The 72,089-nt window shown below is 40.5% G+C and overlaps 1 protein-coding gene across 2 annotated transcripts; it reads left to right on the plus strand.

Annotated features, from left to right (window-relative positions):
- Positions 1-4,707: 4,707 nt before the first annotated feature.
- LOC114688257 (zinc finger protein 431-like) lies at positions 4,708-34,607 on the plus strand. Of its 2 annotated transcripts, XM_028862878.2 has the most exons (4): positions 4,708-4,831; positions 29,215-29,341; positions 29,549-29,609; positions 30,151-34,607. In XM_028862878.2, exons 1-4 carry the CDS (start codon positions 4,829-4,831, stop codon positions 32,624-32,626), a joined length of 2,667 nt encoding a protein of 888 aa, XP_028718711.1. In that variant the 5' UTR covers positions 4,708-4,828; the 3' UTR covers positions 32,627-34,607. The 2 variants fall into 2 exon arrangements, with proteins under 2 accessions (XP_028718711.1, XP_028718712.1); XM_028862879.2 differs by lacking the exon at positions 4,708-4,831 and having other exon boundaries at positions 29,304-29,341; positions 29,549-29,749.
- Positions 34,608-72,089: the final 37,482 nt, after the last annotated feature.

The following is a 72,089-nucleotide window of genomic DNA, read 5'->3' on the forward strand; positions in this document are numbered from 1 at the left end:
CAGGTTACGATGGATTAGATTTGATCAAGCAAAACCTCCTGAACCTTGACAGATGGTATCTATCACAAAGGTTATAGCCAGTCTTCCCGGGACTTGACCATAATCTTGAATTGTCTCAGGATCCCCATAAGATTAACAGTGCCCCCAATCAGCAGGAAGTAGCTTAGAGGACTCTACCCACATTCACAAAAGGAAATGGATTATGGATATTTGTCTTTGTTTAGGTGGCTGGTTAAAAATTGTTATTGGTCATAGTCAAGTCAATCTCTTTCTAAAAGAATAAAGGGGGACATGATATAGTCTTGAATATTATTAAGGAACACCCTTAATAATATTCTTTCCAGGGGCCCAGAAGAGAAGCTATGAATGGTAAGAATTATTTTTAGGAAAATAATCTAAGTACACCAAGCTCTTTCATCATCTACTTTATTCCTCTGGGATAAAACTCTGTTTACACAGCTTCAGTTCTGCTCTCACACCTAGCTCCTTTCTTGCCCAATTTCTCTCTACATTTATCTGCTGTCCCCTCTAAGTTCTACCTTAATTTTCTCATCTTAGTTCTACCCCATATAGGTCCTCATCCATCTAATTCTTTCCTATCTTAACTCCTCTCATCTCCTTCTTTCTCATCTTGTTCTTCCTCACCTTGCTCTTCCCCATCTGGTTCTTCCTCATCTTCCATCTCATTCCTCTAATACTCTCTTCTAGCCCTTCAATCTAGTTCTTCCCCATCTCAGTTCATTATTCTCCAGTTCTTACGTATCTAGTTTTTCTATTCTCTTTTCTCTTCTCCATCTTGTCCTTGCTCTGAAAATAAAACTGCACAACTTTCAGCTACGGATGCCCCTAAATGTCTCTGCTTTTACATTATGGTCATGTTCAGAATTGGACCTGTTAACAGAGCATCCTTAAGTGTAGGCAGACCTTTACATAAATGTGTCCAGACTCCCTCAGTAAAATCCCCATGCTTCCCTGGCTGAGGAAAAGCATAGCTTTGGAAATGAGTCCCATGCTGTCCCACCCTCATCAGAGAAGAAGTCTTTCTCAGCTCATGTGTCTTGGCTGTGTTTGATTTGTCTACACTCAGGAAGATGGGAACCAATGAAGTTGGCGAACAGTAGTGCTCACAAACAGCACCTCCATTTCTATTCATGTTCGACTGTCCTTTTCACTATTATTCACTTGTCAATGGATTGAGGGAAGGAGACATTTGTGAGTTTGAGGTCAAATGGAGCTACAGAGTGAGCTTCAGGCCAGCTGGGGCTCCAGAGTGAGAGCCTTCCACAAAACAAAACAAAAAACCAACCCCCCCAAAACAGGTAAACAAACAAAAACCCTTAAAGAAGCTGGGTGGTGGTGGCTCAAGCCTTCAATTCCAGCACTCAGTAGGCAGAGCAGGTTGATCTCTGTGAGGTCAAGATCAGCCGGTTCTATAGAGCAAGTTCAACATTGGCTACACAAAGAGATCCTGTATCAAAAAGAAAAAAACCTTAATTAAATAGATATGTGCTGTGGGATGGTTTGTATGTCAAATTGCTCTGATTGGTCAATAAATAAAACACTGATTGGCCAGTGGCCAGGCAGGAAGTAGGTGGGACAAGGAGAGAGGAGAATTCTGGGAAGTGGAAGGCTGAGGCAGAGAGACATTGCAGCCGCCGCCATGACCAGCAGCATATGAGGATGCCGGTAAGCCACCAGCCACGTGGCAAGGTATAGATTTATGGAAATGGATTAATTTAAGCTATAAGAACAGTTAGCAAGAAGCCTGCCACGGCCATACAGTTTGTATGCAATATAAGTCTCTGTGTTTACTTGGTTGGGTCTGAGCGGCTGTGGGACTGGCAGGTGACAAAGATTTGTCCTGACTGTGGGCAAGGCAGGAAAACTCTAGCTACAGATATGTTTACTTTTTTACAATTTTTTGATTCATGGTCTCTCTAAGTACCTGCCTGACAGAGGTGCTGGGTCGCCCTGAGTCCCCTGTGACAGCAGTGTTAGGAGCTGTGCCATCTCTTCCCCCAAATCCAAGTACTAAATCTCTGCGGTTTTAAATCGACAGGTTTACTTTTTCAAACATTTAAAAGTTGATACTTTATCACCACAAAGCATTCAAATAATTATAAGGATCATCTCTAGGAGAAAAATAAATTCACATGACGCACTAGTGATCTTCAAGAATTACATTCAAGAGACTAGTCTTCCTAGAACGAAGAGTTTCTACTTGTCACCTCAATTCCTTACATGTTTAATTTTATTTTTGAGCCCAGGTCTCGCTGAGTGGTCCTAGCTGGCCTAGAATTCACAGACCCATCTGCCTCTGCCCCACAAGGTTTAGGATTAAGGCACATGTCACCAAGCAAGGCCATATTTATGCTCTTTACATAACATCTACACAATATATCAAGCTGAGTGGTGAATAAGAAAAAAATTGCCTTCTAGATCTCAAATAAATATACCGTGTTCATAGTATGTTTCTTTTTAACATTGTTTGAACCTTCTCTCCTTGTTTCAATTTTTTTATTGAGGTTTGTTTATGTGTGTTTTGTGCATGCCTGAATGTATGTACCTGCATGACTAGTTCTCCCAGAGGACATAAGAGGAGTCAGATCCCTTTCAGTCACAGTTATAGGCATGTGAGACAACTATGCTGTGTTGGGAACCAGGCTCAGGTCCTCTGCAAGAGCAGCATAGTCTGGACAGCTGAGCCTTCTCTGCAGGCACTGCAGGTTTCTGAAGCTGACGAGCCAGTACCCTTGGAAGATGGTTTTATTTAATTTCCTTTTCTAGCAATAAAAAACATGGCAGCCAAAGAGCACTCACTCAATGAACCCTCAAAAAAGAGCAAAAGTCTATATAAAATTCTTAGTCATGGTCATCATGGCAGTCTTCATGTTCACAAGTAAGATGGTGTAAATAAACAATAAGCTTATGCTTTGAAATTGTCAGACGTTCAGGGTGCTGGATTGTGAAGATACTTGACCCCAGCAGGGTCATCTTGGAAGGGAAAGACATCTTCAGTCACCCATCACCTATGCTTTCAGTCTCTTCAGCAATTGTTTATAAGATGTGACAATATACCACATGCACCTCTAATCCATCCAGGGGCTGTCACTGACTGGCCAACCCCTTCTGTAATCAGCATTAGCAAGTGACTCCACCTGCTATTTTCCAAGTTCAGGTACAAATGAGTAGCCCTGGGAAAGGACATTACCTGAGCTAGAAATCATATAGTGAGCCAGAGTGAACATGCCAGTCAAATGTTCATGTGGCTTTAAAGAATCCTCAGTGGAAGGCCTGCAGGCAGAACACAGGATAAAATTCCTCCACAGAGCAGTGGAGGACAGCAGTAAAGCAGCTGGACAGGGATTCTTCAGGCCATTGCCACTGCTGCTGGCTGCTGCTTCAGCACCGTCACAGATGCCAGACAGGGTGTCAAAAAGTAGACAGTGGACGGGGGTGTGTGGTGTGTGTGTGTGTGTGTGTGTGTGTGTGTGTGTGTGTGTGTGTGTGTCTGCAAAGGCCAGGGTGCCATAGACCCACGTGTACTCCAGGACAAAGACTGACACTAATGGTCCAAAGCTGGAGTGGCAGAGCCTGCACATGCTTTGCCATTTGTTCTTTTGAGATAGGGTCTCTCTTTTAACCCAGGACTGCCTAAATCTCACAGTGATCCTCCTGTCACAGTGTGCTCAGTACAGAGGACAGTTGTGTGCCACACCTAGCTTCTGGTTATTTCATTAGTAAATGTGCAGAATTAATAGAAGTCAGGCATGGGGGTGCAGGCCTTTAATCTTAGCACTCTGCAGCAGAGGCAAACTGATCTTTATGATCTTGAGGCTAGCCAGGTCTGCATAGTGAGTTCAAGACCAGGAAGGGCTGCAGAGTGAGACCTTGAAGAAGAAAATGAAATAATAGGAGCAAGATAAAAAATAAGTATTTTTAATGTGGCTCACTTATTTTTCCTAATGATGCAGAAGTGAGAGGAAAAAAATGTCGACTCCTATGTCAAGTGTGTAGTAAAATATGTATATTTAGTCATCAGAATATTGAGACTGTCCAGTAAATATGGAGTGATTAAGTAAAAATATTTTGACTCCACAGGGTTTAGTTCACTAAATTCTGTATTTATTTACATTGATGGGCCTTTTCTTTTCTTTCTTTCTTTTTTTTTTTTTTTCGAGACAGGGTTTCTCTGTGTAGCTTTGCGCCTTTCCTGGAACTCACTTGGTAGCCCAGGCTGGCCTCGAACTCACAGAGATCCGCCTGCCTCTGCCTCCTGAGTGCTGGGATTAAAGGCGTGTGCCACCACCGCCCGGCTTTTTTTTTTTTTTTTTTTTTTGGTTGATGGGCCTTTTCTATAGAGTAATTGTTTAAGAGACCGTAGATCTGGTACAAATTTTTTAATCAAACTTTCTACAAAAATGAAAATCATATCATGTTTTCCACTGCTGGCCTGAGGTATTGCTTAGCCAAGAAAATGGCAGGTTCAGGGAAGTCTTTGCAGTCCAGCCCCAAGATCTGCTGCATGCCAGTCTCTGCAGCTTTCTGGGATATCTGTGCTTGGGGTGGAAGCCAGGGATGGGAAACAATGTGCTGTGTGTCTCTTCACAACACTCTGTCCCTAAGGGAGCTGTTCCTGTCATTCAGGCATCCCTAGCCAATCAGAGCCCACAGATGGACTACCAGTCAGAATAGGGTGGGCACTTCCGGTACGCCATGCTGCAGGCTCGGCGGCTCCGGGACTGAGGGCGACTCTCTTGTTCCGTGTGCTGCGCTGTGACCCGCTGACGGGAGCTGTGAGGAGAGCGGGGCGAGCTCGGAATCGGCCATGGTGAGCGAGGGGCCGCCGTCCCCACGGGGAGGAGCCGCGGGAGCCGGGGTGGGGTCTCGGGGCTGTGGGAACCAGCGGACGCGGCGGCCCGTGAGGCCCCTGAGGTCCCCGCTGTCCCCAGAACTCCGGTGTCCTGTGGCCTCTGAATGACTTACAGCTGGGCCGCGGCTGCGCAGAACATGGTGGGGTACAGTGTGAGGATTTGTCAATATTGCAGATGTCACCATGCAGTGCACGCGCATGAGCAGTTTTCATCGTCGTCTATGGAAGGCAGATTGGCTAACTCTCTAAGCATTAGTTTCTCTGGTGTCTTCCAGAAGTTCTGCGCTTGGCACTGAACATTCAGGTGTAGATAGATCCGTCTGCAGTTAATTCTGTGCATGGTGTAAAGTCTGTGTCATTAACACATTTGCATGTAGATGCCAGGGTGGTCCAATCACGGGTGTCAGCAAGGCCAGACTTACAGGGCTTCCTGGCCTCGTGTGTCACAATTGACTCTATATTAATTATGTCTGTATTTCTAAATTTCCTCTTATGTTCTCTTGATCTTTTTATTCTTTCCCAGACATTCCAGTCTTTATTGCAGTTGTATGAAAAGTTTTTAAGTCAGATGATGTCACTGTGTGTATGCTATTCACTCAATCTTGTGTTCATAATTTTTTAAATTGTTAGACATCTTATTGGACGTTTGTTGTATCTATAGCACAAATTCTGTATTGAAATAATGTTGAGGCTTCCTGTCCACAGTCGTGGAATTTCTTTCCTTTGTTCCAGTCCCTTGGTTCTTTCAACTGTGAAGTTAATAGCTTTAGTTACAGATATTTGTTACATTTCTTTTGTGTTTCTGGTTGTTTAATCCATGTTGACACATGAAAGATATGAGGGCATGTGTTTTTTATTTACCAAGTTTATTTATTTCATGTATATTAGTGTTTTCATAGAATGGATGGATGTTCATCACCTATGTGTTTGGTGCCCACAGAAGAAAGCAGGGGGCAACAGCATCTACTGATGATTGTGTGCCACCAGGTTAGTGCTGGGAACCAAACCCAGGACTTCCGCAAGAGCAACAAGTGTCTTAACTGCTGAGCCATCTCTCCAGTCCTAAACATGACAGATTTTCAAAACTTTAGTTATGTGTGTGTGCACATGTACACGCTGAAAAGCCAGTGTTAAGAGAGTTGAAGTTTGCTTAACAATCTGTCTTTGGGGGCTGAGAGATGACTCAGGAGGTATGCTGGTTAGGTTTGGTCAGCTTGACACAAGGTAGAGTCACACTGGTCTGTAGGCAAACTTATGGGGTATTTTCTTGATTAGTGGTTCATGTAATAGGGCCCATCCCACTGTGGTTGGTGCCACCCTGGGCAGGTGGACCTGAGTTCTATAAGGGTCAAACTGAGCAAGCCATGCTAGCAGGAGGGCAGTGAGCAGCATTGCTCCAGGTTGACATATGTGGAATGCATAAGCCTATGGTGTATCTGAGTTAGCAAATCTGTTCCTGGCCAGCTCCTCTTTGTGTGTTAGGGAGAGCTGGAGGCTTGTAATTACTGAAGAGAATGTTCTTTGTTAAGATCTAATAGTGTGCTCTAAGGTTGTCTGGATCCCAGTGTGTAGCCCCACAATCCATTGACGTTACTGTCCCCCTAAATCCACTCCTCAATTCTTGGATTAAAAGTTTTTGGCACCTCACAGTGCTAAATCTACCCATTTGAGTCACAGAGTGGGCTGTCCATTTCAGTAACAGGAAACTTGTTTGTATTTGGAACATGGTCTGGTCTCCACTGAGGCCTGAATAGAGGGAATAGTTTATTGTATACATCACAGAGGAAACAGACTAGGCAATGGCTTGGTTACAAATTGTTTAATATTAAGACAGTGAGCTGCAGGGGTTTCAGAAGAAGAATCTGATGGGACAGGGCGAGTGCCTTTCTGTGTATTTCCCAGTCTGTTAATTCATACCATGTGAATGAAGGAAAACCAAATTGGTGTGTGTACAGTTTGTGGGTGTTACTTTAAGCCACTGAAATTTCCGATTGGACAACTCTCTCGTGTTGGTAAGTGCAATCCTGGTTGTCTCGCTTCAGTCAGGTGAGAACTGAGACACAGGGCATCTGGCTGTGGCTTGTGTGTCAGCGTCCAGCAGTCAGCAGCCAACATTTTACACTGAGAAGATCATACAGTCAGTTATTTATGACATTCCCTCTACCAGGACAGGACCTACTCTTCTTTCACAGCCAGTATAGGTAGGTGTTTTTAAGGCTATTTTTACCTCTTTTAAACACTGGTTGTTGGTATCTGTGTTAGTGTCCATTGCTGTAAAGAGACACCATGACCATGGCAACTATTATAAAGGAAAGCATTTCATTGGGGCTGGCTTACATTTTCAGAGGTTTAATTCATTGTCATAATGGTGAGGGACATGGTGGCATGCAGGCAGACATGGTCCTGAAGAAGTGCTTGAGAGTTCTACATTTGGATCTGCAGGCAGCAAGAAGAGAGAAGGCCACTGGGCCAGGTTTGGGCCCTTGAAACCTCAGAGCGCCCCTGCAATGACACACTTCCTCCAACAAGACCACACCACCTAATCCTTCTCAAACAGTGCCACTCCCTGATGACTAAGTACTTAGGGCATATGGGGCCATTCTCATTCAAACACAACAGTGTCACTTCTGTTCTCCAGTGATTTCCAGTTACTAAGAACTTTATTCGTGATGGTGGTGGCACATGCCTTTAGTCCCAGCACTCCAGAGGCAGTGGCAGGTGGATCTCTGAGTTTGAGGCCATTCTGGTTTAAGAGTGAGTTCTAGAACAGCCAGGGATACACTGAGAAACCCTGTCTCAAACATCCCAGAAAAAGAACAGACTTGATTTGATGTTTCTCAAGTGGTTATTCATGTATTTATTTTGAGAGCAATGTGCCATGTAGCCCAGGCTTGCCTGATACTATGTCCTTGAGAATTGCCTTGGACATCTAAACCTGCCCCTGCCACCTAAGGCTCAGAATACAGATATGCAGGTCAGAAGGAAAAAGACAAGGGAATGAGTGTCCTCACGGAGCCCAGGCTTTTATTAGGGATTTCTGATGCAGAGGAAGCAGTGTAGGAATCTGCGTCCATTGCCTACCTGCAGGCTGGTGTAGCATGAATCTTAAAGAGTCTTATTAATAAGAACGAACCTGGGGCCAGTTATTGGGGTGAATGCTGGAAGGTCAGAGAGACAGAACAGGCCACAGCTACCTCACCTTGCCACTTCCTCAGCTGGTCCTGTTTCCTCAGACTGGAAGCTTCTGTGTCCTCATCCCAATGGCTGTCAGCTAAACTGCTGCTTGAAAGCCTGAAGCTTAACCAGCTAAAAGCTTAACCAGCCAAATGCTTCTAGTTTCTGGTCCTCACGCCTTATATACCTTTCTGCTTTCTACCACCACTCCCTGGGATTAAAGGCGTGAGTCACCATGCTTGGCTGTATCCTTGAACAGATGGATTTCTGCCTCTGGAATGCTAGGATTAAAGGCGTGTGCTACCACTGCCTATCCTAAGTATCTAGTGGCTTTTCTGTTCTCTGACCCCAGATAAGTTTATTAGGGTACACAATATTTTGGGGAACATAATACCACCACATTTCCCCTTTTTTTGGTCTAAAATTAAAAAAAGCTTATAACTAATACAAGAAAAACTATCTAATAAGTATATACAATATATGCATTCAAGAATTACATTAACTGTAGCTTGAGTTTTCCTGCCTTGCCCACAGTCAGGACAAATCTTTGTCACCCGCCAGTCCCACAGCCGCTAAGACCCAACCAAGTAAACACAGAGACTTATTTTGCTTACAAACTGTATGGCCGTGGCAGGCTTCTTGCTAACTGTTCTTATAGCTTAAATTAATCCATTTCCACAAATCTATACCCTGCCACGAGGCTCGTGGCTTACTGGCATTTTCACATGTTGCTTGTCCTGGCGGGCAGCTGGCAGTGACTCCTTCTGCCTTCCTGTTCTTTTATTTCTCCTCTCTGTTAGTCCCGCCTATACTTCCTGCCTAGCCACAGGCCAATCAGTGTTTTATTTATTGACCAATCAGAGCAACACATTTGCCATACAAACCATCCCCCAGCACAGCCAAGTGCAGACCATCTCAGACACCTGCACTCAGGCTCGTGGTCCTAATCATCCTCTATGCGGACCTGCTGGGTAAAGCCACGAGGAACCCGAGAACGGGCTCCCACAGGACATACAGAACATCCCACAGCAATTAACAATGTCTAGCCCATTAACATTTGACAGATTCAGACAAAAAACTCTATTATATATATTAACAATGTCTAGTCCAGTAACATTTGATAAACTCAGACAAAAATTTTATTACTTATCCTAATTAAAACAAGTAATTCCTTTTTAAAAGTATTTTTTCTTTTCATAATAGATTCAGTAATCACCTTTTGTCATTTTTATATCTTCCTCTTTTTCTTTTTAGTGTAGATTCAGTGATCTATCCATTTATCCTATTATTTCTTTATCTTTTTTCTCAGAGTAGATTCGATTTACTTCATACGTATACTTTCTTTCTTTCTTTCTTTCTTTCTTTCTTTCTTTCCTTTCTTTCCTTTCTTTCTTTCTTTCTTTCTTTCTTTCTTTCTTTCTTTTCTTTTCCTTTTCCTTTCTTTCTTTTCCTTTCTTCTTTCTTTCTTCTTCTTCTTCTTTTCTTCCTTTCTTTCTTTTCCTTTCTTTCTTTCTTAAACAAAACTTCTGAATCTAATCTCCTTGTTCAGCTTTTTTCCTGACCATTAACAGTTAATAACTTGTAGCCAACCATCATAAACAATGACAATATCCAAAACTCATTAAACGACCAAAAACCTCCCATCCTACCTCTTGGGAATTTGGGTGTCGTTTTCTTAAAATTACTTCCTCTTTCTAGGGGTGAAGACATCTTTAGAGGATCCTGAAAAGAAAATTTTTGGGTTAATTGTCAAGTCCTGTATCATTTGTCCAGTCTCTGCATAATAGGAAAGTTCAGGGCTTGTCACAAGTCCTTGTTCGAGTAGTCTGTCAGGCTGGATCATCTCAGCTAGTCATCTCAAAATTGTTCTGACCAGTTTGTAGTCCAAAGTCGATCTTTCCTTGGTGTTAATCAGCTTAATGGCTTTACCATAGTCCATGTGGAGTCATCTTTGTGGAGTCCTGTCTTCCTTTTGAAGATTTCAAAGTTGCTGTTAGGCGTGGTCATGGTTCCCTATAGATTTTTTTTTTTTTTTTTTTTTTTTTTTTTTTTTTTTTTTTTTTTTTTGCCTCCTCTGTGGTTTGGAGCAATCACAGTCTGATAAATGTCTGTCTCTCGGAACCACGAATGTTCTTCCCTAGAAGAGAATATCTTCACAGCAATTTCTCCCCACCATTTATCTTGCCAAACTTTTCCAAACTGACCTTTGTGGATGCTTTCTGGTAACACAATGGTCCTGACAATTCTTCTCTGAACAAGCAGTAGTAAACCCTTTGTCCCAGGTAGCAGCATCACTGCAGTCACCAACATGATGAGAAGGAGCCAGCAATAGTTCCACGACCACTGTTTGTGGCCAGGTCTCAGGGCCGAGACTTCTCCCTAGCAAGCCTCCTAGCTGGCCTCAAACTCAGGATCCTCCTGCCTCTGCCTCCTTCAGTAAATCCAACCAATGTGCTACCACAACTGGCAACATGTAGCTTGGCCACAGGCAAGTAGCTCTTTTGTGAATTCATAACACGAACATTGGGCGCTGATTCCTGCAAGGATTCCTGTTTTGTTGAAATTGCCAGTGAGCAGTTAGGAAATCAGTTTTAGGTAATTGATAAATGTCCTGATCAATGTTTATTTGGGTTCCACAGACCGGGGCAACCAAGATTTTGGATAAAGAAGTGAATTTCCTTCTAGAAACCAAATTGCCATAGTTCCAGTAGTTCAACCAGAACAGAGAGCTGGATTAATGGCTGTGGTCCTGCTTAACTGGCCTGTTATTTTGCTGGCTAAAAATGTACAGCCCAAGAGAAAGGGTTTGGGTGATCCTTGGTGTGCTCCAACATAAATTGTTAGTGCCCTAGCATGGGCCTGTAAAGCCTGTTTCAGTGTTTTCAGGTAATTTCTCGGGACTGTAATTCCATCATTTGGCCTTTCCCCGCTCCCAGCCCCCCATAAATCATTCCTTGCCTTCAAGTTCATGGCCTCCTTTTGCTTTGTTGTTCTTATTTAAATTTGACCTGTAGCTTTTTAAAAAACTTATTTAACTTTTTTTTAAAAAAACTTTTAAACTTTATTTATGTGCACTATCATCAAGGCCCCTGGAACTGGAGTTACAGACAGCTGTGAGCTGCCATGTGGGTGCTGGGAATTGAACCCAGGTCCACTGGAAGAGCAGCCAGTGCTCTCACCAGCTGAGCCTTCTCTCCAGCCCCCTGAGCTATAGTTTTCTAAAACACCCTTTTCTTCAAACTCGTTAAGATGCACTCTGTCCTATCTTTGAATGAGAAACTGCAATGGGAAGGAGTCTACCTCTTAGTTTTTGGTTGTGAGCCCAGCCTTTCAAGGCTGAGCCATCTCACCAGCCCACTGTACCTATTCACCATTGCTTGATTCAACAAGACCAAGGCAGGCCCCTAGTACATAGAATTAACTATTGCATCTTTTTCATTAGTGTGGTTTAAGGTGAATCTCCCTGCTTTGTAGGCGTGGTTTCTAGGTGGAGACATTCACCTGCCTCCATTTAATTTTAGACCGTCATGCAGGCCAGAGGTCCTGTTCTCTTGACCACAGGGCTTTTTCTAGTAGCAGGCCTTAGTTACTACTTTTAACTTGCTCCTTCCTAAAGCCCCTGGACTCCCTTAGCTCAGACATCAGAGCTCCCACACAGGTTTGGCATCTTTGACCTCTGGTGAGGATGAAACTGCTGAGAGTTCCAGTGACACTTCTGGCTTTTTGTCAAGAACGCAACTGATGCCTTTTGTTTGAGGACTTTTTACCCTCAATGGTTTAGCTAGTTCTTACCTCACTCTCTCTGAAGAAGTAACCATACTGGGATTGGAACAATTAATCTGGCTTCTTCCAACTGTATTTGGGGTGTGAGGTGGCAGTATTGGGGTACCCCACCAGGGATCTTCCCTCAAAGATCCCAACTGTCAGATGTAGAGAGGAAAGGAGGTCCATGGCTGGTGTCTTGAGGGATTAAAATGTCAAAAGTCCATTAGACTGTCTTGATTTGCTCATAAGAGCCCCTTCCATTAGACTCCTGGTTTTCCTTTGGCCTCTCAGGTTATTCTCCAGGGTTAGGATTAGAGTTAGCAATGAACTCACCATAGCTTTCATATCCTTTGAAAGTTCTTGCATGAGCTAAAAGTCAGCATGATGCCCTTCCCATGTGGCTTCTAGATGGGAGAGAAGAGATGTTTACCATCATTTCATGTGTATGTTAAAACAATACTGGCCGGTCTCCCTTGACTATAGGCAGATGCTTCAATGAGCCAAAGTCTGATGTCTTACATCTGGACAACATCTTTTTATCAAGAAGAAAATATTAGTGATATATATTTGTCTAATTAACATCTCCTGTAGACTTACACTTAATATCTGTGGTGTGTGATCCCTTGGGTTGTTACCAAGTCTTTTAGTCTTTGGTTAAACTTTCCTGCTGAGCGCTGAAGACTGTGCAGGTGGTCAAAGTAATTTTTCTTCTCTTTGTCAAGGACAGTTGTGCAACTGATCTCACATGGGCTTGAGAAGACCTTCAGGCTCCTGTAACCCTTTTACCAATTGTCCATCAATGTGAGAATGAGTCAAAGCCTTGCTTGACAAACTTGTTTACTTTGAAACCTGGATTGGCCCTCCTTTTGGTAGACTTGACAATGTTTTGAATTCATTGAGTGGGGTTTCCTTGCTCTCCACATTTATAATCTATCAATCTCTTTTATATTTCTCAATATATCTGTGTCATATTATCAATCTAAATAGAGTTTGAACATGAAATGACTCAGACTAAAGTCCCCTTTTAGAGATGGTTTTGTATACATTGGACTGCCTGTGTTAGAAAAAGTGCAGTAGAGTTTATCATATGCAATGTGGGATTAAGTACTCATAGTTTAGAGAGTATAGGACACCAAAAATTATTTGGAGAATTTCCACAGAGCTACACCTGGTTTGACTCCAGATTGTTAGCACCTAGATTTAATCTGCCTTTTGTGATTGCTACCTTTTGTTTCTCAGTATCTTCTATGTGAATCTTCTCTAAGAGTCTTTCTGAAGGTGCAAAGCCTATGCAAATTTGGTTGAAGAACCTGGAATACCACAGGCATTTTTTGGCTGAGAATTTGCATTTGGCATTGTCCCTTTGGGAAGCTTACATGAAAGGTATCAGGATGTGAAGATTAACTTGCTAAAAGGTGTAAATTGGAGGGCACTTTGGTAATCTACAGTGGTTCAGTCTGGAGAGAAGACTCCCCCTCACCCTCCCGCAGATGGAAAAGGCCACAGTCATCCTTGAGGTGCCTCTGTCTATTGATTTTAGGGACCTTCTTGTACACCCACACCTGATATACAACAGAAAACATCTAAAATAACTGAGAAAAGCAATATTAGAATGTTCTTTTTTCATAGCTTGTTTATTTCAAAGCAAACAGAATTAAAGTAAAAGCATGGGTTCCCAGGGCATGCTTGGGGAGATACAAGAATGGACATCAAAGTGAACCAGAAGAGTCCCAAGTGTCTTTGGGGAAAAAAAAGGTATGGATGTTCCAAGATGAGAACATGTTGGGAGAATGAGGTAAGGCCTTAAGACCCAGGGTAGCCTGTGTCTGCAGCCTCTAGCTGTCCTAGCTGCTCACTGACAGCTGCTTGTCTAGTGTTGGGGTGCATCATGGAGAGCAGGTCAGTTGAAGAAAGAAGGCACTCCCAAGATCAAATTTTAAGGCCTATGTGGCTGCAGGAAGGTCCAGTCTCTTCTGATAGACTGAACCCCACATAGTCATACAAAGGTATATTTATTGAAAGTTACACAAAGTAGTTCCTCACAACAAGGTTCCTAATGTAATTTACATTTCTTACTGAAGGAGAGCATCACGTGCCCCCATGACTCTAGTCCTTTATTATGTATCATGTGCAATACACAATCCAAGAGCTTCAGGTGTGCCTGAGGTGTCTTGTGACCAAAGTTATGGGATGGCTGCAAAGCCCTTTCAGCAAAACAATCACTATTTTCTACAAGGATTCTTCAAGGTCATAGGATTAAATGAAGCTGTGGTGTCTGCAAGGCGTTCCATAACATCCATTCCAGATACATCAGGTAACTTAACTGAAAAGGTTTCCTTAATTTCTTGTTGCAAATTATAAGACACTTGAGAACCATTAGTGTGACTCAACAAATGCAATTTAACTTTTCCCAATCATACTTGCTTTCATTAAACTTTAAAGGTGTAATATAATAAGTTGTAACTTTTTTTTTTTTTTTTCGAGACAAGGTTTCTCTGCATAGCTTTGCGCCTTTTCTGGAGCTCACTTGGTAGCCCAGGCTGGCCTCGAACTTACAGAGATCCGCCTGGCTCTGCCTCCCGAGTGCTGGGATTAAAGGCGTGTGCCACCACCGCCCGGCATAAGTTGTCACATTTTAATGTGATTTGTTCCTTTAAAGTCTCTAACTGATGTTCTAAAAGTAATACAGCTTGCCTCAAGTCAGCCATTTCCTTTTTTTAATTAAAAAAATTTATTTTTATTTAAAAATTTTTTTTATTTTACATACCAACCACAGTTCCCCCTTCTTTCCCTTTTCTTAGTCCCCTTCCCCTCCCCTCCACCCTACCTCCCATCTACTCCTCATAGGGGGTAAGGCCTCCCTTGGGTAGTCAACACAGGCTGACATACCAAGAGTGGGCAGGACCAAGCCCTTCCCCCTGGATCCTGGCTGAGCAGGGCATAGCTCATAGGGAATGGGCACTAAAAGCCTAGTTCATGTACCCAGGGTAAGCCTGGTCCCTCTGCCAGGGGCCCCACAAACAGATCAAACCACACAACTGTCACCCACATTCAGAGGGTCTAGTTCAGTCACATGCAGCATCCCCAGCTGTCAGTCCATGAGCTCCCACTAGCTTGGATCAGCTGTCTTTGTGGGTTTCCCCTTCATGGTCTTGACCCCTCCTTGCTGAATATAGTCTGTTCTCCCTCTCTTCAACTGGACACCAGGAGCTTGGCCAGTGCTTGGCTGTGGGTCTCTGCATCTGCTTCCATCAGTCACTGGATGTAGGTTTTATGACGATAATTAGGGTAGTCACCAGTCTGACTACAGGGGAAAGCTAGTTCAGACACCCTCTCCACTATTGCTAGGAGTCTTAGCTGGGGTCATCCTTGTGGGTTCCTGGGGATTTCCCTAGCACCAGATTCCTCTTTAACCCCATCATAGCTCCCTCTGTGAAGATATCTCTTTGATTGCTCTTCCTCTTAGTCTCTCTCCCAACTTGGCCTTTTTTCCCCTTTTTCTTTTATTTATTATTAATTTTTCCATTCATTTTACATATCAACCACAGATCCCCTTCTCCGCCCTCCTACTCCCCCCCCAGCCTTCTGTCCCCAACCCCCCCATTCCTACCCTTTCCAAGGCAAGGCCTTGGCAAATGATCATTAATGATGAACGGCCTAAATTAAACATAAAATTAAATGGGATTGAGATTGAAGGATTATTGGATTCTGATACTGATGTATCTATAATTTCACAAGAATCCTGGGATCCCAACGGGCCTTTACAAGAAGTCTCCCCTCAATTTGTAGGCATGACATAGTTGGCATAACTTTATCTCAAGTAAAACAAGAATGTAGAATGGATTAAATGTATAGGGCTGGAGGGACAGGAAGGGATATCAAAGCCCGATGTGGCTGATATAGCCATGAATTTATGGGGAGAGATTTGTTACAACAATGGGGGAGCTCAAATTAATATTACTACAATTTCAGAAACAGCTCATAAATTGATGTTTAAATTGAGTTATATATGGATGATATTTAATTGGCTACTTCAGATACAGATATCTTAGAAAAAAATGTTTAATATGGGACAGAAAATTTTACCCTATAGAGGATTACAAATTTTTTTCCTGAAAAATACAAAGACTAGATTCTCATAGGTATTTAGAAATTCAGTAAACAGAGAATTCAGCTGCAAAAGGTGCAGATTAGGAGAGATTGACTGCAAACTCTTAATAATTTTCAAAAATTATTGGTTGATATTTAACTGGTTGAGGCCTATAATTGTATTTTGTACCCCAGAATTAACTAATTTGTTTCATATTTTGCAAGATGACTCAGATTTAAACAGTCCAAGACAGTTAACAGCTGAGGCTGAAAAAGAATTAGAACAAAAATTACAAAATGCCTATGTGGATAGATTAAACCTCACAAAGAGGTGTGTTTTAGTAATTTTACCTTCAAATCATTCCAGTACTGGACTCATTATGCAGAGAGAGGATTATATTTTAGAGTGGATTTTCTTAGCTCACAAACAGTAAAAAAAATTAAAAACTTATGTAGAAAAAGTTTCTGAACTAATCATAAAGGGAAAGTTAAGACTGTCAATTGTCGGGTATGGATCCAGTTGAGATAGTGGTACCCTATACCAATGGGTTGCCTGGGCCATTAGCAGCAGGAAATGTGGAAATTGATCAATTATTGATAGGGTCTGTGTTAGAAGCCTCAGAATTTCATAAGAAACACCATGTTAATAGTAGAGGCTTAAAGAAAAAAATTTTCTATTACTTGGCAACAAGCTAAGGAAATTATAAAATACTGTCCTGCTTTTTGTTTTTATAATCAAGTTCCTTTACCTGCAGGAACTCATCCTAAAGGTACACAAAGGAATGAAATGTGGCAAATGGATGTATTTCATTTAGTGGATTTTGGAAAATTAAAATGTGTTCATCATACCGTTGACACTTATTCTGGATTCCCGTGGGCATCTGCCTTAAGGTCTGAAAAGGCAGATTCTATAATTACACGCTTATTAGAAACAATAGCTGTAATGGGCATACCAGTGCAAATTAAGACTGATAATGTCCCATCTTATGTTTCCAATAAACTGAAACTTTTTTTTTTTTGCATGTTACAACATAAAATATGTTACTGAAAACCATACTGTAACATTTGTGGTTACAATCCTACAGGACAAGTAGTTGTTGAGATACCTAACCTCACCCTAAAAGAGATGCTTGCTAAACAGAAGAGGACCCCCAGAGATAGACTGCATAATGACATATGAACCTTAAATTTTCTAAATGTTAAACAGAGACAACAGCAGCAGAAAGGCATTGGACTGTAGTAAAAACTGCTGATTTAAATCAGCCTGTGTACTACAAGGATGCCATGACTTGTGCTTGGAAAAAGGGGGAGGTGTTATGATGGGGCTGGGGTTATGCTTATTTTTCCACAGGAGATAATAAGTTGTGGATTCCATCAAAATTGATAAAAATCCACCATGAGCAAAAGACATCTCCAAGATGCTGTAGATGCAGGGATGCCTCCGCCAAAATCCAGACACAGGATACCTTTGCAACAAACAACTAATCCTCCCACCTGGATATAGCTTAAGAGTTTTGTGTGACAAAGGAGAGATGATACTTTGCATGACTCACAAGCCTCTGAATGCTACAAACTTATTTCTTGCCATACTTTATGTGGTAATGGTACAAGTAAAAGGGATGGGTCATAATTACCTGGCATTTATCCCCATTTCTCCAATTAACTTAGCAGTAAGTTGGGGAGATATGAATATTCCTGTAATGGTTAATGAATCTTCTTGGCACTTCATAAATAAATCCAAACCACTGAATTTTCTAGAGATTGGAATAAACATTCAGAAGTGTTGCTTGGATTCTAATGGCTCCCTCCTGAGGGAGCCATTAGAATCCAAGGTAAGAAGGTAAGAGCCATTAGAATCCAAGGTGAGAAGATAAGAAGGCTCAGCATCAACAGCATAGACACTGGGAGTCCATTGAAGGCAACTAATGGATTCATTTATTCAATAACAGGGAAGGCCTTATATATCCTCCTCCCAGCACCCAGTCTGTATGGTCGTCCCTCATTGACTGGGCATGATTAGAAACTCTGATATCAATTAGGAACTCTGACAGCTCCTGTTGCTAGGCCAGGTTGGCTGATAAGGAGTATGTTATCTGCATGCCTTGGCAAGAGGTCTGAGCCAATTTCCTGGACCCTATGGGCCTGTCCTACTACATATCTACCCTTTTATTGCATGGGCACTCAGCAGGAGTCAGAGTTCTTTGCTCCAGCCTTATTGACCCAGCCTCAGGGGGGCTCAGCAACTGGACTCTGCCTGACTTAGGTTGGCTCCCCAGACAAGCTCTTACTCATCTTTGACTGCCAACCCTCGAAGAGCATCCATCCCTGGGGATTCACCCTGGGTGGGGAGTTTCAGGTAGTATCCTTTTGAATTTCAGAAAGCCAGACATGCATAACCTCCTGTGGAGGGCTATGAGTTGGATGTTTAAGAGCCATTAACACCTATAGAGTCACCTTAGTGGCTGCCTGCTGTTGTTGGATGTGCTGTAGGAGACGCGTAAAAAGTAGAAAGATCAAAAGCACCTCCCACCAATCAAAACATAAGTGAAATCCAGGAGGGATCAAACATCCTCTTTATATCATGCCAAACCTTTTAAAAAATAAAGAGTCAAAGCCCATAACCTGCTCTCTTGCTGGAAAATTTCATGTTAGCTGTAATGGGTAATATAGAAACTTAGCTGACCATGGGCCCTTAATATATTTAGCTAGCTCCCGGCCTGCTAAATTAATTAATGTTCCTCATCTCAAAAGGCATCATACAAAATGAAAAAAAACAAGGCTCCACAAGTCTTTAGCCTTTAAAGGGACAATGAGAACAAGAAAGGGGATTATATACATTATCCATCCTGGATTATTTCCTCCTTGGTGGAAGCAGGCTGATCTATGGCCAAGTGCACATCTCTTGCTGGGACCCATATTGGTGCAGTGGCACTCTGAGGTAACACACAACCATACCTTCTCCCATGAGTTAGCAGGGGGGCTGCAAGCTGCCATTGGAGGGAGATAGGATCTCTCCATCTCACCAGGAGCAGGGGCATGTTCCTTGGCAGAGACACCCAGTGCTTGTAGGCCAGGCTGAGACCCTTGTCATTAAATCTGAGAAAGTTCATATGGAAAAGGACCTCTGTTAAGACCAGATGAGGATCTCTCCTAGCCTCTGGTGAGATAGTCCTAATCAACAGCTCCTTAAGAGCTCTGTTGGTCCTCTCCACAATGGCTGGTCCCTGTGGTTTGTAGGGATCCTAGTGGTAAGAGAAATCTTCAAGGACCCCAGAAAGTCATTAAATTGTTGAGAGGCATAAGCAGGGCTATTGTCAATCTTAAGTGCCCAAGGTACCCCCATAACTACCATGGCTGACTTAAGGGCCTTGGTAGCATTGATGGTCTTCTCCCCAGAAAGGGTGAGGACATAAACAAAGGAGGAACAGGTATCTATTATCACATGAACATATTTAAGATTGCCAAAGGGGGAAGATGCATGACATCCATCTGCCAGATGGTGCAACAAGCTCCAGGGATTAACCCCTGCACATTGAAGCAGTCCTAAGGGGGCAAGAGGAGCACAAGTGGCACAGGCCTGGGACAAATGTTTACATTGGAAAAACAGGTAATACTGGAAGAAGTCTGTGCAAATTCTATGGAGACAGATAAAACTGCTGGTGAAGAGACCTGGCTTGCTCTAGGAGATCCATATGATGGTGTCTATGACCTCATTTCCTTGAGACAATATTCTGGGTAATTTGGAATGAGATCTAATATGTGACAGGTACCAAGGCTCAGTCCTCTGATTTAGGACATCTTGTATGAGCAACATGGTGCTGGCAATGGGGGTCAGTGAGTCTTTGACCTGAGAAAAGGCCAGCACACGAACTGCCTGTAAAGCATATTGGCTGTCAGAAAAAAAATATTAATGGGCTCGATCTGGCACTCTACTAGAACTTTGAGGAGGGCCAATAGCTCACCCAATTAAACAGGGCCAGGGTTAGGGGTAACATATGTAACATCTCTGAAGCCAGGATGCTGGATAAGAACACCATATCTGTTTTTATTGGAATCTGAAAAGACCAGAGTGGTATGAGGAATGGGAGTGCAGGAAGGGCTACATGGGGCTGTATCTGCATTAGAAGTGTGGGGAGTTCTGCTAAGATCTTGTTTTTTGGCAAATGATTGTCAACAGTTCCTGTGAATCCTGCAACCATTTCCTGGAATGAGATAGAATCTGCCCAGAGGGACTGGGTATTCTTTAAAGAAAAGGGGAAGACAAGATTATCTGGCTCTTGTCCATATGTTCTCCATGCCAGCATCTGTGCCTTATGGCCAAGTTGGAAGGACAGACCAAACTTAGAGGTGACCTTGTGCAGGTCAGAATGTGCTTGATGTATCCATAGAAGAGGCCCAGATTGCCATAATACTCCCCCAAACCCCCAGGGTGTCCAGAGGACCATTGCCAATAAGGCCTTTAGGGATCATGGAATTGCAGGCTGGAGGTGGCTAGAATGGCCAAAACCTTTTGTAGCAACTCTTTAGCTTCTTGGGTAAGCCTAACCTTAGTGGAAGGACAGGTGAGTCCCTCCAACAATGAAAATAGGTGTCTCATCTCTTGGTCAGGGATGGGTAAGAAAGTTTTAAGCCAACTAACCATGCCCCATAATTGTTGTAATTCTTGACAGTGAGTACAGTTCCTTCAATTCTAATTTAAAGGAAAAGGGGCATACCTTCTTAGCAATGGAAAAATCCTAAAAAGGCAAAGTGGGGTACTATTTGGACTTTATCTGGAGCCACCGACAGATGTAACAGTGCAAGATCTAATAATCCCTTGGCAGTCTTTTGCAGAAAGGCTGCATCTGGGTGTGCCAAAAGGAGATCATCTGTATACTGGATCAAAAGAACATCCCTGGGGACATTGACCAATGCTTGAGAAACGTGTAATTGGCAAATCGTGGGGCTTTTCTTCTTTCCTTGGGGCAAAACAGTCTATTGATATCTCTTAGCTGGTTTATGTATATTAGGTTCCCACACAGTAAAGGCAAAATGATCTGGATCCTGTGGCACCAGGGGAATTTGAAAAAAGCAATCCTTAATATCTAAAACATATATAATAAGATGGGGGGTCAGCACTAGGGTGGGGGAGGCCTGGTTGTGCAGACCCCATTTCTTCCATTAGACCATTAACTAACTACACAAAGATCCTGCAGGAGGCGATAGCATCCCTGTTTTTGGGGATAACAAATATGGGGGTATTATGTTTACTTGTGGATAGTTCAATGTGCCCCATCTCTAACTGATCTGTAACTAATTCCTTTAGGATTGACAGCTTGGGTTCAATTATAGGCCACTGTTCTACCTATACTTCTTGATCCAAGAGCCAATGGAATGGGGCTAGGAGGCTCGATGGTGGTGAATTGCATGGGGACAGCAGTGGCAGTTAGAATTGGGGGTGCAGATCTTGTGCAGGGTGGTGGATTACAAGACCTACCTTTTCATGGACCTTGATGTCATAAAAAAAAAAAAAAAAAAAAAAAAAAGGCCCTGTCATCTGTAGTTAGGATAACACCTATATCCTCCAAAATGTCTCTGCCCCACAGGTTCCTACATTGGAATGTACACAGGTACATTGGAAATGATAGAGTGAATGGCTCCCCAATTGCCATCAAGATCCTTCCAATGGACTTAGAATCTTGTTGGCCTCCCACACCACTGATGGGGGGGGCTGGGTTTAAACTTCAAATGAGGGAAGTGCAGTATCTCAGTCTTGGTTAAAATGGTAGCATCTGCACCCATGTCAACGAAACCCTTGAAGCTTGTCCATCAAGGTAAGATGGTTAGCATTGGGGAGTGTGGAAAAATGGTCATTGTCCAATAGATTTTTTGATTACTAGAGCCTCCTCTTACTGGTGGGGCTGAGGAATGCACTACCTGGAGTTTAAAGGGGCTGGTGTTTCAGCAGGCTGTGACTTGCAATCCTTTGCCCAATGAAATCCTTTATTGCATCTGGAGCATCAGGTCCTTGGTTTTGCCCTGGGGCAGTCATGCAGCAAATGGCCTGGTTTGTCACATCCTCAGCAAGTTCTATCTACCTGGGGGCCCTTGGAGTGTCATTAGCATGCTGCCTGTCAGTGAGGAGAGCATCCAGGCAGGCAGTAAGAGTGGCAATGGGACTGGTGCTGGGGTCAGGATCTCTGGTGGTCTGCACCCATTTGTGTATGCCCTCATTCCTCACAGCTGAACTGCATTATGGGTTTGGGCATTGAGCCCCTCCCAAGTCAGTTGTTTAATCAGCATATCTCTAGTTGGGGCATGCATCCACTCTGCACTCTACTGCCTCATTGACACAGGCCAGGTAGTCAGGGAAGAGCTCCCTGGGCTGTTGGATAAAATTGCAAAAGTAAACTGAGGGGTTCTGGGGAGTAGAGGCTCTGAGGGCCTTGAGCGCCAGGTCCAAGACCTGTTGAAAATAGGCATTCAAGCCAACCTGTGCCTGGTGCACAGGATGGGCATATTGCCCATGCCCTTTTAGCATATTATAGGTCACTGAGACATTAAGATGTTCATCTGGGCCTGGGATTCTGCCTGATGATCATAGACTGTAGGCTCCAACACAGCTTTAAGCAAATGGTACCAATCGAAATAAATTTGTAACTGCATGGACCATTGAGCAGTGACCTGCTTAAAGTAGGAGGAATCTGGGCCTGACTCATTGGCTGCCTTCCAGATGAGGGAGAGATCAGCTATGGGGGTGGGAACCCAAGGCTGGGCATTGGCATTTGGGCCTGTATTGACTTTGAAGGCTTCTATGGGTCTATGGACTGTCAGTGGTGCAGGTTGCAAGTGTTGTAAGACATCTGGCATCATGGAATAGTAGCTGCCCCTGAGGCAGGCTAGTATTGGGGTAGATTGTCCCAAGAATACTGTGGTGGAGGGGTAGCTACCAGCAGTGGTGGAGCAGAGGGGATAGCTGCACATGCCTTAATGACAGCTGCCTTCTCTTTGACAGATTTGGTGGGACCCAAACTGACAGCTACATTCTCCTTGACAGATTTCAGGGGGCTCAAATTGACAGTTACGTTCTCTTGTCAGATTTTGCAGGGCTTAAATGGACAGATTGCTTGGAGCCCAGAGTGACAGCTACATTCTCCTTGACAGATTTTGTGGGGCCTAAACTGACAGATTTTGTCTGGCCCAAACTGTCTGTCTCCTTATCATCAGATATCATAGAGATATCTGATAGGGAAGTGGTGGGGGTGATGAAAAGATTACCCATCTTTTCAATGGGATGAAAATTTATGTCAGACCCTTATGTCCTGTGCTTAGTGGGGGACTTTTGTGGTTTTTTAGGCCATGACCTTATGTCCACATGGTGTTTCTGGATAAGGGATGGCGATTGGGAGCCAAGCCTTGGTTCCACCTCCTGGGGGGTCAGTCCTTACATGGAGGTGCTGGCGAACCAAAACAAAAAAATGTGCCTTGCTAATGGGATGGACAAACAAACATGACAGAGAACACAAAAGAAGGAAATAAACGGGGGTCTTAGTGTTTACCTACCAAAGGGACCAAAAGAACACGACTCTGAGAGGCCTTCTCTCAAAACACACCATTTTGGGGGCACTGTCAAGCACTGGAGAGCGAAGAGAGGAGATGATCAGAACCTGCACTGGGAGAAACAAAGTAGCAGAAGCCCCACTTCAAGCACCAGTTGCTTGGATTCTAATGGCTCCCTTGGACGAGGGAGTGAGAAGTTGCGGCATCAACGGCATAGACATGGGGAGTCTATTGAAGGCAAATAATGAACTCATTTGTTCAATAACAGGGAAGCCTTTATATATCCTCCTCCCAGCACCTAGTCTGTGTGGCTTTCCCTCATTGACTGGGCACGATCAGGAACCCTGACAGTGACCAGGAACTCTGACAGCTCCTGTTGCTAGGCCCTCAGGCAAACTCCAGGTTGGCTCTTAAGGAGTATGTTATATGCATGCCTTGACAACTGGTCTGAGCCAATTTCCTCCACCCTATGGGCCTGTCCTACTACACAGAAGAACTTTGGACTGAACAAAATAAGACTGATAATGAGATAGTAAATGAATTATCCAAGTTAAGACAAGCTGCTGTATTGTTAGGGAATCAGTTAGAAATTTTGAAGGTGCAGATAAAATTAAAATGTGATTGGAATGTTCCTTCTTATTGTATCACACCTTAAGATTTAATGAAAGCAAATATGATTGAGATAAGGTTAGGATGCATTTGTTGGGTCACCCTAATTTTTCTCAAATGGTTTATGATTTACAGAAAGAAATCAAAGAAACTTTTACGAAAAAGTTACCTGATACAACAGGAACAGACATTATAGAAAGTCTAGCAGATACTATAGCCTCATTCAATTCTATGAATCACTTTAATAGATTTCTTACCCTAGCAGTTGTTGCTCTTGTTCTAACAATAGTAACTGTATTTGCTTTAAAATGTGTTTTGGTCTACTGTAGATGTAACCAACCGTCTTATTAAAATAACAAACACAGAACCAATGTAAGAGAGAAAGCCGAGAGGTCAGAGCTCAGAGCTAAAATCTTACCTCCTGCAGTGCTCCTAGCTTCTCCGAAAGAGAGAGAGCTACTTCCTGTTTGTTTGTCTTTAAATAGTCTTTCTGTTCTGCCTTCTCATTGGCTGTAAACCCAAACACATGACTGCCTCATCACTGCCTGTAAGTACCGCCCTCCAGGTCTTAAAGGCATATGTCTCCAATGTTGGCTGTATCCCTGAACACACAGAGATCTACCTAGCTCTTCTACCAAGTGCTGGGATTAAAGGCGTATGCCACCACCACCACGCTCTTGCTATGGCTCTAATAGCTCTGACCCCCAGGCAACTTTATTTATTAACATACAATGAAAATCACACTTCAGTACAAATAAAATACCACCATAGTCTACTTACATAAGATTGTAAGGAGAAGATAGAAAAAAGGCTATATTTACTGTGAGGCCACATAGCTTTCAAGATAATTGATTTTTGTATATAGAAAGGGAGATCTGTGACTGCACTCCCACTGGGCTACTCCTGGCCTGGGCACCAGAGAGTGGCACCTAGCCCTAACTCATCTTTTGTTTAGCAGACACCTTTTGTTTCTCTTGTTGCCTATGAGAATCTTGTCTCAGAGTCTCCCAAGGATACAAAGGCCTATGCAAAACTTGGCTCAGGAAACCTGGAGAACCATGGTACTTGATGAATCGAGGAATTTGCGCTTGGCTTTGTATCTTTGGGAGCTTCTTTCAGGTTGTTTTGAACATTTGGAAATCAAATGGCTAAACTGTAAGTATAGAGAAAAATAAAAATGCCCTGGGCAAAGGGAAAGTGCTTCAGTCCTTAGAGGCTAGATTCCCCCTGTACCTGAGAAAGCCCAAATTCTTTCTTAAGGTGCCTCTGAATCTTCTTTCCATAGTTTCAACTGAACCCACACACCTGTGCCGTGATAATTTGAGACATAAATGCTAGTTGGGATTTCATTTTTGAGAAATTATAAATACATCAGTGTTAGTCTCTACTAGGCCTGAAATCTCAGTGCCATTTATTTATAATTTTAGCTTTGGCCTTTCATCATTAATAACAGTTTGTGAAAATACTTTCTTTCCAGTACTTTTAAAACCTCCTGTTCTATACACTGGAGCTGCTTTACCTTTAAGATACAGAAGCAATAGTAATTGAGCAATTCTATCACCAGATTCTATTTCCATAGTCTTTTTTTTTTTTCTTCATGTAAGTCATAATTTTAATTTCCCCTGGTAATTTTCATCTATAATTCCTGGTTGAAAAAATAAATCCTTAAGATATTAAACTACTTTTTCCCATAATAATTCCAGTTGTCTCTGGGAGAAGAAGACCATACACTCCAGTGTTTATTTTGTAACGAGTAATTTGTGGAGATAATGTTAAATGTTTACCCACTAAATCCAAAGCAGCACTTCCTGAGGTAGCATACATTAAATCTCCAATACTGAGCCTAATTTCCCTGGTTGCTCTATTGATGAGCCATATCATTGCTGACATATATTGAGCCATATATTGCTGGCTCATGTTGTTTATTCCTGGGCCCCAAGCTAAGCCCTTTATCTGGTTTCCCAATGGTAAAAGATTGCCATGTACATTTCTGACTGATCTATGAATATTAGTCCAATGATTGCCTCTTTCACACCTCTTACAAACTTCCCAAAGTTAAGAACCTTTTCCTTGATTACGTTGAAGGGAAACATTTCCTTTTGAAATTCTTGCTGACAATCCTTCTTTAAATGCCCCATTTTCCTACTGTGAGATCAAAGTCTTTTAGCCAAGGCCTGCCCAATAATATTGGCATTGCAAGTAGTAGATCTAATATCAGCAGTGGCCTTAATCTAATCTTCTAGAGGATCTCCCTGAGCTTTCAAAGGCCTTATTTATGGCTTTCTCACATTTTGTATTTGCATTTTCAAAAGCCAAAGACTCAGCCAAAACCTTTCTAACATCAGGATTAGCCACTGCTCTATGCACTGCTAAGATTATTTTTTGTGAAAAAAAAAATCAGTGTAAGCTTCTTCTGAACTTTGTGTAAATTTTGTAAATGAGGTAGTTCTTCTCCCTGGCTCTTCAACCTTATCCCAAGCCCTTAAAGCTGTTAGATGACATTGTACAATAGTTGCATCATCAAACAGTACTTGTCTTTGTAAGTCAGCATCCTGACCCTCACCCAACAATTGATCCTTCAGTTTATTTCCTCCTCTAGCCTGATTATGCTGTTCTATGACTGTTGTTGCTGTTTTGCATCAGGTGAGTCATTGTAATTGAGGACCAGCGTCCAGTATAGCATTCATGTGGTCCTTTCAATGTTGTCCAATAATTCTATTCTGTATGGCTCAGTTACTTAAAACTGTCTTATTTGAGGTGAATGTGTTTTATATGCCACCACTGCTCCCTTAAATCACCTTAAATCTGTTGTGTCTGTAGGTTTCCAATCAATCTGAACAAAGCCTTGTGGATATTGATCTTTTGCTGCAAAGTAATGGGAAAAATCTGTGGAGATGCTAGTATTAACTTAGGCTGCTATTCCTTTATTCCTTCATAAAGTGGCACTGTAGGTTCACAATTAAACATTTCCCTTTCTTCTATGGGGAATATTTCTTTTCTTTCTCCTTTTCTTACTGGGAAAATTTCTTTTTTAAAATTTTCTTTCTTTAACCTGTCTCTATTGTGAAGATACCTTTTTTAGCTTCCTTTCCTTTCCCTTTCTCTATTGGGAAGATAACTTTTTTATGGATATTTTGTGTTATGACTTTGTTGGCTTTAATGTTTTCTTTGACTGACAAATCTATTTCCTCTATTGTATCATTAACACCAGAGATTCTCTTTTCCATCTCTTGCATTCTGTTGGTTATGCTTGCATCTGTAGTTCCTGTTCATTTACTCAGACTTTCCATTTCCAGTATTCCCTCAGTTTGTGTCTTCTTTATGGTCTCTATTTCAGTTTTCAAATCTTGAACTGTCTCCTTCACATATTTCATTGCCTTTTCTTGGTTTTCTTTAAGGGATTTATTGATTTCTTCTAATGTTTTGTTTGTCTTTTCTTCAATTTCTTGAAGGGAATTTTTCTTTTCCTGTTTAAAGGCCTGTATCATCTTCTTAAAGTCATTTTAAGGTAGATTTCTTCTGCTTCTTCTGTGTTGGGATGTTCAGGTCTTGCTGATGTAGTACCACTAGGTTCTGGTGGTGCCATATTGGTCTTTAGGTTGTTTACTGTATTTTTGTTTGTTTGTTTTTTTCGAGATAAGTTTTCTCTATGTAGCTTTTGGAGCCTGTCCTGGAACTTACTTTGTAGATCAGGCTGGCCTCAAACTCAGATTCATCTGCCTCTGCCTCCTAAGTGCTGGGATTAAAGGCATGTGCCACCACTGCTGGTCATGTTTACTGTAGTTTTGCACTGGCATTACCCATCTCTTCCTCCGCTTGGTTCAAGTGGTGTCTGTGTCTGAGGGAGCCTCTCTTGGTCCACTCGACACTCTTCATCCAATTGCAGCTCTTGGTCCAATGTGAACTCTTCCTCCAATGTGAGCTTTTGGTCTAATTGAGGCTCTTGGTCCAATTGGAGCTCTTAGTCCAATTGGTGCTGGTGTAATCTATGTCTCAGGGAGCAGCTGCGGCCTTGGAGGGTGGATTGGTTTGGGAAGTGGGGTGGAGCTTGTAGATTACAGGGTCCAATGGTGGATGATGATAGTCTGGCCTGCCTACAGGGGTCCTACCTCCTGGCCTGAAACTGAGGCTGCAGTGGGTGGTGGTAAGGGAGTGCAGGGTTGTGCTTCTGGGCCCAAAGCCTAGAGGCTGGGGTGATTGTCTAGGAGAACAGACTTACCTCTTAGTCCAATGGGTGCTGGTGGACTCTGTCTCAGGGTGCAGCTATGGTCTCAAAGGATGTGTGGGTTTGGGGGTGGTGGGGCTTGTAGGTTACAAAGTTTGGTTGGGCATGGTGGTAATCCAGCCTGGCTGCAGGAGGCCTGCCTATTGCCCTGAAACAGGCTGTAATGGATGGTGGTGTGGGGGCACAGGGTTGTGCTCCTGGGCCCAAAGCCTAGAGAGCAGCTGGGGTCCTAGAGGGTGATGCTGGTCTTTTCTTAATCTCTCTTTATTCTTAATCATTTTTATTTGTTATTTATTCTTAATCATTCTATTTATTTGTTTGTTTGTTAGAGACAGGGTCTCACTGTGTAGCTCTGCCTGTCTTTTAAATCTCTTCATAGATCAGACTGGCTTCAAAATCACAGAGATTCACCTGTCTCTGCCTCTTGAGTTTTGGAATTAAATGTGTGTACCACCATGCCTATCTTGTTCATTCTTTTTGAAGTTAGGAATTTTGTCTCAGGGAGCAGCTGCGGCCTTGGAGGGTGGATTGGTTTGGGGAGTGGGGTGGAGCTTGTAGATTACAGGGTCCAATGGTGGATGATGATAGTCTGGTCTGTCTACAGGGGTCCTACCTCCTGGCTTGAAACTGAGGCTGCAGTGGGTGGTGGTGATACAGTTTTACTGATGAATACTCAGTAGTGTTGCTGTGTTTGCATGTCTATCTATATATCTGTTAGTAGTCATTTCTCTTGCAATGCCATGTACTGTTGTGGGCACAGAATCTAGAGGTGTGATCATCCTTTTCTGTTTCCATCTAAAATGACTGCATTTGAAATTCTGTGACATGGAATAAATATATGGAGCCAACAGAATCATGTAAATGTACTTTTAATGAAATGTATTTTTACACTTCGGTCAGTCTCACCATTTCTATTACGTACATATGTGGGATACTTTAGGATACAGTGACCTTTGAGGATGTGCATGTGAACTTCACCCATGAAGAGTGGGCTTTGCTGGAACCTTGCCAGAAGAGTCTCTACGAAGATGTGATGCTGGAAACCTGCAGGAACCTCACTGCTATAGGTAGGAATGCTAGTTTTTTTTGGTCACTTTTTCCAAGAACGGGACAAGCATTTCTTGATCCTTGATGCTTTCCTGTGATTTCAGTTGTGATAAAGGAAGAACGTGGTGAATAAGTCAGGCATGGTTCTCAGGTTCAACAAAGATAGTGACTTAAAATTTGTATAATTTCCTATAATATATCATACATTTTGTGGTACTGTATTTTAGGCTACAAATGGGAAGACCAGAATATTGAAGAACATTATCAAAGTTCTAGAAGACATGAAAGGTAATTTACATATGTGAGATGATCCATATGCATCTCTGAAGAAATTTCAGTGTGCCCTGAAGCTTTAAGAAAAGACAACACTGTAAGCACAGCTTTATGATGACTATTAATTCTCACAAACCAATGCACCTCAATGTCAGGTAGGTGATCCATGTTTCCAAGGCATTCTTGTAAGAAAGAAGACAATAAAACAATGTGTTAACACATGGCACTATTTTAATCATAGCCCCGTGAGATTCATTTTGTAGAACTGTCTATCCTTTTCATACCATTTAAGTATCATATAGGCAGACACATTGATCAGGGGGCTCAATGTATGTCCAAGGCCTTTTGTAAGCAAATAGTCCATAGTAAAGCTAGTGTTGCTCATATACTTATAGAAACTTACAATAGTTTATTGAGAGGGGCAGTTTATGAGAGCCAAGAAGGTTGTCATGGTGGAGATACTTTAATCTCTATACCACATCTCTATGAGGAACAAAAAGTTAGATTGTGTGAATGCAATGTGAAAACCTTTTCTTTGTTATTCTTCCTTTAATAGGTATCTCATCTGTCCTTCTGGCTACAAACCATTTGAACATAAGGGATATGGGAAGAAGCAATGTACCTCTCTCTCTCCTACAACAGTTAGAAGATATGTTGGAGTGCCCACTATGAGTAGACTTGGTGAATGTGATACAAGTTTACAATTAATTGGTTTTCCAACTACACTGGGAATATATCAACAAACTCACACTGGAAAAAAGCCTTATGATTACAAGGAATGTGGGAATTCTTCTGTCTGTACTGGTTCACTTTGCAAATGTAGTATGACCCACAGTATAGAAAAATGTTATGCATACAATCAGTGTGGTAAAACTCTGAGTTCTTCCAGTTGTGTTCAAAGATGTTATAAAACTCATATGGGAAGAGGAAATGATAAATATGAACCATCTACTATAGACTTGAACCATCATTGGTATCTTCAGACAGACAAAAGAACCCATAATGAAGAGGATCTTTATGAATATAATCAACATGATAAAGACTTTAGATCTGATTCCTCTTTACAATTACACCAAAGAACTCATTTGGAAGTAGAATCCTATAAATATAATCAAGGTGCAAAAGACTTTGAACATTACAGTTGCTTTCAAGTACATAGAATACATACTGATGAGCAACCATGTGAATTCAATCAATGTGGTAAAGCCTTTGCCAGTTTCCATAATCTCAAAATACCTGAAAGAATCCTTACTGGAGAGAAACCCTATGTATGTAATCAATGTGGTAAAACTTTTGTAAGTCGCCATAATCTTAAAATACATGAAAGAATTCATACTGGAGAGAAACCCTATGTATGTAATCAGTGTGGTAAAGCCTTTGTATATTTAACTAGTCTTCGAAATCATGAAAAAACACATACTGGGGAGAAACCCTATGTATGTAATCAATGTGGTAAAGCCTTTGCCTGTCGCAGTAATCTTCAAATACATGAAAGTACTCATACAAATGTCAAACCCTACAGATGTAATCAATGTGGTAAAGCCTTTGCACATATCATTTATCTTCAAAGGCATGAAAGAAGTCATACTGGAGACAAACCATTTGAATGTAGTCAATGTGGGAAAGGCTTTGCACAATTTAGTCATCTTCAAAAACATTTTAAAATTCATAGTGGAGAGAAACCCTATGAATGCAGTCAATGTGGTAAAGCCTTTGGAAGTCGCAGTAATCTTCAAACACATGAAAGAATTCATACTGGAGACAAGCCCTTTGTGTGTAATCAGTGTGATAAAGCCTTTGTAAGTCGCCGTAATCTTCAAATACATGAAAGAACTCATACAGGAGAGAAACCTTATGAATGTAATCAGTGTGGTAAAGCCTTTGCACATTTCACTAGTGTTCGAAATCATGAAAAAGTCCATACTGGAGAGAAACCCCATGTATGTAGTCAGTGTGGTAAAGCCTTTGCATGCCGCAGTAATCTTCAAATACATGAAAGTACTCATACAGGAGTGAAACCCTACAGATGTAATCAATGTGGTAAAACCTTTGCACATATCATTTATCTTCAAAGGCATGAAAGAAGTCATACTGGAGACAAATCATTTGAATGTAATCAATGTGGGAAAGGCTTTACACATTTTAGTCGTCTTCAAAAACATTATAAAAGCCATAGTGGAGAGAAACTATATGAATGTAATAAATGTGATAAAGCCTTTGGAAGTCACAGTAAACTTCAAGCACATGAAAGAATTCATACTGGAGAGAAGACCCATGTATGTAATCAATGTGGTAAAGCCTTTGTTAGTCGCCGTAATCTTCAAATACATGAAAGAATTCATACTGGAGAAAAACCCTATATATGTGATCAATGTGGTAAAGCCTTTGCACATTTCACTAGTTTTCGAAATCATGAAAAAATTCATACTGGGGAGAAACCCCATGTATGTAATCAGTGTGGTAAAGCCTTTGCCTGTCGCAGTAATCTTCAAATACATGAAAGTACTCATACAAATGTCAAACCCTACAGATGTAATCAATGTGGTAAAGCCTTTGCACATATCATTTATCTTCAAAGGCATGAAAGAAGTCATACTGGAGACAAACCATTTGAATGTAATCAATGTGGGAAAAGCTTTACCCACTTCAGTCGTCTTCAAAAACATTTCAAAATTCATAGTGGAGAGAAACCCTATGAATGCAGTCAATGTGGTAAAGCCTTCGGAAGTCGCAGTAATCTTCAAACACATGAAAGAATTCATACTGGAGAGAAACCTTATGTATGTAATCAATGTGGTAAAGCCTTTGTAAGTCGCCGTAATCTTCAAACACATGAAAGGAGTCATACTGGAGAGAAACCCTATTTATGTAATCAATGTGGTAAAGCCTTTGTAAGTCGCAGTAATCTCAAAATACATGAAAGCACTCATACAGGAGTGAAACCCTATGGATGTAATCAATGTGGTAAAGCCTTTGCACATATCATTTATCTTCAAAGGCATGAAAGGAGTCATACTGGAGACAAATTATGAATGTATTCAGTGTGACTTGCAGTCACAAAAGCCTTCAAAAACATGAAAGGTGTCATACTGGAGAAAAACCCAATGAATGTAATTGATGCAGTAAAACTTTGCAGGTCATTGTAATCTTCACACATCAAAGAAATAATAGTGAAGAGAAAACCTATAAATATCAATGTGATAATACCTCTTTATGTTACAGTCATTTTCAAAGGCACAACAGGGTTACTCTTGGAGAGAAACATCATGAATCTAGTAAATTAAGTAAAGCTTCACACACCACATACATTGTTCTCACTGAGCTGTCTCACTGGTGCTCAAGTAAGATTAGTAGAAGCATTCTATCAGTCAAATATTGTCTTTTTTTCAAATTGTAAACAAATTGTCATCCAAGGATAGAAGAGTACAGAATAATTGCTGTTGTTGAATAATAAAACTTATTTGAAGTGTCAATTTCACTTCTTTACAAATGAAAATAGTATTTATCCTGCCATCCAGTAATTTAATTGTGTTAGTTTATTCTAAGGGCTAAATGCTTGTTCCTAACACTTGCTCAGATAAACAAATGAATGGCAGAGAATTGTCTCAGTGTGTGAAGGTTGTTGTTGCTAAGACTGATGACCTGAGTTCAGTCTCTGGGATACACACATTACTCATACCAGTTTTTCTCTGATTACTACACTTGGGCTGGGACATATGCACAGCACACACCCACACACATCAATATTTTTGAAACTGAAATAAGAAATTAGTGAGATCACTCACCTGCTTAAGGCATTTGCTCCCAAACTTGACTACCTCAGTTTGATCTCTAGTAGTGACATAGTGGAAGTAGAGAATACACACTTGTAAGTTGTCTGTTGCCTGGCACATGCACAACACATGTTACATACTGGTAAAAGTTTCAAAAGAGATGAAATTAACAAGCAAAGAAAATAACCAAAATATTGAGAACACAAATACATTGTAGCATTGCATGACATGTCACTGTTTAATAAAATAATGATAGTTTCTGTTTACATCTTACATTATTTGTCTCTGAGTAAAAGATAGATCATTTTATAAACATATTTGAACTGGGTGTAGTGGTGCATTTTGGAGACAGGCCAATGGATCTTGCTGAGTTTGAGGCTATCATGGTCCACATAATGAGATCCTGGATACTCATGGCCATATATTGAGATCCTGTCTCAAAAAACCCAAAAGAAAATTTAAGTAACTGTAGCATATATCACATTATAGAATTTTCCTAACTTAATCTGGCTTCATCTCTACTTCACCAAACCCTTCATTGTCTTCACTCACATCAAGAGAACTATGTTAAGAATGACTATAAGAAGCAATGTGCAGAGTCATTCTCAGAAATAAAGAAACCCATTGAGTCCTTCAATGACAATGTAGCAGGGATTTTCATTACCTCCAAGAAAGAGAAGATAGAAGGACTCATGGGACATCTTCATCTTCTGAATTATAATGACATATTTGGGTCATGAACAGTTGCCTCAGTACTTCTGATATAAGGTATTCAAGCACCTTTTTGTTTCCTAGCACCCACATCAGATGACTCAGAACTACTTGTAATTCCAGTTCTAGGAGATCTGATGCATTCATCTGGCTTCCTTGGGTACCAAATATGCAAATGGTGTAAAGATATAAACATTTTATATATTTTTATATATTGTAATTTTTTCAATTATAAAACTTGAAAGTCCTTTTAAAAATATGGAGTCATATATATATGTATACGCACACACATATATACATATCTATGTATGTATAGTTGAAATACATCTGTGAGAGAAACTACATATTGTCAAAAGGGCATTCTTCGTTTTTTTTCTTTTTTTACAAATTTAAATAAAAATTTAACTTAGATATATTGTCGGAACATGGTCCTGGAATTGAATCATGTGAGATTTTTGAATGCTTGTGAGAATACTCCCAATAATAAAAGAAATGAGTCTTGTGACTTCAGTTTCCTCAAAACACAAAATTGTTCTTGAAACTGTTTTTGTGCTCCTATCAAGTGTGGCAGATAAGAGTGAGTTTACTTCAGATTACTAATTATTGCTTGCTGTTGTTATTCAATTAAATGTTTAAACGATTCTTTATATGCCTGTATGGAAAAACACATTTTCCATGTCTGGCTTGTCCTTATCATTGTATACAGCTAAAGTTATGAGAACCTTATTCATATGACCTTCTTAACCCTTAAATAGGGGGATGTCTTTTTGTATGCTGTGAAAATATGTTGCTCTGATTGATTGATCAATAAAGCTGTTTGGCCAATGGTGAGGCAGAATAGGGTTAGGCAGGACATTCTAACTAGAGAGGAGAAAGGAGAAAGGCAGAACAGTCTCGCTGTCAGCTGCCGCCATGAGAAGCAAGATGTAAAGATACTGGCAAGCTATGAGCCACGTGACAAAGTATAGATTTATAGAAATGGGTTAATGTAAGATGTAAGATATAGCTCGCGAGAAGCCTGAGCCAATAGACCATACAGTTCATAATTAATATAAGCCTCTGTGTGTTTACTTGGCTCTGAGCAGCTGCAGGACTGTGAGGATGTGGGAGCCAGCTGGGCACAGGAAAAGTTTCAATTACAAGTATGAAGTGTGTTGGGCCCTGAATAAAGTTGCCTATGGTGTGAGACCTTTGTCTGCCTCATTTATCATCTCCATTCTTCCAGATCCCCTCTAGAATGGTGATGAGTTACACCTGATCAGGGGCCAGGTTAGCTGCAACAGAAGAGAGTGGGGACCCTCACGGAAGGAAGTGACAATAATTGGGTAGAAACCAGGGAAGACTTATTTTCTCAAGCTTGTGAATCGTTTCTTTTAATGTGCATTGGAGTTTTGCCATGGGTGTCAGGTCCCCTGGAACTGGGGTTACAGTTGTGAGTTGCCACGTGGCTGTTGGGAATCAAACCTGGGTCCTCTGCAAGAGCAGTCAGTAGTCTTAACCACTGAGCCATCTTTCTAGCCCCTGACTTTGCCAAGCTTGTGCATCATTTTTTAAAAAAAAGAGCAGTACAAGCATCAAAACCATAGCTATGATTAAAACTTGCTTGCAAGTTGCTTATGATTATAATCCCTGGTTTCCAGAAAGAATTTTAGATGAAGTATGGGACAGAGTCAGAAATAATATTGAAAAAGAAATATGAACTAAGTGAAAAACCTTCTTTCAGGCTTCTATTGTTCAATATGTATGATATCATCTTAGTCACCCCAAAGAGGAAGAGCTACAGTCTATATATGACATGACTCAGGATATGCTACATAAAAATGGGCTCATTATTATACTGAAAATGTTGAAAGATTAGATAATGTGCAATATTTGGGACAACTGGTTACTAGAATGACTTAAACCATAAAAAATGTCCATAGACAATACAATTTAAAAGCAGTTAACCTTCAGAAATTATTAGTGGTATTTAACTGGATACATCCTACTTTAGGAATGCCCAATTATGCACTAGCAATACTATTTAAAACCCCAGAAGGTTTCCTTGCACAGTGCTCCTCACATATTATCTGTGAGGCAAGAAAACAACTACAGCTATTTGAATCCAAAGTAGAAGAGGCATTTTTATGTTATGAGGATTCTTTGCTGCCTTTAAACTTACTTATTTCTCCCACTAACTTGTCTCCCATTGTATTAGAGCACCAGAGGATAAACCTCTGTAATAGAAATATTTATACTGTATTGGTCAGAAAATATTAAGTGCTCTCCTTACTCTTCTGTGTTATATTACCCCTAACAATCAGTGTTTAAGAGTGTTATACAGAGATCACTCCAGCCTCTAGGCTTTGGGCCCAGGGGCACAACCCTGCACCCCCACACCACCACCCATTGCAGACCTAATCTCAGGCCAGCTGGCAGTTTTGCAGACAGGCCAGACTACCACCACCAACAACAACCCACCCACCCTCCAAGAGCAGAGCTTCTTCCTGAGACAGAGCCTGCCAGTGCCAATTAGACTGAGGTGAATCTTTGTCCTCATAGACAATCAGACCTAGTCTTAGGCCAGCAGGCAGGTCTCCTGCAGCCAGCCTGGACTACCCCACCACTCCACCACCCAAACCCACCCACCCTCCCAGACTGCAGCTTCTTCCTGAGACAGAGCCTGCCAGCTCCAATTGGACTAAGAGACCCAGTTTCAGGCCAGCAGGCAGTTCTCCTACAGGCAGGCTGGACTACCACCATGATGATAGAGGCCTTCAAAGAGGAAAGGAAAAATTTCCTTAAAGAAATTGAAGAACAACTGTAGCTAGAGTTATCTCCAGTCCTGCCTGGGCCCGCAGCCACTCAAAACCAAATAAACACACACAGGTTAATATTTAAAACTGCTTGACCATTAGCTCAGGCCTACCAATGCCTAGCTGTTACATATAAACTCAGCCCATTTCTGTTAATTTATATGTGGCCACATGTTCCATGGCTTTACCTGTGTGCTTGTACTTGCTCCCTGGATGGCAGGATGGAGTCTCCTGACTCAGCCTTCCACTTCCCAGAATTCTCCTCTCTCTTTGTCCTGCCTATACTTCCCGTCTGGCTACTGGCCAATCAGCATTTTATTTATCAATCAGTTATAGCAACACATTCACAGGATACAGGTATCCACAGTAAACAACTAAATGTATCAGGTTCTGCTGACTCCCCATGTGAGGCCTTGCCTTGGAGGAAGTGGGAATGGGGGTTGGAATGGGAGGGAAGACTGGGGGGGTGAGAGGATGGAGGGGAGGGGATCTTTGGTTAGTATGTGAAATAAACAGAAAATTTCTTAATAAAAATATTTAAAAAGAGTATATATAATTCTATGGATTTTCAGATTTTATTTGTTGATTACCATAGAAGGGTATTAAATCATTATCCATCTGGCCAGCAATTAGATTTTCTTCTAAGAACTGAATTTGTGACTACAAAAATTGTCCACTTTCATTCCACAGGCAGAAACTTATTTTGATGGCTTATCTAATGATACAGGAGGGATTCATGGTCCTGATATCAGTTTATTAATACTTCTTTTTCCTGATCTCAACAGGTAAAACTGATGTTTTGATTCATCAGTTATGGTTAATTCATTAACCCTTAATTACTGTCTCAGATTTGCTTATGTGGTTGGATTGTTTCCAGCAATAGAAACTGCTTTAGTTTTGTCTTCACATCCTGTTATGCTCCCATCACTACAGGAACTACATCAGGTTTAAATCTCTACACATCCATTGTTTATTAATCATGCTCATGTACACTTTAACCTCCTTGTTTTTGTTGCAGAAAGAAATTAGCAAGCTTATGCATTAACCTGCCTGATTTTTACTTCTCCAGAACAGGGGCATCAACACCTACACACTAATACTAATTGACCCCATGTATGGTGCCACATCATCCTGCTTAAACAAGTGAGGCAAATTGTGCAGGAATGTCCTATTTGTGCTCTCTTACACTGTCATGGCCATTTAGCTAAATTCAGTTATTCCCAGAGTTAAAAATACTAATGAATTAAGGCATATGAACGTCATCCACTTTCCTCTTGTGCCTCATACCTGCATACAGCGTTAACTATTCCTAAGATTCTTTGGGCAGTTCCTCAATCCTCAGAGAAGAGCTTCTGCATTTTGCTCTTCTCTTATACAAACTTTTGCTGTTGTGAGAGTGCCTACCTGTATAAAATCTAGCAGTGGACTCTTGTGTATAACAGAAATTTAAGAACTTCTGTAAGGAATGAAATGTTAATCATATTACAGGCATTCCTTATAATCTTCAAGGCTGGGATATAATTGAAAGAGCATATAGAACATTAAAACAATGATTATTTAAAAATAAAAGGGGGGGACTGGGCAGTGGTGGTGCACACCCTTTATCCCAGCACTTGGGAGGCAGAGGCAGGTGGATCTCTGTGAGTTCAAGGCCAGAATGATCTACAGAGTAAGTTCCAGAACATCCAGAGTTACACAGAGAAACCCTGTCTCAAAAAATTGAAAAAAATGAAATAAAAATGAAAAGGGGAGCACCAAAAGGTATTCTTGCATTTATTTACTCTCAATTTTTAAAATTTGCCTCCAGCCAAAATTAACCTACATCCCTAATGAAAGGCACTGTGGATATCCTGTGTTTAAAAAATAAAAAGGGGGAGATGATGGAACATAGTCCAGGAATGGAATGATGTCTCTTCCTACCCTGATACATGTGTGAACACACATATGCCCATAGGGAATAAATACAATTTAAATAAAAATAAATATATGTAAAATGCCCCAATGTTCTAAGTGATGATTTACAGGCATGAGCCAAGGTGCCCATCTTTGTCCCTGAAAGCTAACAGACTAATAGCCTAAGGTAGGACTACTTCTATATTTGATCATTTGTGTATTAAATAAAAAGACCCCAGAATGTAAATGAATTTGTCATGAAGTCCTTGGCCAAGTGTGGTACATTAACTCTGTGTGAAGAACAGAGGGATGTGCAGAGAGAGGCATTAAGATTAACACATGAAAGGAACCAGGAGCTGTGGCTGTGGCTCAGTTTGTAGACTGCCTGGCTATGATGCTCAGAGCCCTGGGTTCCATCCAAGCATGACGACTCATGACTGTCATCCTAACACTCAGGAGGGAACAGTGGAGGGCCATGGAATTTGAGATTATCCTCAGCTGCATGGGTAAAAATGAGACCACTGGATGCTGCTCCTCATGTGGTGCAAAAGTCAGATGGCAGCCTGTGGGACCCAGTCCTCACCTACCATATGGATTCTGAGAACCAAACTACATCCATCCAGCTTGGTTGTGAGAGCCTTTACCCAGTAAGCCATCCCTTGAGCCTTGGTCTTTTTTTTTTTTTTTTTTTTTTTTTTTTTTTAAAAACATTGTTTTTTGGGGGAGTTCAGTACAGGCTTAACCTTGAGACACTGAAATTTCCAATTAGGCAACTCTCTTCCTCCCCTCCCTGCCCCCAGAAAGGGTTTCTCTATGTAGCTCTGGCTATCCTGGAACTTGCTCTGTAGACCAGGCTAGCCTGTAACTGAGAGATCCACTTGCCTCTGCCTTCCAAGTGCTGGGATTAAAGGCATGCACCACCACTGCCCAACTAGAGTTTATATTTATAATGGGCTCATGTAGTCCAGATAGACTTTGAATTCAAGTGTTTCCTGCCTCCACCTCCCCAGTACTCGGATGACTAGTGTCATCATGCCCTGTTTATACAGAGGCCTAGTGAATGCTGGGCCAGCCCTCTACCCACTGAGACCCACCTGAGCTGAAACCATTGATATAGTGGACTTGGTGATGTACAACTGCACACTGAAATCCTATCTCAAAAACAAACCACAATAAAAAACAACAACAAAACTTAGTTATCAGCAATTGTGTTTGTGTGTTTTGAGACAGTCTAAGTTGCCTGGGCTGCTCTTGAACTCCTGATCCTCCTGCCTCAGCCTCCTAAGTAAAAGTCAGTGCCACTGAGTGAGGAAGCTCGGACACAAAGAACTTTCCCTCCAATTCCTTTACTCCCCTTCCCTCTTTTCTTTCTCTCCTCTTCCCCTACTCTTCCCATCTGCCTCTTTGCTCCCCAACTGTTCCCCTCCTCCTTTCTTCCTTCTCCACCTTTCTCTTGTGATGGGGTCTCTTGTAGCCCAGGCTGACCTCAAATTCACTATGTAGCTAAGATAACATTGAACCCCTGGTTCCTCTGCCTTCCTCCACCCTGTGTCCACAGGAGGCTCAGGAGCATGGTGCTATTTTGGCTTTATATCAAAACCATCTCCCGTATGCTATTCAATGAGTCCCCTGACTCCTGACTCCATTTTGGGGTGCCCACTCTCCTTCAGCATTCCTCTGCCAATTCTTCAGCCTCAGTTTCCCCTTATATTTAGGGACAGCCTTGTGATTTCTGGGAACATCCCAGTGCATGAACCTACCTTATGGACTGTTGACTCCCTTGGGTTTGATTAAGGGGACTAATCCAGGGACAGGGGATCATCCAGCAGGTGCCCCAGGGTGTGTCTCTGCCCTGTCCCCCCACCCCCACCTCAATGAGGACATGCAAGTATATACCAGTTACTGTAGATGTAGCTGCTGTAGGCACAGGGTCCCTGAGGACAAAGCTCAGCTGTTCAGCCTTCATCTTTCAACCTCTGCAAGCTGAAGCCACAGGGACTACCTCCCAAATATCCAGGATGATGAATGGGACTCAGAAAGTGATAAATGTGAGCCATTTACTAAAGGCTTGGACCATCACAGGTATCTTTAAATACACAAAGGAACCCATAATGAAGAGGAACCCTATGAATGTGAACAACATGATAAAAACATTTCGATCTGATTGCTCTTTACAATCACACTAAAGAACATATTTGAAAATTAAACCCTATGAATATAATCAAAGTAATAAAGCCTTTTGTAGTGGGTAGCCATTCCAGCTTTGATCTGGAAGTTCCAACCCCCATTAAGGCTTTGGTAACTGTCACGCCTACAAGGTGGGCCCTAGAGAGGACCCTGAAGACCCAAGATGTGGATGCACTGGCTCTCTTGGTTCCCGGACCCTGGATGCTGGAGGTAGACTCAGCAGAGTTCTCCAGAGAACACTGCCGGACTGTGCTATAACTTTCCCAGACCCTGTTACCTATCCCTTCACTTGTAAGATACCCCACAAAATAAACCTCCCTTTTAACTACATGGATTGGCCTTAATAATTTCACCAACAGCCTTTGCATGTCACAGTTATATTCAAGTACTGAGAACTTATACTAGAAAGAAACAGTATGAATAATAACCAATGTGATAAAGATTTACACATCCCAGTATTCGTAAACAACATTGGAAAGAAATCCTATGAATGTAATCAATGTGGTAAAATCTTTACACATTCGTTTTCTTAAACAACATGAAAGAAGTCACTGGAGAGAAACTTTATGAATGTAATCAATGTGGTAAAGCCTTTGCATATAAAAATATTCTTCACAGACATGAAAGGATACTGACCAGAGAAAAATCCCATTTACTTAACCAATGAGGTAAAGCTTTGCAAACCAGGTTCCATCATTTTAGAGATTTCAGCACCATTGGGTGTCTACCAAGATCATCAGCCATGGTGAAGTGGAACCACTTAGAGCATAGAAGAAAACTTGTGTGTACTTCAGAAGGCAGAGCCAGAAAAGTGACCCAAATCCTTTGGAGAAGGCCTGAAGATAATGAATGGATCCCATCATTAGATATAGAGTTATTTATACTGTTGGAATTTGTTTTTACTTTTTTTCAGATTGTGACTGCCTTTTTCCTTTGGTCTTGAAGGTATTTTAATTTAATTTTGAATTTTACATGAGCCATAGTCTAAAGACTTTGAACTTTGAAAAAAAGATTTTGGAGTTTTAGTGAGAATTGATATTTTTAAAGAGAAAATTTAATGTGTTTGAATTTATAAAGATTGTTCGACTTATTAAAATCATTTTTGTTTTTAATGTGAAATCTTGTGGATGAATAAGGAAGGAAAGGTTGTAGTTTAACAGTGATGTGTTTTGTGTGTCAAGTTGACAAGTGGTCAATTGTACTGGCTAGTCTTATGTCAATTTCACACACAAACTGGAGTTATCGGAAAGGAAGGTAAGTCAATTAAGAAAAAGCATCCATTAGAATTGGCTGTAATGGCTTTTCCTAATATTGTTTGATGTGCAAGTGTCCTAGGTTGTATGAGAAAAGAAACTGAGCAGGCCATGGGGAGCAAGTCAGTAAACAGCATGCCTCCATGGCCTCTGCATTAGCTCTGCTTCCAAGTTCCTGCCCCATTTAGGCTTCTGTCCTGACTTCCTTAACTGATGAAGAGTAATATGGAAGTTTAGGCCAAATAAATCTCTTCTATCCCATCTTGCTTCTTTGTTGTGGTGTTTACATTGCCAAAATACTAACTAAGACTTCCTGTCTCAAAAATCTAAAATCAGGGTTGTGGTCAAATGGCTTAGCAATTAAACACACAGCTATTTTTCCAGAGGAGACAGTTTCAACTCCCAGTACTAACATTGAAGTTGAAAACTGTAAGTCCTGTTCCAGTGTATCCAACACCCTCACACAGACATACACATACAAAACACCTATGCATGTAAAATAAAAATAAATTATTAAAAAAGAATATATCACATTATGAAAACTTCCTTAACATAATCTGGACTCATTCTTACTCAACTAAGTTTTTTGTTGTCTTCATTTACATAAAGATAACTGTATTAACAATTATAATAAGAAGCAATGTGCAGAGCCCCTTCACAGAGGGATAGGACTCATTCAACCCTTCAATGACCAAATAGGGAATTTCAGCACCTCCAAGTGATAGAAGACAGAAAGAGTACTGGTACATCTTCATCTTCTACATTAGAATGACATATTTGGGAGTATGATATTTGTCTCAGTAGTAAAGGTGCTGTTTGGTACCCAAGTTTGGTTCCTAGCATTGACATCTGATGGCTCAGAACTACTTATAAAGCTAGAGATCTGATGCACTCTTCTGGCTTCCTTGGGTACCAGTTATGCAAATGGCAAAAGATGGACTTCTTTCTCTCTTTCTCACTCTGCATGCATATGTGACCCCATGTTTTTTTTTTTTTAAAAAAAACTTGAATTCATGTATTTTTTTGCTTTTTTTTCTAAAATAAAATAATAAATTTAATTTAGGTGTATTGTCAGAGCATGGTACTGGAAAGGAGTCATTTGAGGAGAGTTCTGAATGTTTATGCGAGCTGACTTCAGATTTCTTAATATTATTTGCTGTTTTATTTGGTTAAATGTTGAAGATATTCTTTATATGCCTGAATGGAAAAACATGGTTTTTTTGTCCCATATGTACTACTTTTATCATTGTATACAGCTTGAACTCATGAGAACTTGACTCATCTAACCTTTCTTAACTCACAGAGTATAAATTGTTTTTGCCAATAAGTAAATTTGGATATTTTATGATATTTTACTCCTCCTTACTTATCAACTCCATTCTTCCAGATCCTGCCACCTCTAGAGCAGTGAAAAGTAGCACTTGAGAAGAAACCAGAAGTCAGCTACAAATTAAGAGATTGATGACACTCAGTGAAGGAGGTGAGTGAGAGTCATGGGGAAGAAACTAGGGAAGGCTTTGCCTTATGTTGAAATAGTGCATCATGTTTTTTTTTTGTGTGTGTGTCTGTACATATTTTTCTTTTTATTGAGAGATTTTCTATTTGTTTTACATATCAACCACAGATTCCTCTATCATCCTTCCTCCCACCCACCCCCAGCATTCGCCCCCAGTGCATCAAGTTTTCAAAGAAAGGAGGCACACAAGTAGTAAAACTAGAAATGTTAGATAGCTTGAAAATTGATTATGATTATTATCCATGGTTTCCAGAAGATGGAATTTTAGATGAAGTATGGGGTAAAGCCCAAAATGACATTGAAAAGGCATAGAAAAAATGAAAAAAAAAATCCCTGTTCAATTTTGTGTCCTTTGGTCATTAACATGGATTGCTATCAAACTAAGAAAGATAAGGAGGACATAAATCATATAGTACTCATTGTGAATTCCTTCAATGAATATAAACTTCATGATCAAACTTTTAAATTGGCAAAAGAGGAAAAAAGGTGATTTTTCTTGTTCAGACAAAATCAAAAGTAAAAATATCATCACATATATGTGTGCAGAGGATAGTTTCCTCAGCTTCCTCACTGGAACCTCCTTTACATACATATCCTCCATTTTATGAAAATGACCTTGAATCATGATAAATCTAATCTTGAATTCTCTCCATTTTGGTGAAGACTTAGGAGAGCCTATGATAAAGTTGACTTCATTTACCAATCCATCCTGGTTCCATGAGGTGCAATTGGAATTTCTAGTGAAACTTCAGCAAAATCAAAATGCTTAACATCTAATTATTCACTAACCAATCCATTTAAACTCTAAGAGATGACATTGAACTGTTCTAGCTTACTATCTCAAGAAGCAAAAAATAACTACAGTTATTTCAATCCAGACCAAAGATGTATTTGCATATCCTTTGGATCCTTTCTTGCCTTCAAATGTACTTATTTACCCCCACTGAATTGTCATATACAAATATTATAGTACAAGAGAATAAACCTTTGGAAAGGCATTTTCTCTTTTCTGTTCCCTTACTCAAACATAATGGCATCTATTCTAATGTTAATGGGCTTTATTTTCTCAAGGCATGACACACTCCCCTACTATGTATAAAGACTACATAGGATACATGTTAGAGTCTGTGTGGCAGGCCTTCCATTAGTCTTAGATTATTCAACATATAGATGATATCCTGTTGACTTGATCCAAAGAGGAAGAGCTACAATTCATATATGACATGACTCGGGATGCCAGAAAACAAACACAAAATAATGGATATATTGTTGAATCAAAATGGTACAATAATCAGGCCCTCTCTAATATTTAGATAAACTAGTTACTAGAACAACTGTTAAACCACACAAACACAGAAATGTCCATTAGAGAAGATAACTTAAAAACATCTGATGACTTTGGAAATTATTAGGGGCTATTAATTGGCTGTGCTCTTCATTAGGAGTAACTAATGATACACTAACCTTTGTATTTAAAATTGTTGAAGGATAGGCCACATTGTATAGTCCTATCTACACTAAGAGGGGCATTTGTATATCCTGTGTATCCTTGGTCCCTGTTAAACTTACTTATTTGACCCACCAAATTGTCTCATACACTTATTATAGCACAAGAGAAGAACCTTTGAAATGGATTTATTTACACCATAAGGGGTAAAAATACTATCAGCCCACCTTACATTTCTTGCTCAATTAGTAAATCAGGGCAGGACCAAATGTCAAAAATTATACATATTTGGTTGTTGCTATATTATATTACCCTTAGATAACAATCAGTTGAAGTGTTTTAAAGAATTGCATGGACTTTCAAATCATTTGCACATTACTATGGAAAGATAGGAGATCATTATCTAGCTGTCAATCTATTAATACTTCTTTTTCCTGAGCTCAACAGGTGGAACTGGCTGTATTCATTCATGTATTACAGTTAATTTATAAACTGTCAAGCTGGTGTAGCTACCCTAAGATCTAACAAAAGAGACCTCCAACCAAAATTAATCAAAAGAGATGTAGGACACTTCATACTCACCAAAGGAAAAATTCACCAAGAAACATCTTAATTCTCAATATCTATGCCCCAAATGCAAGGGGACACACATTCATAAAAGAAAAATTAATGAAGCATAAATCATACATTGAATCCCACACATTAATATTGGGAGACTTCAAAGGTTTTATTAATAAAAAAAAACCCATAGCCAGATATTGGCATAAAACCTGAAAGATCAGAGAGGCAGAGAGCAATCCACTATTTCTCACCCCTACGAAATCCTCCACCAAAAGAGAGTGGATTCCTGTTTCCTCATACCTTATATACCTTTCTGTGTCATATCATATTACTTCCTGAGATTAAAGGCCTGTGTGTTTCCCTAGCAAAGGCCTGAGATCTCAAGTGCTGGCATTAAAGGTGTGTGCCACCATGCCTGGCTCTGTTCCAAGTGTGGCCTTGAACTCACAGAGATCCAGATGGATCTCTCTCCTGAGTGATAGGATTAGGGATGTGTGCCACCACTGTCTGGCCTCTATGTCTAATTTAGTGGCTGGCTATGTCCTCTGATCCTTAGATAAGTTTATTAGGGTACACTATATATCAGCACATTTTCCCTTTTCTGTCTAAAATAAAATAAGGTTATAACTAATATAAGAAAACTATATACAATAAGTTCAATAAGTATATACAATATATACAGTCAAAAACTACATTAATAGTGTCCAGTCTATTAACTTTCACAAATTCAAACAAAACTCCATTATTTATCATATCTTGATGAGTCCAAAACGTTGTACCTAAATCACATTCTACCCTAACTTGTTTTTTTTAAATTTTATAATTAATTTAATTTTACATATCAGCCATGGATTGCCACTGTCCTCCCTCCTCCTACACCTCCCCCACCCTCCCCCCAAACCACTCCCCATTCCCACTTCCTCCAGGGCAAGGACTCCCCTGGGGATTCAGCTCAGCCTGGTAGATTCAGTTGGGGCAGGTTCAGTCCCCTCCTCCCTTCACCTAGGCTGAGCAAAGTATCCCAGCATAGGTCCTAGGTTCCAAAAAAGCCAGCTCATGCACTAAGGACAGGTCCCGGTCCCACTGCCTGGGGGCCTTCTAAATAGTTCAAGCTAATCGACTGTCTCACTTATCCAGAGAGCCTGATCCAATTCCATGGGGGCTCCTCAGCTATTAGTTCATAGTTCATGTGTTTCCACTAGTTTGGCTATTTGTTCCTGTGCTTTTTTCAATCATGATCTCAATATCTCTTGATCATGTAATCCCTCCTCTCTCTCTCTCTCTCTCTCTCTCTCTCTCTCTCTCTCTCTCTCTCTCTCTCTCTCTTACCGATTGGACATCTGCAGTTCCACCTGGGGCTTGGCCGTGGATCTCTGCATCTGCTTCCATCAGTCACTGGATAAGAGTTCTATCACGACAGTTAGGGTGTTCAGCCATCTGATCACCAGAGTAGGTCAGTTCGGGCTTTCTCTTGACCATTGCCAGTAGTCTATTGTGGAGGTATCTTTGTGAATATCTGGGGACCTCTCTAGCACTTTGCTTCTTCCAATTCCCATGGGGTCTTCATTTATCATGGTCTCCTATTCCTTGTTCTCCCTCTCTGTTCTTGATCCAGCAGTGATCTCCTGCTCCCCTAAGCTCTCTTTTTCCCCAACCCTTGCCCTTCATTATCTCCCCCCCCCAAGACCAGTTTACTCATGTAGATCTCATCCATTTCTCTGTTGTTGGGCAATTCCTGTGTCTTTTTTAGGGTCCTCTTTACTAGGAGTTCTCCCTGGAGCCGTGAGTGGCAGGCTAGTCATCCTTTGCTTTACATCTAGTATCCACCTATGAGTGAGTACATACCATGTTTGTCTTTCTGAGTCTGGGTTACCTCACTCAGGATGATATTTTCTAATTCCATCCATTTGCCTGCAAATTACATGATGTCATTGTTTTTCTCTGCTGAGTAGTACTCCATTGTGTATATGTACCACATTTTATTTATCCATTCTTCAGTTGAAGGGCATCTAGGTTGTTTCCAGGTTCTGGCTATTACAAACAATGCTGCTATGAACATAGCTGAACATGTGCCCATGTAGTATGATTGAGCATTTTTTGGGAATAAGCCAAAGAGTGGTATAGCTGGGTCTTGGGGGACATTGATTCCCAATTTTCTAAGAAAGTGCCATATTAATTTCGAAACTGGCTGTACAAGTTTGCATTTCCACCAGCAGTGGAGGAGTGTTCCCCTTGCTCCACATCCTCTCCAACATAAGCTGTCTTCAGTGTTTTTGATCTTAGCCTTTTTGATGGGTGTAAGTTGTTATCTCAGTTCATTTTGATTTGCATTTCCTTGATGATTAGGGATGTTGAGCAATTCTTTAAATGTCTTTCAGCCATTTGAGCTTCCTCTGTTGAGAATTCTCTGTTTAGCTCTATAGCCCATTTCTTAATTGGACTGTTATGCATTTTGTTGTCTAATTTCTTGAGTTCTTTATAAATTCTGGATATAATCCCTCTTTCAGATGTGGGGGTGATGAAGAACTTTTACCATTCTATAGGCTGTCACTTTGTCTTGTTGACCATGTCCTTTGCTCTACAAAAGCTTCTCAGTTTCAATAGGTCCCATTGATTGATTGTTTCTCTCAGTGTCTGTGCTACTGGTGTTATATTTAGGAAGTGATCTCCAGTGCCAATACTTTCAAGACTACTTCGTACTTTCTCTTCTATCAGGTTCAGAGTAACTAGATTTATGTTGAAGTCTTTGATCCACTTGGACTTAAGTTTTGTGCATGGTGACAGATATGGATCTATTTGCAGACTTCTACATGCTGACATCCAGTTATGCCAGCACCATTTGTTGAAGACATTTTCTTTTTTCCATTGTACTGTTTTGGCTTCTTTGTCAAAAATTGTATGTTCATAGGTGTGTGGATTAATGTCAGGGTCTTCAATTCAATTCCATTGGTCCACATGTCAGTTTTTATGCCAGTACCAAGCTGTTTTTATTACTGTAGCTCTATAGTAGAGCTTGAAGTCAGATATCATGATGCCTCCAGAGGTTGTTTTATTGTACAGGGTTCTTTTGGCTATCGTGGGTTTTTTGTTTTTCCATATGAAGTTGTGTATTGTTCTTTCCTGGTCTGTGAAGAATTGTGTTGGGATTTTGATGTGGAATGCATTGAATCTGTAGATTGCTTTTGGTAAGATTGCCATTTTTACTATGTTAATCCTGCCTATCCATGGGCATGGGCGATCTTTTCATTTTCTGACATCTTCTTCAGTTTCTTTTTTTCAGGGACTTAAAGTTCTTGTCATACAGGTCCTTTACTTGCTTAGTTAGAGTTACCCCAAGGTATTTTATATCATTTGTGGCTATTGTAAAGGGTGATGTATCTCTGGTTTTCTTCTCAACCTGTTTGTCAATTGTATATAGGAGGGCTACTGATTTTTTTTTTGTTAATCTTGTATCCTGCTACATTGCTGAAGGTGTTTATAAGCTGTAAGAGTTCCTTGGTTGAATTTTTGGGGTAACTTATGTATACTATCATGTCATCTGCAAATAGAGAAAGCTTGACTTCTTCCTTTCCAATTTGTATTCTCTTGATCTCCTTATGTTTTCTTATTGCTCAGGCTAGACCCTCAAGTACTATATTGAGTAAGTATGGGGAGAGTGGATAGCCTTGTCTTGTTCCTAATTTTAGTGGATTTGCTTTGAGTTTCATCAGTTTTTTGGAGTAGAGGTTTTTGAAGTATGACCTGGTGATTCTCTGGATTTTCTCAGTGTTAGTTGTTATGTCTCCTTTTTTATTTCTGATTTTGCTAATTTGGATGCTCTCTCTGCCTCTTGGTTAGTTTGGATAAGGGCTTGTTTATGTTGGCTGTTGGCTTGCTGTAAATTGCTTTTATTATGCTTAGGTATGTTCCCTGTATTCCTGATCTCTCCAAGACCTTTATCATGAAGGGGTGTTGGATTTTGTCAAATGCCTTTTCAGCATCTAGTGAGATGATCATGTGTTTTTTTCCCCCTTCAGTTACTTATATGGTGTATTACATTGACAGACTTTCATATGTTGAACCACCCTTGCATCCCTGGGATGAAGCCTACTTGATCATGGTGGATAATGGTTTGATGTGTTCTTGGAGTCTGTTTGCCAGTATTTTACTGAGTATTTTTGCATCAATGTTCATGAGGGAGATTGGTCTGTAGTTCTCTTTCTTTGTTTGGTTGGGGATCAGGGTAATTGTAGCCTCATAGAAGGAGTTTGGTAATGTTCCTTCTGTTCCTATTGTGTGGAACAATTTAAAGAGTATTGGTATTAACTCTTCTTTGAAGATCTGGTAGAATTCTGTGCTGAAACCATTTGGTCCTGGGCTTTTTTTTGGTTGGGAAACTTTTAATGACTGATTCTATTTCCTTAGGGGTTATTGGACTACTTGAATAGTTTATCTGGTCTTGATTTAACTTAGGTATGTGGTACCTATCCAGAAAATTATCCATTTCTTTTATATTTTCCAAATTTTGTGGAGTAGAGGTTTTTGAAGTATGACCTGGTGATTCTCTGGATTTTCTCAGTGTTGGTTGTTATGTCTCCTTTTTCATTTTTGATTTTGCTAATTTGGATGGTCTCTCTGCCTTTTGGTTAGTTTGGATAAGGGCATGTCCATTTTGTTGCTTTTCTCAAAGAACCAAGTCTTTGTTTCATTGATTCTTTGTATTATTGTTCTCTTTGTTTCTATTTTGTTGATTTAAGCTCTCAATTTGATTATTTCCTGGCATCTATTCCTCCTGGTTGACTTTGCTTCTTATTGTTCTAGAGCTTTCAGCTGTGCTGTTAAGTCACTAGTGTGAGATTTCTCCAGCTTCTTTATGTGGGCATTTAGTGCTATGAATTTCCCTCTTAGCACTGCTTTCATAGTGTCCCATAAGTTTGGGTGTGTGGTATATTCATTTTCATTGATCTCCAGGAAATCTTTAATTTCTTTCTTTCTTCCTTGACCCACTGGTGATTCAGTTGAGCATTATTCAATTTCTGAATAGGCTTTCTGTGGTTTTTGTTATTGTTGAAATCTAACTTTAAATCATGGTGGTCTGATAGAACACAGGAGGTTATTCCAATTTTTTTTACCTGTTGAGATTTGATTTGTGGCCAAGTATGTGGTCGATTTTAATGAAGGTTCCATGGGGCGCTGAGAAGAAGGTAATTCTTTTTTGTTAGGATGGAATGTTCCGTAGATATCGATTAAGTCCATTTGAGTCATAAAATCAGTTAAGTTCTTTATTCCTCTGTTAACTTTCAATTGTGCGTATATGTCCAGTGGTGAGAGAGGTATTGAAGTCTCCCACTATTAATGTGTGAGGTTTTATATGTGATTTAAGCTTTAGTAATGTTTCTTTTACATATGTGGGTGCCCTTGTGTTTGGGGCATAAATGTTCAGAATTGAAACTTCATCTTGGTGGATCTTTCCTGTGATGAGTATGTAATGTCCTTCTTTATCTCTTTTGATTGATTTTATTTTGAAGTCTATTTTTCTGGATATTAGGATGGCTACACCAGCTTGCTTCTTAAGACCATTTGATTGGAAAGACTTTTCCCAGTCTTTTATTCTTAGGTAGTGTCTATCTTTGAAATTGAGGTGTGGTTCTTGTATGCAGCAGAAAGATGGGTCCTGCTTTCATATTCATTCTGTTAGCCTGTGCCTTTTTATAGGTGAATTAAGTCCCTTGATATTAAGGGATATTAATGACCAGTGATTGTTCATTCCTGTTATTTTTTGGTGGTAGTGTGTGTGTACTTCTCTCCTTTGGGGTTTACTGCTGTGGTGTTATCTATTGCCTGTGTTTTCGAGGGTGTATCTGACTTCCTTAGGTAGGAAATTTCCTTCTAGTGTTTTCTGTAGGACTGGGTTTGTGGATAAGTATTGTTTAAATCTGGCTTTGTCTTGGAATGTCTTGTTCACTCCATCTATAATGATTGAAAGTTTTGCTAGGTATGTTAGCCTAGGCTGGCATCCATGGTCCTCTTAGTGTCTGCGTTACATCTGCCCAGGTCCTTCTGGCTTTCAAAGTCTTCATTGAGAAATCGGGTGTTATTCTGATGGGTTTGCCTTTATGTCACTTGGTCTTTTTCCTTTGCTGCTCTTAATATTCTTTCTTTATTCTGTATGTTTAGTTTGTTTAATTATTATGTGGCAAGGGGACTTTTTTTGGGGAGGTGGTCTAGTCTGTTTGGTGTTCTATAGGCTTCTTGTATCTTCATAGGCATTTCCTTCTTTAAGTTGGGAAAATTTTCTTCTATGATCTTGTTGAATATATTTTCTGTGCCTTTGAGTTGGTATTTTTCTCCTTCCTCTATCCCTATTATTCTTAGGTTTGATCTTTTCATAGTGTCCCAGATTTTTTGGACAGTTTGTGTTTTGACTTTTTTGGCATTGATATTTTCTTTGACTGACGAATCTATTTCCTCTATTGTATCCTCTACACCAGAGATCCTCTCTTCCATCTCTTGTATTCTGTTGGTTATGCTTGCATCTATGTTTCCTGTTCATTTATTCAGATTTTCTCTTTCCAGCATTCTCTCTGTTTGTGTCTTCTTCATTGTGTCTATTTCCCTGTTCAGGTCTTGAACTGTTTCCTTCACCTGTTTCATTGCTTTTTCATGGTTTTCTTTTAGGGATTTATTGTTTTCTTCCACTTTTTTATTTGTCCTCTAGTTCTTTGTAGATTTCTTCCCATTTTTTGTTTGACTTTTTCTTATTTTCTTTATTGATTTCCTCCATTTTTTGTTTATCTTTTCCTTAATTTTATTTTTTCTTGAAAGACCTCTAGTATCTTTATGATACTATTCTTAAGGTTCTTTCTTCTGCTTCTTCCACCTTGTGATGTTCAGGTCTTGCTGTTGGAGGAGGGCTAGTTTTTGGTGATGCTGTATTGCTCTTTATGTTGTTGTAAGTACTTCTGTCTTGACATTTGCCCATCTCCTCATCTAGTAGGTATAAGTGGTGCCTGTGTTTGAGCGTGTTACTGTTGGTCCACTCTGTGTTTGTTGTGTCTGTGTCTCAGGGGGCCCTTCTGGGTTTAATCTTAGCTCTTGGTCTGATTAGAGGCAGCAGCTTCTGTGTCTCAGTGAGCTGCTCTTGGGTCAACCCAAGCTAGTTGATTCTGTGACTCACACAGATTCATTCTTTGTCTTATCAGGGCTCTTTGTCTAGTCAGAGCTGACAGATTCTATTTCAGGAAGCCTATCTTTGTCCAATGAAATGTGGCGGATTCTTCTCAGAAAGCCACTCTTGGTCTAATCAGGGCTGACAGATTCCCTGTTTCCTGAGTTTACTTTTGGTCCAATGATGGCTCTTTGTCCAATGAGATCTCTCTCTTTCTCTTGGCCTGATGGGAGCTGTATGGGCCAGGTGGGAGCTCTCTGGGCTGGATGGGAGGTCTCTGGGCTGGATTGGAGCTCTCTCTGGGCCAGAATGGCGCTCTGGGCCTCATTGGAGCTGGGGGTTGGTCTCCAAGCCTCAGGAAGTGGCTGGGGTCTTGGATGGATGGGTGTTGGGGCAGGACGTGTAGATTACAGGGTCCACTTGGGGGTCTTGGAGAAGGGGAACCTTCCCACAGGAACTTGCCTGTTGGCAGCAACTGGGGCTGAGTTGTGCGGGTCTTCTCTGGGAACAGCTGGGGCCCAGACATGGGACCTAGGGGCAGGCCTCCCTGGGTATGAACTGAGTCACTCATGTCTTGGGCCAGATGGGAGCTCTGGGTCAGATGGAAGCTGGGAGTTGGTCTCTAAGTCTCAGGATGTGGCAGGTGTCTTGAGCAGATGGATGTGGAAGCAGGGTGTGTAGATTGCAGGGTCTGTTGGGGGGTCTTGGAGAAGGGGAGCCTTCCCACAGGAGCCCTGCTCACTGGCCGGCAACTGGGGTTGAGTTGGGTTCGTCTTTCCCTGGCATGAGTCTCTACCCTAACTTGTATTGCTCATCAAAAACTATCTTTTGATGTCTTTCAAATTTATATGTTTTACACCTCTTTAGTGAGTTTCTTTTCTGAATTTGTTAACAAGGAAAACTGTAACTATAACCATCTAATCTTCAACTCCCTCAGAGACCCAGGAAGGAAACAATATTAACTAAGTAAGCAGGAAGTGCAAACAAGCGACATCCAAAAAATGTGAGAAATGACAGAAACAGCTAGCTGCCTGGAAACTCACCCAAGATTACAACATTGGGGCATCTATTTTTGGCCTACAGGCTTAGCATATCTGACAGACTTTTCTGTGAAGCAGGATTTTCTACTGAGCCTTCCTACCTTGTCTTGGCAAGGATTGGCAGTCCTTTCTTTTGTGTCCTTCTTGTCCATTTTAGACAGCATACTGTTGGCAGTCTAGGCAAGGGCACTCTCTTGCTCTGTGGCTAACTTTAGCCACACTGAAAGGAAACTCCATAAGGAATTTCTTCAATGCCCACCATTTTCTCTGAAGGAGACTGGTGCTTCCAGGAGCAGACATGTCTCAGTTATAAAAAAAAAAGAATCTATGTTATTAAATTTATGTTGGTTATGCTTACATCTGTAGTTTCTGTTCGTTTACTCAGATTTTCTATTTCCAGCCTTCCCTCAGTTTGTATCTTGTTCATTTTTTCTGTTCCAATTTTCAGGTCTTGAACTGTTTCCTTCACCTGTGTAATTGCTTTTTCATGGTTTTCTTGGATTTCTTTAAGGGATTTATTGATTTCTTCCAATTTTTTTTGTTGGCCTTTTCCTCAATTTCTTTAAGAGAATTTGTCATTTCATCTTTAAAGACTTCTATCATCTTGATAAAGTTATTTTTAAGGTCACTTTCTTCTGCCTCTTCTATGTTGTGATGTTCAGGTCTTGCTGTTGTAGAATCACTAGGTTCTGGTGATGCCATATTGCTCTCTATGTTGCTGTATGTATTTTTGCACTGGTGTCTACCCATCTCTTCCTCCAATAGGTGCAAGAGGTGCCTGTGTCTGTGGAAGCTGCTCTTGGTCCAATTATGCTTGTTGTGTCTGTGTCTCAGAGGTCCACTCTGGGTCCAATCTTAGCCCTTGGTCTAATTGGAGCTGGCAGATTCTGTGTCTCAGTAAGCTTCTAGGGTCACAGGGGGATGGGTAGGTTTGGGGTAGGGCATGAGTCTTGTAGATTACAGGGTCTGGTGGGAGGTTTTGGTGGGGAGCCTGCCCACAGGATCTTTTCTGCTGGCCAGTAACTGGGGCAGCAATGGGTAAAGGTTCTCAGGGGCTTTACTTTCAAAGGTCATAGATGGCTCTTTCTCTCTGCAATTTCTTTCTTTCTTTTCTTTTTTTTTTTTTTTGGTTTATCGAGACAGGGTTTCTCTGTGTAGCTTTGCACCTTTCCTGGAACTCACTTGGTAGCCCAGGCTGGCATGGAACTCACAGAGATCTGCCTGGCTCTGCCTCCTGAGTGCTGGGATTAAAGGCATGCGCCACCAATGCCCTGCTATCTCTCTGCAATTTCTAACACATCTCATCTTTGCATATTTCCACTCTCTACATGTAACTATTCACAGCAGGTGTCTCATCAGTTTGGTATCTCAACGTAATTGTGGTCTCAAAATGCAACTCAGACTTCATGCTCATGGCTTGGTGCAATGAACTCTGAGTCTCTTCACTGGGGCTATGACTTTGCAAAACAGGTGGCAGAAACAGTGTTGAAATGAAACCATAGTGGAAGAGTCTGTGTTTGACCTTTAAATTTTGTATCTTTCTCACTTCAAGGACCAAAAATAGCTTTGTAGATGATATCACCATATAGTCTTCTAGCTTTGGATTAAACAGATTTCATTGGAGCAGAGCAGCAGCAGGTTCTGTATGAAGTTGTTTTCTGGAATTAGGAATCATCTTACCTTTTCATTGTGAAGAAACACTATAACCAACATGATATTTGTACTGATTTCAGAGCAGAGCTTAAGAAACTGCCCTAATATGGTTCCAGACAACATTTTGTGCTTGGGGACTGAGAAGTAGGTGAACAGCTGGATGACAACCCTTTGCTTCCACAGTTACAAGTGTAGTAACATATGGATGGACTCAACTGTCTCTGCTTGATGCCAACAAATTCTACCATCTCATCCTTTGTTGTTTGCCTAAGCCATAGGGGCCATCTTCTATATTTATGCTGACCTCACTATAGAGACATTGTAAAGAAATGGGTAAAACACTGTACATTTAACCCCTGAGCTACGTGGAACACATCTGGAATTTTACCCAATTGGGGATGAACTTACTTGAGTGGGAAGCTGAGCTAACCTTGACCAGAAAGCAACCATGTGATTTGCTGTCATATTGGCTTGTGATCTTATTAGTATAGATACAGTAATGTGACATGGCCCTCATTTTTGATAATGGTTTAATATTAAAAACAGGCCAATGCCATCTGACTACTTTGTTACTGAAACCACATAGAATGAACCAAAATGAAAACATCCAGAAACATCATGGAAACTGAGCTCTCAGGGGATTACCCCATTTAGACTCTGAAGATGACATCTGACATCAGTGGTGTGTGTTAGTTTTGATTTACTGTTGACACATTGTATTACCTAATATATTTACTGGACTACAGAGGGGAGTGAAGATTTTTCTTAACCATGTCCCTTCAGCACTAGCCAAGTATCAAAGGAAGTTTCTAACACTTTGCAAGTCAGAAGGCTCATGTGAATTTGCATTAGTCTTGAGCCAGTTCTGGGAAAGCACCCATCCCAAGAGAGTCAAAAGAATAGATTGCAGGGTGCTAGAAGAGCTTCTGCCAGTGAGAATCTAGGACATCCGGAGGCTACAAATTGAAGCTATCCTGGGTCTTATTACCTCCCATCATGCCCATGTCCCCTACTTAGAATCACCACACCTGTTCTTCCTTAATATTCTTGTGATTGCACTACTACATTTCATGTTCATTCTTGTGTCTTCCCAAGCATGCCCTGGGAACCCATGCTTTTATTTCCATTTTCTAGTTTCTTTGACATAAACAAGCTATGGAAAATAATTTTTTCAATAAATGATTTCTATATGTAGCCCTGGATGTCTTGGAACTCACTTTGTAGATCAGGATGACCTTGAACTTACAGAGATCCACATGCGTCTGACTCCAGAGTGCTATGCTTCAAGGCATGTGTCAAGACCACCCTGCTCAGAAAAAGAACATTATAATATTGTTCATTTTCAGTTATTGGGGCTGGAGAGATGGCTCAGCAGTTAAGAGCACTGGCTTACAGGGGACCTGAGTTCAATCCCAGCAACCACATAGTGGCTCACAACCATTTATAATGGGATCTGATGCCCTCTTCTGGCATGCAGGCATACCTGCAGATAGGGAACTCATACATTAAAAAAATCTGTCTATTCTCAGTTATTTTATTTTTTTTCTATTTTCTGCATCCTGAAATCTCTAAACTATGACTGCTTAATTCCACATTACTTATGGTAATTTATATTGAACCTTTTCTTACCTGGACAGCTTGATTTATTTAGAAAGCCATCTCTAAAAAAGCAGAATTTAGCCTGAGTGATTTCATGTGCTTTGACTTCTTTGATCATGGGTGCTGACTGCCACACAGCATGATTTAAAAAAAGTATGAGGTGACTCTTCACATTCAAGTGTTTTGTCTGATATAGTACTTTAACTTTTATTACAGTAATCTCTGTACACCATTCACAACATAACATATGATAACACTCATCTAGACAAATCTACAAAGGTTATAAGGAAATAGGAAGACATGTTCATTCAGTCCCAATAATTGTCTCTGAATTCAATAGCAAGCCTCTTGCTGAATGTAAACCAAACTGGTGAAATTTATAAGAAGACAATTCCCTTTTGTATATTGCTATTTTTTCACATGCAAGATAAATATGTCAGTAGTAAAAACAACTGTACTTTTATTTTGAATTTTATAGTGGAGTTTTGCTGGATGTTGTAAGCATCAATTTGATGATGTTTTGGTATATATTTGTTGCTTCTGTGTATCTGTTACAGACAACAATTAAAAACTGTAATCATGGTTATGATAAAGATGCCATGTATTATATGGACAATGTCTTGTGTTTCCTGTCTGATTTATTTTAAATGTATGTATCAAGGAAATTTTTATTTATTTCCCTAGCTTATTATGTATTCTCTCTTTAGCTGTCTTTTATTAAAGTGGTATTTCACAGAGTCATCATAAGTCTAACAATTGTCAACTTCCTAAATTCAGCCATGCCTGTGTATAAGAGATGACCATCACCAGGTTTGTTGATGGTTGATTTTCTTTTATAAAAAAATCTGGTAATGAGGTTCACTGGACCATCATTCAGAGCACTCCGCATCTCCCCCAACAAATTGAATATAATTCTGCCTGATTCATGTGATATCATGGGTTTAGGAGCAGCTAGGCTTTATATGCAGGGAAGACAAATGAGAAGGCAAGTTCCACACATGCCACTGTAGAAAAGTCAGTATACAAACCAAGTGGAGACATTCCCATGTGGGTGCCTTTGGTTACTCACACTCCTGTCAGTATCCCCTCATCCATTATCAGTAAGTAAGCCCAAAAAACTCACTGGTTCCACAAGGTAGACTCTGGTGAAAGTGTGCCTTTATTTCTAATTGGAACTTAACAGGGAGGTGAAAGACATTCCTTCATCTTCCATGCACAGGATTAAATCTTATAACAGATCATAAATCTATTTGTTAATATTCTTATGTCTGATAGTTATGCAGAAAAGAAACTAAAAGTAAAAGAAAATGTTAGAAATATCTGAATATGGAAATGGCCTTTGTAATGAAGGATTTAGATGAATGAAGATGCAGATGGCTGGATTTTTCCAGAATAAAAGATTAGAAAACATTTTGCAAGTTTTGAGATTCTGTGTAAGGTATTGAAGGAACATAAAAAATGAAACTTAGACATGAATTAAAGTTGTCAAGGTCAGAGATCAAGTATTTCAAAGATTGGCCAAAATGTATGTGAAATCAAAGTTTATTTAGAAATGTCTGACTATTGAAACATTATATATAGTTAAAAGTACTGGACTTGTGTCTTTCTGATCTTCTGGATATTCAGTAACCACACTTGGAGGCTATTCTAATGTGGTCAGAGGGATTAACAGCAAGAATATTTTCCATTTCATATTTCCACATCAGGGTCAAAGAGGTCCCAGTGGGCTGTGGGCCACTGATCAATGTCCTGTTAAGTCTGGAAAGGCACATGTTCTCTTGTACTCAGAGGCAATGTAGAGCTGACTCAATAACTTTGAAACATTGTCCAGTCTATAAAAAATGACAATGAATGCCAGTTTCAAATGAAGCCATAGTCGGTGAAGCAAGGCTTTTGACTTATCCTCACATTGATGGACAACAAGCAAAAAAAAGGTTATAGAAATATGGGGGCTCTCTCAATCCCATGAGACATCTGAGGATCAGTTGCACAACCTACCTTGAGAGTACAGAGCGAAAAGTTAATTTTAATCATCTACATGGTCTTCAGCACTCAGCAGGATAGTTTAACCAAAGACTAAAAAATGGTTAACAACCCACGGCATCAAAGTACTGATATATAAGATGTAACTCTGAAGGATATGTTACTTACACAGATATTTCTCACTAATTTTTTTTTATGAAAACATGTTGCCCATATGTAAGACATCACTCTTTGCTCTCTGAAGCAGCTCCCTCCAGCCAAGGAAGACCACCAGTTTTGTTTTAACATAAACATGAAATGATGGTAAATATATATCTTCACCTATCTAGAATTCACATGGGAAGGGCATCATACACACTTCTGGCTGATGCAAGACCCATCGCAGGACATGAATATGATTGAGGATCATCATCATCTCTGGAGAATAATCTTAGAAGTCAAAGGAAAATTAGGAGTTTAATAGATGGGGCTCTTGTGAGCCTATCAAGAAAGCATAATGGATTTTGGATATTTTAATCTTTTCAAGACATCAATGAAGACCACCTTTCCTCTCTACATCTGACAGTTGAGATCTTTTAGAGAAGACCACTGGTGGGGTGCCCCAACATTGCCACCTGACATGCCAGATATAGCTGAAGAATCCAGGTCAGTTGTTGCTCCATTCCAGCAGACCTCTTCAGATGGGGTCGGAGGAGAACAGGAGGTAGAAATTGGATAGGCAGTTTAGAATAAGAAGACCTCAAAAAAAAAATATGAACCAGTTGTTTTCTTAATTAAAAGCTAGAAATGTCATTGGGACTTTTAGCAGCTTCATCCTTGCCAGAGGCCATAGGTGCCAAATGTTGTACAGTTTCCACCAGAGGACACTGCTCAGTCAGCTGTTTAAGTCTCCAGTAAATCATTATTAGCCATCCAGTGACTACCCTGGCAATCATATCCCAGTGCAGCCCCAGGTCTTTCTCAGTGTGAGTTTTGAGCACAAAGACATGTTATGGCTTGACATACCTCAGTTAACAAGAACAGTTCAATAAAAGCAGAAGTACATGAGGCAAAAAGCAAGCTTAGTACATTCAGAGACTTAGAACTCTGGACTTTGTTGGATTTGGCCTTTACTTTGGTTTTGGCTAGTAGTGCTGTCTACTTGCCGAGTTTTACATCATGAATATCACTTCCATCATGGAGTCAGTTATGTTAAGTGTGGAATATATGAAGATATGGGGCCCTGTTACATTTCCCACTGGTCTTAGTAAATGAGTCCAATAGTGGACTCTTCCTGCTCTAAAGAGGTGTAGTTGGTCCTAAACCACTAATTTTAATGAACTGATGCATAGTTAGCCAGTCATACAGTTTAAGATGCTGAGTGCTGTGGATATCACTCTATGTAAATAAAACACTGATGGCCAGTGACCAGGCAGAAGTATAGGCGGGACAAAGAGAGAGGAGAATTGGGAAACAGGAAGAAGGAGGAGAGAGACTGCAGCCACCGCCAGGACAAGCAGCATGTAGAGACTCTGGTGGCACCAGCACGTGGCAAGTATAGATTTATAGAAATGGTTAATTAAGATAAAAGAGCAGTAGCAAGAAGCCTGCCACGCCATACAGTTATAAGTAATATAAGCGTCTGAGTGATATTTATAAGTGGATTGTGGGACTGCGGGGCTTGGGGAACCTGGAGAGAAGCCCTCCAGCAACAGCTGAGCCCAATGTTCTGACCAGAATAAGAAGTAAAGAACTAGCTAGTGATAATAGCAGAGTAGTTAGCTTGAGGAACCAAAAGAACAAAGATTGATACCAATGATCAGATTTATGTCTTTATCACTGTCTCTTTTGAAGTTTTCCCCAGCCATAACTAGATTTTTGTTAATTGCTCCTTATAATTAGTAGAGAAACAACAGATTTCTCCAAAAGCCATACATAATTTCTTTATCTCATGAGAAGTATGTCTATTCCTCTCCAGTTTTGTTAGGACCATTTCTGTAAATAATCTAATTGTTGCTTTAATACAGAATTAGAAACATTTAATTCCTCTAGGTCCTGATTACACTGTCTATATAGTTTGGAAAGCATCAGATGACACACATTTAGTCAATCCCTTAGTACATGCCCACCAAGTAGTCTCAGTGGCTCAGTATATTGCTGTTATCCAGATGAATTAATCCATAAGGCAGACTAGCAAGCATCAATGTGAGGGGGATCTGACCAGGATAAATCCTCTAAAGTTAATATGGGAAGCCCTCAGTTCTGATGAACTTTGTCAGTCAATGGTCAGACAGTCTAGTTAGTTATATCCCTATGTACTTACTATAGGAGCCAGGTGTCTAAGTACCACAGCAATCTTGGCCAATTTGCAGATGGGAGTGATTAACTCTGTCCCTAGCACCCCTTCCTGTGGAATGGAGTCTGATTCCTCAGGTTTTTCTTGTTTTTCAAAGGCCAGAACCTTGGAATGACTATTTCAGGAAGTTCCAGTTACAAAACCCCAATTTTTGCAATGGAAACTCTCTTATTAGTGGTAATTAGGGGGTCGAGTAAAAGGCATGCATAAAATTGTAAAGTCTGTATTCCAACATCAAAAGAGAAGCAAACCCCCTACATCTTCCCCTTTTGCAATAGAAGCAGATATGGAAAGTGGGCATCAAGAAGCAAAGGTCAAGATGGAATATGGGTTGCTGGCCTGCAGTCATACTAGCTAATAACTTCCTTCTATTTTTCTTCCTCAATTTCCAATCCAGGCCTGAGAGCAGTGGGGGTTGGACGATGACTCCATACTCACAACCACAGGAGAAAATACAAGACTCAGGAGGAGATAGAGGTATTGATGTAAGTAACCATCTTATTAAATAAGAAACACAGAAACAATGTAAAAGAGAAAGCCGAGAGGTCAGAGCTCAGAGCTAAAATCTCACCCTTCCGCCTGCGGTGTCCCAGCTTCCCGAAAAAGAGACCTACTTCCTGTCTGTTCGTTTTTTTATAGTATGTTGTTCTGCCTTCTCATTGGTTGTAAACCCAAACACATGACTGCCTCGTCACTGTCTGAATGTACAGCCCCCTAGGTCTTAAAGGCATATGTCTCCAATGCTGGCTATATCCCTGAACACACAGAGATCTATGGATTAAAGGCGTGTGCCACCACTGCCACACTCTTGCTATGGCTCTAATAGCTCTGACCCCCAGACAACTTTATTTATTAACATACAATCAAAATCACATTTCAGTACAATTAGATTACCACCACATTTCCCCTTTTCTATTTTAATAAAAGAAAAAAAGCAAAAGGTTAAACTAACAAAAGAAAAACTATATACAAAAATACAATAACTATATACAATATATACAAGTAATAAATACCTAAACAGGTATTTGACAAATCAGAGAAAGTAATTCCATTATCTATCCTATTTTGGTAATTCTAAGATGTATCTAATGTACTTTCTATCCTAATTAATTTTCAACTATAACTAACTAATCTTCAACCATAACTAACTAATCTTCAACTCCCTCAGAGACCCAAGAAGGGAATAATATTAGCTAACAAAAATAAAAACAGGAAGTGCATGCAAGCAACTTCCAAAAAATTTGTGAGTTGACAGAAACAGCCAGCTGCCTGGGCAGTCACCTGAGGTTTCTCTGCAGTGTTGGGGCATCATCTTCAGCCTATAGGCTTAGTGTATCTGACAGACTCATTTGTGAAGTAGGATGTACACAAGGTCAACAGTTCAACCTCACATTGGGTGAGAGCAGTCCATGTACCAGAAACACCTGAATTCCACTAGTGTCCTGTCATGATTCAGGATTTTAAATTCTGGAAATTGTTGACAGTTTTTAAATTCAGCTGTCCATTCTTCTTGGCTTTGTGTATATATATGGCTTCATCTCAGCATCCCCTTCTTCTCCACATCCCTCTATTAAATGCCAGTCTACTTTCGAAAGGCATGAACTTTCAGCTGCTGTTCCATTGTACAACAGAAGCCATCGGCCCTCTGCCTGTTAAGCTGCCTTCGAAGAAAAGGCACCGTACCTTTTCCGGATTGCGAAGGCCACTTCAGGGACGGGGCCATATTGTCCTGGCTTCAGAAGATACCTTTTGATAAATCCATAGCCACACTTGTTTTGGCAAGAATCAGTAGTCCTTTGTTTGGTGTTCTTCTGTCCATTTTGTCCTGTTGATATGAGGATACTTTGTTGTCCAGTGGTTAACTTTTGCCACAATGAAAGTTGACTCCATATGCAGTTTCTTCAATGCCCATATTTTCTCTGAAGTAGATTAGTACTGCCAGGAGCCGACATGTCTCAAAAAAGAAAAATTTTCTAAGTTATTAAAACATTATAAATGCCATATTCTATAGATCTCTGAAGGGTTTGAAGATGACCTGTCTAAAACATCTCTGCTCAATTTTTAAAACATATCTAATATGACTACAAGTTCTATTGTAATGTCTAACTACTAACTTTCATTTCTTTATATCCTAATAGTTGGTAATAATAACATTCAAGGATCAGAAATTTGCATTACATTGTTAAATGAATGGTATAAATACAATTAGAAATATACATATAGCATTTTCTAACAATATCAGTTTCAAATTTGTATACAATATAAAACAATTCAATCCAATGTAAAGTATTTAAAACTAGTAATTGTCTTTTTCTTTTCTTTCTTTCTTTCTTTTTTAAACAAGAACCTTAAATCTAATCTCCTTTGCTTAGCCTTTTTCCTAACCCTTGACAATAACTTGTAACCAACCCCCCCTAAATACTGAAAATTATCCCAGACCAAAACCCATTAAAAAGACCAAAAAACCACCTGCCCCACACCACCTCTTTGGAATGTGGGCGTCATATTCTTAAAATTGCTTCCTGCTGGGTATGGGCGAAGTTTTCTTTATCCTGAAAGAAAAATTTTAGGTTAATTGTCAAATTCTTGGAGAGGTAGCTATATCCTTCATTATCCAGTCTGTGTATAATGCCAGAGTTCAGGGTTTATCTCAAGTCCTTATTCAAGTAGTCTTTGAGACTGGATCATCTCAGCTAGTCATCTCAAAATTGCTCTGAGCACCTTGTAGTTCAAAGCTGATCTGTGGATGATGTTTGTCAGCTTAATGATATTATTATTGTCCACGTGGAATTGTTGTTGTTGTGGGGCCCCATCTTTTTTCTGGAGACTTCAGTTGATGTTAGGCCTGGTCATGATTTCCTGCAGAAAACTGATAAGAGACTCGAACACAAAAACATATATATGCAGCTAGCCTTTTTTCTAGAATTAGTTAGTATTCTATATGACCATTCATATCTTAACAAAGGACTTGAAACAAGCCCTGAACTTTCCTATTATCCAGAGACTGGACAAACGATACAGGACTTGATGATTAACACCAAAATTTTCTTTTCAAGATTCCCTAAAGATATCTTCACCCCTAGAAAGCAAAAAGAAAAAGAGAATATAGATATGAGATAGATCATCGAATCTACTCTGAGAAAAAAGATAAAGAAATAATAGGATAAATAGGTAGATCATTGAATCTACACTGAAGAAAAAGGGGAAGATATAAAAATGACAAAAGGTAGACTACTGAATGTATTATGAATAGAAAAAGGAGAGAATATGGATATAATAAGATAAAAAGGGAGATTATGGAATCTACTTTTTAAAAGGAACTACTTGTTTTAAATAAGATAAGTAATGAAAATTTTTTGGTCTGAGTTTATCAGATGTTACTGGACTGGACATTGTTAATATATATAATGGAGTTTTTTGTCTGGATCTGTCAAATGTTAATGGACTAGACATTGTTAATGTAATCTTGACTGTATATTGCATATGCTTATTGAAGATAGTTTTTCTTGTATTAGTTATAAGCTTTTTAAATTTTAGACAAAAAGAGAGGAAATGTGGTGGTATTGTGTTCACCAAAATATTGTGTACTCTAATAAATTTATCTGGGGTCAGAGAACAGACAGCCACTAGATACAAAGGCTAGAAAATGGTGGCACTCACACCTTTAATCCTAGCATTCCAGAGATAGAAATCCCTCTGGATTTCTGTGAGTTCAAGGCCACTTTGGAAATAGCCAAGCAAGGTGACACACGCCTTTAATCCCAGAAAGTGAGCCTTTAATCCCAGGGAGTGGTGGTAGAAGGCAGAAAGATATATAAGGCGTGAGGACGAGAAACTAGAAGCATTTGGCTGGTTAAGCATGTGGCTGGTTAAGCTTCAGGCTTTCCAGCAGCAGTTCAGCTGAGACCCATTCCGGATGAGGACTCAGAGGCCTCCAGTCTGAGGAGACAAGACCAGCTGAGGATCCGGCAAGGTGAGATACCTGTGGCTTGTTCTGTCTCTCTGATCTACCAGCATGGACCCCAATAACTCGCCTCGGGTTTGATTTTAGTAATAAGAACTTTTAAGATTCCTGCTACATAGAGGGGCAGGGAGTGGAAGGGCCTGGGGCCCAATTAAACCTTAACTTCAATGCACGCATAGTCCAGAGATAGTCCTTTGGTGATCGGTGCCTGTGACTATTGCTTTCTTGACCAGGGTGTGGTGGATCCATGGTGTAATGACAGCTGCATTCACATCCATAGGAGTGGAGAGAATCTCCATACATGGTCCTTTCTGTGTTGGTTCTTGGGCACATTTGACCACACAGTTGACCCAGATTGTATCATTAGACCCCAAACCAGGGGAAACTGATGGTGGACTCATAGATTGTCTGAGTCTCTTTGGTAGTCAATGAATACCCATGGCAGAGAACTGGAAGGCCTGTAGTGACTGGAGAAAGGAAGGGTGACCCAGATCTGCTCACTGCTGGTCTCTGAGCCTGGGTAGCAGTGGGAGAGATCTTACAAACATACTTCATAGGCAGTGAATCCTTTCCTGTATGGAGGCCAGGATGCCAAGCACAGCAAGGGAAGTAGGCCTAGCCACACTTTGCTGGACTCTAATAAGAGTTGTTAGAGTCTTTGTAACATCCTGTTCATTTTTCTACATGCCCAGAACTCTGAGGTCTGTGTGCATAAGGAAGTTTACAATTTATATCTTAAGCTTTAGCTATTAATGGAGAGGTTTTGGCTATGAAATCCAGGCCGTTATCAGATCCCATTTCAAGGGTGAGGCCAAATCAAGGTATCAGGTTCTGGAGGAGCTTTTAAAGCTACTATTCAGGCAGTTTCAGTCTGAGTGTGGAATGTTTCTACCTACACAGAAAAAGGTATCTCAAAAAACTAACAATTATCATATACTGCCCTGGTAGGGTGGATCTTAGTAGAGTAAGTTTCCTCGAGTTCACCAGCATGTTGTCTGTAGCATGAATCTTAAAGAGTCTTATTAATAAAAACAAGCCTGAGGCCTGTTATTGGGGTGAACACTGGAAGATCAGAGAGACAGAACAAGCCACAGCTAGCCTCACCTGGCCAAACTTCTCAGCTGGTCTTGTTTCCTTAGACTGGAAGTTTCTGTGTCCTCATCCCAATGGCTCTCAGCTGAACTGCTGCTCAAATGCCTGAAGCTTAACTAGCCAAATGCTTAACCAGCCAAATGCTTCTTGTTTCTGGTCTTCATGCCTTATATATCTTTCTGTTTTTGCCATCACTCCCTGGGATTAAAGGCATGTGTCACCATGCCTGGCTGTTTCCAATGTGGCCTTGAACTCACAGATCCAGAGGGATTTCTACCTCTGGAATGCTAGGATTAAAGGTGTGAGTACCAACATTTTCTAGCCTTTGTATCTAGTAGCTGTTCTGTCTCTGACCCCCCAGATAAGTTTATTAGGGTACACAATATTTTGGGGAACACAATACCACCACAGATGTCCTCACATTTGGACCTCTTTCTGGGTAAGGGATCCTCTTTAGGAATTACTTGAGCACACACCTTGCATCTGGGTGAAACTGCCTCTCCTAGGCTCCCCAGTCCAGGTATAACAAACCTTGGTCTCAGCAACTCAGAATGTTTTGAGGACCCCAGATGTGTAGCTTGGTAAAGGTCAGTTACCAGAGTCCTGCCAGCTGTTTCTGGGAGAATGAATTTTCCCTCTCGGTCCCCCATCAACATGTGGCTTGAGCTTTACCTTTCTTTTTACCATGGGGCCTCAGGCAGTATCCAATCAAGATACATTATCAGAATATCAATAGGCCCCACTGGCCTTACAGCCATTTGTTGGGCAGCCAGGTCAGTGGCCCAGAGAGAAGGATAGCATTTCATAGGGGAAGCCAAGTAGCCTTTAGGAGGACCAAGATTTTTAGTGCCACTTTTCCCAGCTGTGATAATCCATCTTTTTCTATATGTCATATTGTGGACATGACAGTAGTAAATGCATAGTTATCATCCAGGTGTATGATGGAGGACTTTCCTTTTCCCCATCTGAGAGTTTGGGTCAAACTGATGATTTCTGCTTTTTATGCTGAGGTACCTGGCTTGAGACCAAATAGTTTCAGTTAAAGTAGCTATTGCAGGTCTCATGTACCTGGTTTCATCTTTCATCTCATGTTAGTTGAGGCAGAGCACCCGTGGGCAGTCAACAGGGAAGAGCAGAGTACATGGTGAAGGGATTCTCAACCCAGACTTAAGGGTGGTGAAGGAGTAGGGCCTGGTATTTTGTCATACAGAAAGTAGAGAACCATTGTTCTGGTGCTCTTTTAGGAGGACCTCAACTGCATTATGGGGTGCTGTGAGTATAAGATCATGACCCAGAGTTGTATTTTAATTTTCATTAGACTAGCAGTAGCTGCCACAACTCTTAGACACATGGGCCATCCTGTAGCTCCCAGGTCCAGTCCTTCAGACAGGTATGTCCCAGAGCATTTCCATGGACCAATATTTGAGTTAAAACTCCTTTGTGTTTTGTTTCATGGAAAATCATATAAAAATGTTTCAAAACATCCTGAAAGCCTCAAATGTTTTTTGTTGTTTCAGTCCATATTAGGGGCTCTGTGATAAGAGGCCTTGCTATTTCCAGAAACTGTGGTATCCAGAAGCATCAATACCTAGCTGCACCGAGGAACCTTCCAACTTGTCTCTTAGTCTTTAAAGCTTGGATCTGAAGAACAGCTGTAATCCTCTTTAGAGCCTTGCTCCTTTGTCTCCCATCTGCTGGTACCCAGGATAGGTAGCCTCTGATACACAAAGTTGGGTTTTCTGAGATGAACTTCTGTAGCCCAAGATCTGTAAGTCTTGCAGCAGTTCCTCAGTGGCCCTTAAATAATCCATTTTCCTGGGAAAATTCTCACCAAAGCATAGGATCCAGATGAAGTGCTCTCAGCTTCCATGTCTGCCAGTATGACCCCATCTTACTCACCATGATGACAGTGGACTAAACCTCTGAAACTGTAATCAAGTCCAAATTAAATGCTTTGCTTTATAAACGTTTCCATGGACACAGTGTCTTTTCTCAGCAATAGAACACTGACTAAGACAGATACCAATATTTGACTTTTAAAAGTGTTCTATTATAGCTAATAGAACACTTAGCTATATTGATTTTGAAGAAGATTAAGCCTTTTTCTGGAAGAAGGAATGCCATTAATAACAAGGAACTATATGAGCATGTCTCCTGTAAAATGTTAGCTGCTGAATGCTGTATGAGACACACAGGTGATGTCCAAATAACATGTGGCTGAAGTGAGCCCACCTGTTTTGCACTTAACAGTATAAGAGTATTTCCTATTGAGGTTCACAAAGGTTTTCTAGTGAAATCTGAGTTTGCTCTACCCAGCAAGACTGCATTAGAGGATTGCTTATATCATGTGCATGGTTACCAGGTGATTGGAAGGGTCTACACTTGACTGAGCTAGGGGAAGGTCTTTTGCTTCACCCTTGGCTTTTTATAAATAGCCCTTTAGAAGAGACAGAAGGGGCCAGTGGATTTTGATCCATGCCCTCCCAAGGCTATCCTGTGTTTCTATCTGTTTCTCTCCTCTCTATACTACCTAATATGTTTTACTTCTCCCCTCTCAAGAGTACCCTGGAGAAAAAGTTGGAGCAGGCCTCCCACAGAGAAATGGGTAGGTCTTCTAACAAATGGCATCAGAAACAGAGACCAGGGACTTGGCAAAAGGAGGGTTGAGGGCCCCACAGGAGCAGATGGGCATGTCTGATTTTGTAGTAAAATTAAGGCAGGGGTATTCTATTTGGGGATTATAGATAAAGTAAGGTGGCTGAAAGAAATGCCAAAGTAAAAAGTAGGCTGTTTAGGGTTGAGGATTTAGCTCAGTGGTAGAGTGCTTGCCTAGCAAGTGCAAGGCCCTGGGTTTGATCCTCAGCTTCAAAAAAAGTAGGCGGCAGTGAGTATCTCTCTCTCTCTCTCTCTAGGTTTCTTTTTTTTTTCTCTCTCTCTTAACTTCTATCTATAAAAATTAAGGAAAAGCAGTAGAATATAGAAATACAGTGTCAAAAAAACTTAGGGTAAGAAAAGCAACAAGACAGAGGAGCTATGATCATGATTTTCCGAATATGGGACTGTAAACACAAACTCCTGGGGAAGACTTGGAGAAATGAAAATATACCATGAAAAATCAGGAAGAAAAAGATTCCTGTGGAATTTTTCCTGAGGTGGAGGTGGATCAAATAAAACCCTTCACTTTGCTGACATTGCCACTGTATTAAAACATTGTACCATCAGAATTAGTTTCCTGTTGCCCATGAAGCCATATTTAGGGAAAAGAAGTCTTGGTAAAAAAAAAATTAGTAATCTCCCTCTAAAAATCTGGAAGTTTTTCAGGTCTTTCCTTTTCAGATGTTTTCCTTTCTGTAAGGGCAAAATTAGATTCACCTGGAAAGAATATCTATCAGAATGGGAAAATCACCTGCAATTGCCTTGGAAAAAACAAAAACCTCTTGGAACATGGCATATCCTCTCTGCTAGTCCTTTCTTCCCTTCAAGATGGTATTAGAAAAACAGCAGATACTTTAGACCCTAGCCAGAGTCCCCAGTGGCTAGAACCTAGCAATAGATACCCAGGACAGTACAGGCAGAGAGCAGAGCAGGGACAGCAACTCCCCAGGGTGAATGGCAGCTGAGGAAAAGTTGCTGATGTGAAGGCAGCAGTAGAGACTTTGAAATAGTCCCTGCAATGAAGGAGTCAGGGTCTAAATTCCTAGTAGTAATGACAGCATGAGAAAAGCTAAACAAATGTTGACTGTACAGAACTGGGGACATAAGCCCCCCTAGAACAGAAAGAAGAGGGCTGGACCCATGGCCGAGGCATCAGGAACTCTGCATTTTGGGGGAAGGGTCTAGCAGGGGCAAGCAGGATATCTATGGGGGGATCTTTCTAAGAAAGCTCTTTTTTCAAGTACTCTTCTTACTTTTTCACTGACCTGGTAAGGTGGTGGGGGGCAAAGGGTTACCAAATCCCTGTCTGAGTGCACGCAGGTGGACAGATGCAATTGGCTTTGGGAAGAGTGTTAGGTGAAGAATCTGTCAATTGGTAACACAGGTATTTTAATGCAAGCTTAAGGGAGACAAAAATCTCCCATGGTAAAAGCAGAAACTTGATTTTGATTTCAGCATAAACACAGACCATGTGAGCAGAAGTTTTTTTTCTGGACCCAGAAAGGCAGCAGAGGAAATGTAGTTCCTTCATAACAGCATGATGATATAAAGAATGGCAGCTTGGGAAATGTAGTCCATAATGTAGTTTATAACAGTGTGACAATATAGAAAAGGGCAGTTTGGGAAATGTAGTTAGTAACAGAGATGCTGGTACTGCACTGCCCAAAAAACTCTGCCTTTTCACCTCAAAGCATCAAATTTTCCAAAATGCTACTATAAAGTTTGGCTCTGGTTCCTGGAAATGAGAGACAGGTGAAGCTTGTCAGGAGGCAATTAAAATCCTAATGATGCTTCTCAAGTCATTTTGAAACCCTTAACAAATGAGGATAACCAGACAAGTTCTTTGCCTTTTGAACAGCAGCCTGTAATGAGTGATTCCTGTGCAAATCTAATGAGGAAAACGGAAGCATGTATTCAGAAAGGAGTGACTGCTTTGTAGATGGGGACCAAACTAAAAAAAAAAAAATCTAACTCTCTTACAAAAAGAGTTACTTCACTTGAAAGTTCCCTACAAGAAAACAATGCTAAATTAGAATGCTAGCTTAGTGAATGCACTGATGTTTGTGAGGACAGGAAAACGTGGCAAGCACTGAAGGTTGAAAAGTTACAACTACAGTAGGAGCTGAATGACTCATGATACGAGTGTATCACAGTTACTAGTAAAATGGTATTAGGGGTTGAGAAGCTAGTGAATGAAGTGAAAATACTAAATCATGAAAATATTCTTCCTCAGAGTAAGCTAAGGAATGATGTGTTTCATGATAAATAAAACGACCCATCTATGTTCTTGACTCCTTTGAATAGTAGCAGTTTCTGTGAACAAATAACCTTGTCAGAAACATTGGGCTAATAAAAATCTATCAAAGACAAGGCATTGTTGAAAGAGCCCATGGAAGTCTAAAAATGTAGCTTTAAAAAATTAAGAAGAGGGAATTTTACCCTCAGTCAAGCTTAGAGTCACTGATGAATTAGGCTCTGACTTCAAACTCTCAAGAAAACTTTGAGAATAATATCAAAACTGACTATAAACTCCAAACTTTAGAAACGATTTGTGTACTTCTTATCTTGTTGGAAGAAAATACAATATTTCTGTTAAGAGATTCTTTCCAGTGTAAGTTAGTTCAGTTAAGAGATTCTTTCTAAATGTTTGCTACAGTTTGTAAAATAGTTCTATAAAGCTTCCTTTTGAATATAAGTTTGGTAAATAGTTATTTTAAAAAATCTCTTCTAGATATGTGCTAAAGTTTCTCTATGTCCTATAGAGTTTCCTTTTGAATATAAGTTTGTAAAAAGTGTAAATGTTGAATGTAAGTGTAAATGTTGGATGTAAGCTTATATAGTGATTTTCATATTAGAATTGTTTTTATTACTCCATCAATATCTCTCTAGTC

The sequence above is a fragment of the Peromyscus leucopus genome, chromosome 22 (assembly GCF_004664715.2).
Source record: "Peromyscus leucopus breed LL Stock chromosome 22, UCI_PerLeu_2.1, whole genome shotgun sequence".
Taxonomy (NCBI): Eukaryota; Metazoa; Chordata; class Mammalia; order Rodentia; family Cricetidae; genus Peromyscus; species Peromyscus leucopus.

Coding starts and splice junctions, on each gene's coding strand:
- LOC114688257 (XM_028862878.2), top strand. Junction 29,342..29,548: donor CAGGAACCTCACTGCTATAG/GTAGGAATGCTA, acceptor ACTGTATTTTAG/GCTACAAATGGGAAGACCAG. Junction 29,610..30,150: donor AGTTCTAGAAGACATGAAAG/GTAATTTACATA, acceptor TTCCTTTAATAG/GTATCTCATCTGTCCTTCTG.